The sequence below is a fragment of the Triticum dicoccoides genome, chromosome 2A (genome assembly GCF_002162155.2).
Source record: "Triticum dicoccoides isolate Atlit2015 ecotype Zavitan chromosome 2A, WEW_v2.0, whole genome shotgun sequence".
Taxonomy (NCBI): Eukaryota; Viridiplantae; Streptophyta; class Magnoliopsida; order Poales; family Poaceae; genus Triticum; species Triticum dicoccoides.
The window spans coordinates 211,404,367-211,455,906 of NC_041382.1; the positions used below are offsets into that span (position 1 = coordinate 211,404,367).

A 51,540-nucleotide genomic window follows, 5' to 3' on the forward strand; every position below is an offset into this window, starting at 1 on the left:
TATATATCGAATGTCTCACAACCACCATTAATTCAGACATATATACACACATGTATATATATACAATTAGCTAGCTATATACAATCTCTCCTAATTGGTGCCTTCGGAGCCAGTGGCATTAGCCTAATTGGTGCCTTCGGAGCACGATGACAATTGGAAGTGGTTCATGGGGCGGTAGCGGGTAATAGTATTCTCCTTTGGGATCTATGACCTGGTCGAGCAAAAATCCCTCTATTTCCTCTTGAATTGCTTCTATGCGCTCCTCTGCTAGGAGCTGCTCCCGCACCTCTCTGAACTATTAAGAAGGAGATCAATATGCATGTGTATTAGTTGTGTGACTAGATATCGATAATGGTGTAAAAATTGTGAATAGTGTTCTGACAAACGTACCCAGTCCTGTCTGTGATATCTGCTCCTTTCGGACGCCATCATGCGAATGTTCTCGCAAACGTAGTATGCACACAGATTATTCCCTGGCGCCTGCTTCAGGGCCTTTACGAGAATGGAATTTGACCAGATAATAATTAATCAAGCATGATAATTAAAGAGATGGTAGCTAGCTAGCTAGTACTACTTAATTACTTACCTTGGGTTGATACCATTTCAGTTTTCCTTTCCATTGGCCTGGAGTGACGCTGATGAACTTTGCCCAAGCCCTGCCCGCCGACAAAGAAAATGAATAAAGGGGTTATTAATAGTTCATATCAGGAAATGACGAACTAAATAGGCCGAGATATAGTTAATAATGATTGAAATTACCTGTTGACTATCCCAAACAAGATGGTGTAGTCACTTTTTTAAGTAGTGAGTTCAGTATTTCAACTGTTCCTCCATCAACTTTAATGATTAACAAGATCCAGTGAAATCTGCATGCACACACTTTTGCATGTCTTAATTAAGCGGGCATATGTAAGCAAAAACATGTAGCTAGCTAGTAGGCAAAAACAGAATTTGTAGTACAATACAGTGTGACTCACTAGAAGTTGTAAGGAAGTAGTATATCTTCATTGGTATTGAGGCGCTTGAAGAACTCTAGCATGCTTTCTTCTACACTTTTTTCATAATATGCATCTAATTTCCATGTGTATTCATTAATGGTATTTGGGTCAATGAACCCAATGCCATAGCGTCCACCTTTTTTCATTTCATACATCTTCATCCTGCATAATACCACAGAAAAGAATATAGTGAGGATAATTACAGGTAATGATTGATCAAAATGATCACTACAGCTAGCTTGAGACTTAAATTACAGAAAGAAATCACTTACAGACAATAGCAACTGACGATAGATTTGTCGAGTGCGTCTTGATTGTATAACTGAAATAGTTCTGAATACTCATCAGACACAGCTTTCTCATGGAAGTAATGATCCTTCTTGACATTCACCATGAGGAACTCTCGATTGGAAACCTTGGTAATGTCCATGTACCATTAATGCAATTCATACATTCTCGTTGGGAGCTTCTTGACCTTGTCTGGCTCGACCAAAGGTTGGCCCCGGACATATTTCCATTTTATTTCCTCCTCTCTAAGCGGAGATATGGGCTTGATATCGAGGAGTTGTCCAACAGTGATCTTGAGCATTTCAGCATGCTCAATATGCTGCTCGGTTATTACCACATCGCCCAGCTGGGGAACGTTAACGGTTTTCCCACAATAATATTGGGCGCGCGTACTCTAATGTGTTGTTGGCACAACAAGTGGGGGGATTGATTGCGCCGCATGTTCTCCCAGCTGGGGAACAGTTTTACCATATTTTTTGCCAGCTGATTTGCTCGAGCTCGAGCTCATCTCATTCTGAGACGTGCTCGATTTAACTTCCTGAGGTGGCGCTCATAGTCTGTGTCAACAGGCTTGGGAGCTGGTGGTCTAGCCATACAAATGAAGTGGTCAATCTTTTCCTCAGGCACTTTCTCCCTTGGCAGCGGTGACGGTTTCGGTGCAAAATGGGCTTCCACCTCGGCCTTCGATATGGCTGCATTTTCCTCCTCGGACTTGTCGTAAGGCCTATGCGAAAGAGGCGCGAGGCTGCTTGGACCATATTGAAATCGCTTGCCTCCGCCTGTACCTCCTGTCCTACCTCGACTTGTACCGCTACGCACCATAGCTGCGGCGGCTCTCTTCCGTGATTACTGAGGCAGCGGAGACGGCTGACGTGGCTGAGTTGGACGAGGAGGAGTGGCCTGAAGCTGTGCCGGACTTGGAGGAGGAGTGGCCTGAAGTTGTGCCGGACTTGGAGGAGGAGTGGTTTGACGCTGTGTCGGACTTGGAGGAGGAGTGGCCTGACGCTTTGCCGGACTTGGAGGAGGAGGAGTGGCCTGACGCGTTGGTGGACTTGGAGGAGCAGGAGTCTGCTGACTCGGTGGCGGACTTCGACGAGGAGTCGGCTGACGCGGTGTCGGTGGCCTTCGAAAGATGATGCAATCCTTTCTCCATAGGATGATACGATGTTTGGCCTCTCCCAGTGTGTGCTCCTCATCACCTCCAGGAATGTCAAGCTCTAGCCCTGAATATTGGTCCACCACCTCATCAACCAAGACACGAGCATAGCCCGCTGGAATCGGGTTGCAATGGAAGGTTGCCTCAGGGGGATTTGTAAAAGCAACGGCGTCCGCCACCTTCATGGATATGTTCTTCATTTTGAAGTGTAGCTCGCAGTTAGTGTTCTCCATGATGTCATTCACGGGGTATCTATCCAGCATTGCATCGCCCGGGGCGGAACCCACACTGCTTCTCGGTATGGATGGGATGGTGCTATCCAATGTTGGATCATCCGCTAGTTGCTGCACCTGCTGAGACCCCCTTTGTTGGCTAAGTGAGTCGATCTGCTCCTGTTGCCGCTGGAATTTGACTGCCAAGTCCGCGTGCGCTGATTCTAGGCCTTGAAGGCGTTCATAGTCCAGCTTCCTCTGCTCCTCCTCCATCTTCCTCTTCTTCTCCTCCGCAATCTTCTTTCTCGCACGGGTTCTGTAGTCGGTGTTCTAGTCCAAAAACCCCTCATACCACGGAATAGCGCCCTTGCCTCATGTTCTTCCCAGGTGTTCAGGATTTCCCAGGGCATGCGTAGCTCGTCGTTCTCTCTGTTGGGCTGGAACATCCCCGATCGAGCCTCTTCTATTGCAACAAGTAGCTTATCTCCGGCTCTGTTCAGACATGCCTTCTTCGAAACTTTGCCTGTCTTCGGGTCCAACTCCCACCCATGTGCATAGAACCAAGTCCTGCACCTGGGGGGCCTGCTCAATGTTTCTGGAGTGACACCTGCATCCTCCATCTCTTTCTCAGACTTAGCCAACTTAGGCATTGCCACCGCGTAGCCACCTGGCCCCAACTTATGAAACTTATCCTTTTTTCGGCATTGGCCTTATTTATTCTCGACCGTTCCTTAGATAATTCCGAATCCTTGAATTTCACGAAATCGTCCCAATGAGCACTTTGCTTCTCTAGTGTTCCCTCGAATACTGGAGTCTTCCTTCCTCCATTGACGTACTTGTCCCATACACGATTCTTGTGGTTGTTGAATGCAATCGCCATCTTCCTAAGAGCAGCGTTGAGGGAGTCCTGGATTAGGGGGTGTACGGATAGCCGGACTATACCTTCGGCCGGACTCCTGGACTATGAAGATACAAGATTGAAGACTTCGTCCCGTGTCCGGAAGGGACTTTCCTTGGCGTGGAAGGCAAGCTTGGCGATACGGATATGTAGATCTCCTACCATTGTAACCGACTCTGTGTAACCCTAGCCCTCTCCGGTGTCTATATAAACTGGAGGGTTTTAGTCCGTACGAACAACAATCATACCATAGGCTAGCTTCTAGGGTTTAGCCTCCTTGATCTCGTGGTAGATCTACTCTTGTACTACCCATATCATCAATATTAATCAAGCAGGACGTAGGGTTTTACCTCCATCAAGAGGGCCCGAACCTGGGTAAAACATCGTGTCCCCTGCCTCCTGTTACCATCTGCCTAGACGCACAATTCGGGACCCCCCTACCCGAGATCCGCCGATTTTAACACCGACATTGGTGCTTTCATTGAGAGTTCCTCTGTACCGTCGCCATCAGGAAGGATGCCTCATCCCGTCTTTAAAGACGACACCATTGCTAAGGGAGCTTTGGCTGTCGACCAAACTCTCCGGCTAGGTGGTTTCCTTATGACCACCTGTTCGGCTGCTGCGCCGACGATGACCTCTCAGGTCATCGAAAGTAATCTTCACGTCAGCTCGGAATTCGCCGAGCAGCTAGATCCAATGGAGCTCTCTTCCCTAAACGAGCTCTTGGATCGCATCGCCGCCCTAGGAGTCGCTACGGATTACGACCAGATTGGGCCTAAACCCGATCTGAGAGAGATTAACTCTCCCCAGGTCACCCATCATGTTGCCGTGGTAGAGGGACAGTGCAGCGACCCTTCATCTATCTTAAGGACTAGCTATGTCCGGATTCCCGATCCCTCCAAGCCAGATACCCGTGGACGGGAGGACATCACTCAAGACCTGAACTTAAAGTCAGGCGATGGGCTAGATTCATTGGACAGCATCCAAGAATCCAAACTTCCGAGTTCGGAAACTCCTTGGCCTCTGGGTCTCGGATTGGGTGAGGTTTCGGATTTGATTCCACCCACCCACCCACCCGTACATAAGCGATCTATCCCAAATTAGGCAAGAGCCCGAAGAAACAGTACATCATTACTGGGCCAGATTCCTCCTGGTTATGAACAGGATAAAGGACTGCCGCGAGGAAGACGCAATTTCATTCTTCTGCAATAATTGCACGGACAAGGGAATCCTCAACGCCATAAGTCGCCGTGATATTACACGCTTCGCTGACTTGGGTCCATAGTACGAAAGTACTGTGCGATGGAAAGCGCCTGGAAAACCGAAATAAAATTTTGGGACAATCCGGCCCTGAATACAAACCCAGTCCGAAATAAAAGGGTGCATCATCGCCAGACACCCGGGTTCAATACCAAAAAGCAAAATCCCTCTACAGGGCACGGAACCGTACTAGAAGGATGGCTTAATGGACCTTGTAAAATTCACAGTGCAGAGGGCGCCACACCAACTCACAACCTTAGAGCATGTTGGATACTCCGGCAGGTGGCAAAAATTGGCGAAGATCTTCTAATTCTAGAAGCCACAGAAAGCCACCCCAGAGAAACCAATACGGTATTAACAGTCTTCGAGACTTTTGCATCAAATAATATGTGAAAAAGAACACTCCGCAGCCTTGCCGAAGTCTACCAAGTAGCAACAATAAACCCATGGAGTGACACGACTATTACTTTTAATGCCAGTGATGAACCTAAATTCTGAACAGCCCGGGCACCAGCCGCATTGGTCCTCAGTCCAATAGTGGACGACTTTCGTCTTACCAAGGTACTCATGGATGGCGGCAGCGGATTGAACCTCATTTATGAGGAAACCCTTCAAAAAATGGAAATAGACTGGAACCGCATTGAGCGAAGCAGCGCAACATTTAGAGGAATAGTCCCCAGTCGGGAAGCGCGCTGTACAGGAAAAATCACACTAGATGTGGTGTTCGGCACGCCGGATAATTACAGGTCCGAAGAGGTCACGTTCCAGGTGGCCCCGTTCAGTAGCGGATATCACGCTCTGCTAGGGCGGGAAGCGTTTACAATCTTCCAAGCAATACCCCATTACGGGTACATGAAGCTCAAGATGCCCGAGCCTAACAGAATCATCACTCTCGCTAGTGATCCGGACATAGCACTTCGCGCCAAAAATAAGACAGCTGCACTGGCCCTTGAGGCGCTATCCGAAGCCCTAGCGGCTGAGGAACTGACTGCGCTGCGCTCCATGGTGAATAGGGACGATGTGATACTCGATAAAAGATCCAAGTCCACCTCCTTTAAACCGGCGGATGAAATAGTCAAATTCCAGGTCCATCCAACGGACCCCAATAAAATAGCTTCCATCGGGGCACAGTTAAACCCTGATGTAGACGCCGCACTGTGAGAGTTCCTACGAGAGAACTGGGACATTTTCGCCTGGCACCCTTCAGACATGCCAGGAATCCCACGCAGGCTGGCCGAACACAGCTTAAATATCCTAAAAGGATTCAAGCCAGTCAAACAGGCTCTTCGGCGTTTTTCCGAACCTAAGAGACAGGCCATGGGAGAGGAACTAGCCAAGCTATTGGAGGCCGGATTCATCAAAGATATAAAACACCCGGACTGGCTAGCAAACCTGGTGATGGTACCAAAGAAGGACAAATCCTGGCGCCTGTGCGTTGATTTTAAAGACCTTAACAAGGCTTGACCAAAGGATCCCTTCCCTCTCCCCCGCATCGATCAAATTATCGACGCTACCGCAGGACATGATTCGTTGTGTTTCCTCGACGCATACTCCGGCTACCATCAAATAAAGATGGCAGAGTCAGACCAAGCCGCAACGTCATTCATCACACCATACGGCCCATTCTTCTTCAACACAATGCCCTTCGGGCTCAAAAATGCCGGCGCAACATATCAGCGCATGATTCAGACATGTCTGGCAAACCAGATCGGCAAAACAGTGGAGGCATACATAGATGATGTGGTCGTTAAAACAAGACATGTCGAATCTCTAGTAGACGACTTGAGGCTAACATTTGATAACCTCCAAACATACGACATCAAGCTCAACCCGAAAAAATGCGTTTTCAGCGTTCCAGCCGGAAAGCTCTTGGGCTTCATTCTATCCGGTAGAGGAATTGAAGCAAATCCAGCCAAGATCCGAGCTCTGTCACAATTGGATATCCCGAAGGACCTTAAACAAATACAAAAATTAACCGGATGCGTGGCAGCTCTAAGCCGCTTTATCTCCCGCTTAGGAGAAAATGCCCTACCCCTTTACCGCCTCCTTCGGCGCACCGAACACTTCGAGTGGACGGATGCAGCCACGGCCGGACTCGACAAAATAAAAGCCATCTTGGCAACAAACCCAGTCCTGGCCGCGCCAAACATTGGCGAACCAATGCTATTATACATTGCAGCAACCCATCAGGTCGTAAGCGCAGTGCTCGTCGTCGAACGAGAAGCGGACGGACACAAATTCCCCTTCAAAAGCCGGTCTACTATGTGTCCACTGTCCTTACTCAGTGCAAGTCACGGTACCCGCATTATCAAAAGATTGCGTACGCGGTATTTATGGCATCCCGGAAGCTGTGACACTACTTTCAAGAGTGTTCAATAACAGTAGCCTCGGAAGTGCCACTTAACGATATTATAAACACCCGCGACGCGACGGGCCGGATTGCAAAATGGGCCATTGAGCTCCTCCCGTTCGACATAACTTACAAGCCACGGCGAGCTATCAAGTCGCAAGTTTTGGCCGACTTCGTCGCAGAATGGACGGAGGCCGAACTCCCTAAAGAGTACGACACATATTCAAACTGGGTCATGCACTTCGACGGCTCCAAAATGTTGGCCGGTCTAGGGGCTAGCGTCGTTTTGACGTCCCCCACAGGAGACACAGTTCAATACGTACTCCAGATAATGTACACAGACTCCAACAATGCAGCCGAATATGAGGCCCTTTTATATGGTCTCCGGATGGCAGTATCCATGGGCATTCAATGCCTAGAGGTGCGTGGGGACTCGAACCTCGCAATATCCCAAATAAATGGAGACTTTGATGCCAAGGATCCAAAAATGGCATCTTATCGCAACGCCGTCCTAAAAATGTCAGCTCGGTTCGAAGGGCTCGAATTTCACCATATAGCCCGGGAAAATAATCAGGTGGCAGATGTCCTGGCACGCATCGGCGCAAAACGCGATGTAGTCCCCCCAACATCTTCTTGGAAAGGCTGTTCAAGCCATCCGTAGTATGGGAAGGGGAACCCGGCAATAACAGCCCGGACCCAACCGCACTGCCCGACACCGAACACTTTGACATAATTGGAGGCTCTGCCAATGAAATAACACCTTCAGCCCACGTAATAATGGCCGTCATCGCCCCGTGGACAGAACCATTCCTCGCCTACCTTACTAGGCAGGAACTCCCCGAGGACCAAAATGAGGCACGCTGCATAATGCGGTGATCTAAAGCCTATAAAGTCCATGAGGGAGAGCTTTATAAGAAAAGCACTACCGGAGTCCTTCGAAGGTGCATCTCCGAAGAGGAAGGGCGGAACCTCCTGGCTGAAATTCATGCCGGACTCGGCGGTCAACATGCTGTAGCTCGGTCCCTTGTAAGCAAGGCCTTCCGTACAGGCTTTTATTGGCCGACGGCCCGGGTAGACGCCCAGGACTTAGTCCAACGATGCGTCGGTTGCCAGCTTTTTGCAAACCAAAGCCATATGCCACCCACCGCCCTCCAAACTATCCCCATCACTTGGCCCTTCGTGGTCTGGGGACTTGACATGGTTGGACCCCTTAAAGGCGGAACCCACAAGAAAAAATACTTACTGGTCATGGTGGATAAGTTCACCAAATGGATAGAAGCCAAGCCTGTTAAGACGGCCGAATCCAGACCGGTGATAGACTTTATATCCGGGGTTGTACACCATTACGACGTCCCCCACAGCATCATCACTGATAACGGCACAAACTTTACGGCCGACGAGGTAAAACTCTGGTGCAAAAACTTGGGCATCAAGCTCGATTATGCTTCCGTCTATCACCCACAAACTAACGTCCAGGTCGAACGTGCAAATGGTCTTATCATGAGCGGCATCAAACCCAGATTAGTGCGGTCCCTTAAGAAATCTAATACGCACTGGGTAGAGGAGCTCGACTCCGTACTCTGGGGGCTGCGGACCACGCCGAATCGCACCACCGGATACACACCATTCTTCATGGTGTACGGCGCAGAGGCAGTTTTGCCCTACGACATAATTCATGACTCACCACGAGTGCGCATGTACGAAGAAAGAGAAGCCGAGCTCGATCGACAGGACAGTTTGGACGCCTTGGAGGAAGAGCATGACGTGGCAAAAGCCCGTTCCGCATTCTATCAACAGCAGGCTCGAAGATACCAAAGCAGAGAAGTACGGGCCAAAAATTACAACGTTGGCGAATTAGTTCTACGCCTGCCGGACAAGACAAAGGACAAACTCAAGCCCAAGTGGGAAGGTACCTTCATAATTGACCAAGTCCTAACTGGTGGAGGGTACCGCCTGCGAGATACATCGGATAACCGACTCGAGCTGAACCCATGGAACGCAGCCCATCTCTGAAGATTCTATGCCTAGCGCCGGACTCTGTGTTCGTCTCCTTCCTCTGTCCATTTTTATATACTTTCTGTCTTACATTTCTCTCCTTCTCCTCTCTCTCTCTCTCTCTCTCTCTTATAGCCTTTAAAGGCTCATAAAGTGATGCGCTATCCGCGCTCATTACACCTGGGGGCTTCTTTAAACAGAAGCTTATTTATATGGGCTTCATGCCCAACACATGTGTCACACTTCCGCATGTACCTTTTATTCACCATTATATGCATCGATATGACTTAAGTTTTGGCCAAGCTGGGTTGCCTGGCTCCTGTGCTTACCCCCACGTCCCCGATTGTTCGGCTAGGTGGTAAAGGGAGCACCTCTGCGATTGTTACTGCCGGGTCAGCCGGATGTGTACCTCAGACTGGGTGAAGCCGAAAGCTAGCGTTCTTAAGGGAATATTCGGTTGGTGAACTAAAGATGATCTTTTTTTCACTTATTTATCTATACGCCCCTAGATGTTTTTCCTGCGTCTCTTTTCGCAGAATGGACATGCACTTTAGGGCATGCCTCCCAGGGAAAGGAACCCCTAACGGAACTATTCTCCCTGGAAGATGTTTCTTACTAACCATGTAATATAACATAACTAGTTGGGCACTTGTCTGTTCAAGCACTAATGACCCCTACGTCTGGTCTCCATGCATACCCTGGTTCTTATATAACCGCGAGGGTATTCGGACACACTCCGGACCGCCAGGTCCCGAGGTTGAAGCGAAAAGATCGGCCATGACAAACGATCTACAATCTGGCTAGAAGGTATTACACATGTCAATTAAAATTAGATAGTCAATCTGACTGATTGTATTCCTCTTCAATACCATCTAACAGGCTGTCTAGCTTACAGTCCTCTTGGGAATACTTTGCGGCCAATTCTACTTGGCCGTATACTAAGCTCACAGGGATCTCCTTCCCATCGGGCCCCACGGGTCCGACCTCGGCCATGTGGTTTGGGTCAGCCTTCGTGTACCGCGTCTTCACCATGGCCCAGGCCTCCCTGGTGCCTTGACGGCATGCCGACATCTTCCACAATCGGAAGCGCCGCCATGGTCCCTTCAGCTTCTCCACAAGCTCTCCAAGGCCTTCGGGCATGGAGACGGATGGCCACAAGGCCTGGGCGACGCCTTGCATCACCTGCCGAACTCACTCGTGCAGTTGTGAGAGCTCGGGAAGAAGGTCACCCGTAGAACTGGGCATTTCCTCTACAGGACGACCTATTAGCATACCTACAGACATTACTCTGTTAGTCGACTTCCTCGCCGAACTCTTTTTTCAAAGTTCGTTTAAGCACTTACTAAATATGCCGCGTCGAAGCCGCTGATTCTCCTTAACGGAGTCCAACAGCTGGGCACGAACATCCTTCAGTTCAACGCCCAGCTTGGTGTTGGCATCTTGGAGATCGTTCTTCTCCCGCCTCACCTTTGTCAGCAAACTCTCACCAGCCTTCAGCTGGCGTAGGAGTTGTTGTTTTTCCTAATTTAATCCGGCGCCATCTGCAACTTCATTTGACAGATTTGCACCCACGCCGCACTTCGCAAAATACTTATCTTTCGAAGCGTATATTACCAGAGGGGGTCTCCTTGGGCTCCCCTACCGCGGCTAGTGCGGCCTCAAGTTGGGCTTTGCACTCTTCCAGCTCCTGGGACAGTAGGGTATTCTTTTCTGTAAGAACCTGCATAACAAATGATCCTTAAATCAGTTATTCTAACTGTTTCAAGTCTCGGGGGCTACTGGTATATATATAATTACCAAAATTTTCTTACCCGTATGTCTTTTACATACTGCTCCGTGGCTCTGGCTAGACCATTTTGAGCGGCACGGAGGTACGCGTCTCCCGAATTGAAGGCATCCAATGCCTCTTGGGAGAAACAAGCGTCGCAAAGAACTGTCCAGCGACGCATGTGGTTCATGGCACTCTCCACCTCGGAATTGGTGGCAGACAGCCTGTCCGCATCCTCTGTCGGAGGAGCGTCCGGTGCGCGCCTTGTGTTCGCCTCCGCTTCTGGACCAGGCTTTGGAGCCTGGCTGGTGGAGGCGTGATTGGCAACCTCTCCGGATATAGTCCGGCGAGGTCTCTTCGTCCTGAAGAGAGCATGAGCGTTAATATGCCTTGAAGGAATAACACCTGGGAATAAGATGGCGCGCTATACCTCTGCGCCGGCGTCTCAGTCCGGACCGCACTTCTTTTCAGCCCATGGGGCCTTGCCGCCCCTCGTTGGCTAGTCGCCGCAGGCTCGGCCTCCCATCTCAAGGACCTCCCCTGCAAAACACGGTTGTCATACGGCAATCGAAAACATGCGAGGATAGATCCCTTTTCAAAGTGTTGGGACTTCGGTTACCTCTGAGGCTGGGAGTAGCCATGGGTAATCGGCCATAATGGCCACCAAGGCTTGTCCTTGCTCAATTGATGAAACACCCCATCAATCAGCTCCACAGATAAGTCCGGATCCTCTTGAGAGGCCGGGTCGAGGGACCGTCCCGGATCCTCGGGTTGTGGAGGAGGGCTGTTTATTTCTTTAACAGCCTGGCGCAGTTCCTACGTTGAAGTCGTTAGACTGAATATTTAACTATGAGAATATAAAACGGATGGGCAAGTAAAAGTGTCCACTTACCCAACTTGGGGGATTGTACATAGAAAATCCACACCGTGGGTTGACGTGGAGAAATTCCTCCTTTTCTCCCTTATACAAAGCGGACAAGGTCTTTAGGAGAGCGGCAACCGAATCCGGCCCCTTACGGCCGTGGCGGGTGGCATCGTCCTCCCCGTTGAAGTCCCACATGGGGTGGCCTCTATACTGGAGCGGCTGCACCCCTCGCATGATGCATGCGGCCATGACCCCGATCATGGTCAGTCCGGAATGAGCCAATAATCTTATTCGGCCCATCAGGTAAAGAACGTCCTTGTCACTTTCCCTCTGAGGGCTCCGTGGACGCCAACTTAGGCGCTTCTTTAGGGGAGCACTGTCGAACTCAGGGAGGCCGATCTGGACAGGATCCGGCAGCGGGACGTCCTCTATATAAAACCATTCCGAAGGCCAGTCCTCGGACGCCTTCTTTGGGGTTCCAGATAGATATCCGGTCCCGGCAATGCGCCACACTTCGGCTCCGCCCACTTGATATATTGACCCCTTCTGAGAACGGGGCACAAGGCAGAATAGCCTTTTCCACAGCGCGAAATGAGCCTCGCAGCCCAAAAACAGCTCACAAAGGGCTACGAAGCCTGTGATATGCAATATGGAGGCAGGCGTGAGGTCGTGCAGCTGGAGGCCATAGAACTCCAGAAGCCCCCGGAGAAACGGATGAATTGGAAATCCGAGCCCTCTTATTAAGTAAGGGACAAGGCATACCCTCTCTCCTTTGGAGGGATTGGGGGCGCTCTCCGCTTGCTCTCCGCCATTATAGGTGGCAAGTCCGGCTCGAACCGGGACCATATAGGCCGGGGGGAGAAATCCCTTGGTCTGGAGCGTCACTAGCTCGCTGTGCGGGATGGAGCATCTCTCCCAATCTCGAGGCTGAGGGCTGGAAGGGCGAGAGGAGGAGCTGCGGCGGCCGGCCATGATAGAATGGACCTCTATCGAATACGCTCTCATGAATACTCGCGGAGGTGAGAAGGTGTGGTTTGGATCTAAATCCTCGTCCCTTTAAATAGGCGGCTCATTCACGCGGCTAGGGGTGTAAATATAAAAAAACACCTTGACTTTTCGTATTCATTTGACACGTGGGAGACGGCCATTATTGGGCGTAGAAGCCAAGGAGCGCTACATTTACAAGAAACCGGACATTATTCAACAGGTACACGGAATTCGGAGGAGAACCCGCCTTCCAATGCTGAAGACAATCTGCGCGCCGGACTCGTCGTCATTGAAGCCTGGTTCGGGGGCTACTAAGGGAGTCCTGGATTAGGGGTGTCCGGATAGCCGGACTATACCTTCGGCCGGACTCCTGGACTATGAAGATACAAGATTGAAGACTTCGTCCCGTGTCCGGAAGGGACTTTCCTTGGCGTGGAAGGCAAGCTTGGCGATACGGATATGTAGATCTCCTACCATTGTAACCGACTCTGTGTAACCCTAGCCCTCTCCGGTGTCTATATAAACCGGAGGGTTTTAGTCCATACGAACAACAATCATACCATAGGCTAGCTTCTAGGGTTTAGCCTCCTTGATCTAGTGGTAGATCTACTCCTGTACTACCCACATCATCAATATTAATCAAGCAGGACGTAGGGTTTTACCTCCATCAAGAGGGCCCGAACCTAGGTAAAACATCGTGTCCCCCGCCTCCTGTTACCATCCGCCTAGACGCACAGTTCAGGACCCCCTACCTGAGATCCGCCGGTTTTAACACCGACAAGCGTCCTTGACTTTCTCCACATCTGCATCTATGAAATGATCTGGTAGGGTGAAATGTTCCATGAGAGTTTCCCAAAGCAGAACTTTTTGTCTGTCGTCGACAAAAGTAAGATCTGGACGTGGCTTTGCTGGCTCTCCATTCTTGAAGGGAGATCGGGAGTTGGTCCTTCACAAGAACTCCGCACTGACGGATGAATTTGTCCGCAATCTTCTTAGGCGCTAATGGTTCGCCATTAGGTTTGATGGCCTCGATATTGTACTTTACGCCCTCCTTCAACTTTTTGTTCGGGCCTCGTTTCCTGCTGCCTGAAGATTTACTCGATCCGGATGGCTGAAAGAAGAAAGATCGATTCGTTAATATATCTTCAAGTCATTTAAAACACGTGATGATCACCAGATGCCTGCTTATATAAATATACCTCGCCGGTCTTTGTTGTTTCAAGATCAACATTTTCTTCGTCATCAATATCATAATCATAGTTCATGACTTCATCAATTCGGTCGTCGCGATCGAATATCATATCACCCTCCCCGGTGTTGTTTAGATATCTGCATCCGTCATAATCTTCTTCATTCTGATCATCATCTGGCCCGCGAGGATGGCGTATGATATCGAACAGGGTCTCTTCACCCTCTCTGCCGGTATTGTCCGCCATAGCTTTTATTTAACTAATCCAAAAGAAATATAAAACAATTTAGTATTCAAATTACAATGCATGGATGCAATCAATTAATAAGGAAAAACTGAATCAATCATAGTACATAATAAGCATCATCGAATATAATCTCGAATACATCATCTCGAATAATAGATATAATCTCGAATACATCGTCTCGAATAATATATATCAAATACATCACTAGCTAGCTAGCTAGCTAATAAAGATCGAATACTAAAGAGTAATCTAGGCCACTCGCGGTTCCTGAGGCGCGGGCGGTGGACAACCAAAGTGAAGGAACCATCACTGGATCATAGCTCGGGTGATCTCCCCAAAGAACCTGCCAGGTATTGGAGAACCTGACGTCCATAGCAGCCATGTAGCGATGGACGTGCTCGTCTTCCTCCCTGACACGGCGACGTACCACCTCCGACGGGGCCGGCTCCCTCCGCACCGAAAGTGGCCCACGCGAACGCCACCAAAGGAGATCAGGGTCGACGACGGGACCCGGGACCGGGTTCCTCACCAAGCGTCGCGCCCCTGAAGGTAGCACCTCCAAGTGCCAGCCCGGCGGAGCCCAGTCCCGGACATGGGTCCTCTGAAGCAAGACGTCATCGCGAACGGGTCGACGGCGAGGATGCGGGCCGGGCATCGTCGACAACAAATACTATATGCCGCAAAAGTAAAGTAACATTTTTTAAATGATGGATTGTGATTTCATATATGCAAATTCTAAATTTTATAACTAAAAATATAATAAACTAAAAAAACATCGATTATCGTCTAACAATTAGAAATTAATCTAATTCATCTAGCTAAAACTAACATTTCCAAAATTTCTAACATTTTTATATAACTAACATTTCTATAACATTTGTATAAAAAACAGAAAAAACCTTTGACATTATATATATTATAACTAACATTTCTATATACTATTTGACATTAATCTAATCTAATTAATTAATTCATCTAAAACTTTGTATGAAAAACAGAAAAACGGAAAAAACTAAAAAGTAAAAACAGAAAAATTGTGTGTGTGTGTGCACGTGTAGTGTGTGTGTGTGTCTGTGTGTGCGCGCGAGTAGTGTGTGTGTGTGTGCGCGCGTATGTGTGCAGTAGCTATGGCCGGCGCCGGCGGCGCGGTGGCTTTGCTCGATTGGAGGGAGGAGAGGGGCCCGGGGAGGGGCTCACAGCGCGCGCGGGCGAGGTCGAGGCGACGGCGACGGCGAGGCGAGGTCGATCCAAGGCGACGGAGAGGCGAGGGGACGGCGACGGGCCGGTGCTGCCACGGGGACGGGCCGGCGACGGGGGCGGCGCGGAGTTGACGAGGACGACACGACGAGGACGGGGGCGTCGCGGAGTCGACGGGGACGGCGTGACAGGGGCGGCGACGGCGCGGGACGGGGCGGCGGCAGAGAGAAGTGGGAGATGAGAAACTGAAATTTTTCAAAGTGTTTGTTATATAGGGGACACCTTTAGTACCAGTTGGTGCCACCACCCGGTACTAAAGGCCTTTTTTGGCCAGGCCAAGCGGCGGGAAGAGCACACCTTTAGTACCGGGTGGTGGCTGGAACCGATACTAAAGACCCACCCTTTAGTACCGGTTCCAGCCACCAACCGGTACTAAAGGTGGTGCGCTGGCGCAGGTGCGGTGCGGCAAGTTTAGTCCCACCTCGCTAGCCGAGGGGCGCCCGCACTGGTTTATAAGCCCCAGTGTGGTAGCTCTCTTGAGCTCCTCTCATAAGCAGGTCTTCCGGGCCTACGTCTGCTGCTATGTCCTGATGGGCCCATTGGGCTAGCGGGCCTGCATCCTGACCCAATTAGAATTTGGGTTTCTAGTCGTATGCAGGCCGGTGTGGCCCAGTAGGTGGGCTTTTTTCATTTAGTTTTTTCTTTTCTACTTTTTTTTTTATTTTTTTAGTTGTTTTTTGCTGTATTTAGAATTTCTTTGTGAATATTTTTGCTTTAGGTACAAAAAATTAGAAACTTTCTGTTAGTGCCGGTAGTTTTCAAATTTGAATAGTTTAAATTTTGAATTATTTGAAATTTGTGTGCATCACTAGTTTGTGAATAACTTAACTTTAAAAATACATTTTTCAGTGATTCTTTTTTATTATGTTTAATATTAGTGTGTTTTATCATTATATTCAATTTGATAATGCTTAGGTTATTTAAAAAATTAAATGCCTTTGTAACAGATGAGTTTTCGTCCGAAACCCTGATAGTTCAAAAGAGATTGTCCATTTTGTACATAAAGTGCATCCAGTTTTTGCCGTAACCCTCTTTACTTTTTTGCACATGCTATGTGGGTGAAATTATGATACCATGCCAATTTTCAACCTTTTCGGAGTTTATTTGAAGTGTTTTTCAATTTAGCTGAAAAAATCAGTAAATGTATGAAAGAATTTATTTGCACAAATTTCTCCGTGTTTCAAATGCCAATACACATAACTACCCCTAACTATTACAGAGATTCCCTCCTGGGTGTGAAACACAGAAGAAACTGATGATATATAGTGAAGCCGATCACATCCCAGATCTTTGGGTGTGAAACTTTTTCTTCGCGTGTGTCACTTTGCGCCGTAACCATGGAAAATTTTCATCATTTAACGGGATGCTCGGGTCAATATTCACTGTGAATGGAGCAATTTCATCAAACTTTTCGTAATATCCTGACATGTCTATCTTGTCATCCACTCCCATGATGTTTCTCTTCCCAGAAAGAACTATGTGCCGCTTTGGCTCATCGTATGATGCATTCGCTTCTTTATCTTTTCTTTTTCTCGGCTTGGTAAACATGTCCTTCACATAGAAAACTTGTGCCACATCATTGGCTAGGAGAATGGTTCGTCTGCATACGCAAGATTGTTGAGATCCACTATTGTCATTCCATACTGCGGGTCTTCCGTTACCCCGCCTCGTGTCATATTGACCCATTTGCACCGAAACAAAGGGACCTTCAAACCACGTCTATAGTCAAGTTTCCATATGTCCTGTATATAACCATAATATGTTTCCTTTCCTGTCTTGGTTTCTGCATCAAAGCGGACACCATTGTTTTGGTTGGTTCTCTTCTTATCTTGGGGGATCGTGTAAAATGTATTACCATTTATCTCGTACCCCTTGAAAGTCATTATATTTGAAGATGGTAACTGGCACAGCAAGTACATGTCATCTTCAATAGAGGCTCATGCATGGTACGTGTCTGCAACCAGCTGGCGAAACTCCTGATTTGTTCACGTGTAATCCAGTCATCAGACCGCTCCAGGTGTTTGGAGCGTAGCAAATTCTTGTGTTCTTCCATATACGGAGCCATCAAGGCGGAATTCTGTAGAACTGTGTAGTGTGCTTCTGTGAGAGAATGTCCGTCCATACATATTATTTGACCCCCTCCTAGCGTGCCTTTTCCATCCAGTCTGCCCTTATGCCGTGATTCAGGAACACCAATCGGCTTAAGGTCAGGAATAAAGTCAATACAAAACTCAATGACCTCCTCATTTTCATGGCCCTTGGAGATGATTCCTTCTGGCCTAGCACGTTTATGAACATATTTCTTTAAGACTCCCATGAACCTCTCAAAGGGGAACATATTGTGTAGAAATACAAGACCCAAAACGTTGATCTCTTCGCATAGGTGAACTAGGACGTGCGTCATGATGTTGAAGAAGGATGGTGGGAACACCAACTTGAAACTGACAAGACATTGCACCAAATCATTCTCTAACCTTGGTATAATTTCTGGATCGATTACCTTCTGAGAGATTGCATTGAGGAATGCACATAGCTTCACAATGGCTAATCGAACGTTTTCGGTAGAAGCCCCCTCAATGCAACCGGAAGTAGTTGCGTCATAATCACGTGGCAGTCATGAGACTTTAGGTTCTGAAACTTTTTCTCTGCCATGTTTATTATTCCCTTTATATTCGACGAGAAGCCAGACGGTACCTTAATACCGAGCAAGTATTCAAAGAAGATTTTCTTCTCTTCTTTGGTAAGAGCGTAGATTTCATGACCCTGATGTATGTCGTCTTTTCCGTGCATACGTTGCTGGTCCTCCCGTGCCTCGGGTGTATCTTTTGTCTTCCCATACACACCCAAGAAGCCAAGCAGGGTCACACAAAGATTCTTCGTCACGTGCATCACGTCGATTGCGGAGCGGACCTCTAGGTCTTTCCAATAGAGCAGGTCCCAAAATATAGATTTCTTCTTTCACATGGGTGCACGTCCGTCAGCGTCATTCGGAATAGATTGTCTACCAGGACCCTTTCCAAAGACCACCTTCAAATCCTTGACCATATCATGTACATCAGCACCAGTACGGTGGCGAGACTTCGTCCGATGATCCGCCTCACCTTTGAAATGCTTGCCTTTCTTTCTTACGGGATGCCTGCTCGGAAGAATTGACGATGTCCCAGGTACACATTCTTCTTACAATTAGCCAAATATATACTGTCGGTATCGTCCAAACAATGCGTGCATGCGCGGTATCCCTTGTTTGTCTGTCCTGAAAGGTTACTGAGAGCAGGCCAATCATTGATGGTCATGAACTACAATGCCTTTAGGTCAAATTCTTCCCCCTTGTGCTCATCCCACGCATGTACACCTGTTCCATTTCACAGTTGTAAGAGTTCTTCAACTAATGGCCTTAGGTACGCATCAATGTCGTTGCCGGGTTGCTTAGGGCCTTGGATGAGCACTGGCATCATAATGAACTTCCGCTTCATGCACAACCAAGGAGGAAGGTTATACAAACGTAGAGTCACAGGCCAGGTGCTATGGTTGCTGCTCTGCTCCCCAAAAGGATTAATGACATCTACGCTTAGACCAAACCATACGTTCCTTGCGTCATCTGCAAACTCCTTCCTGTACTTTCTTTCGATTTTTCTCCACTGCGACCCGTCAGCGGGTACTCTCAACTTTCCGTCTTTTTTGCGGTCTTCTCTATGCCATCGCATCGCCTTGGCATGCTCTTTGTTTTGGAACAAACATTTCAACCGTGGTATTATAGGAGCATACCACATCACCTTGGTAGGAATCTTCTTCCTGGGGCGCTCGCCCTCAACATCACCAGGGTCATCGCGGCCGATCTTATAACGCAATGCACCGCATACCGGGCAAGCGTTCAAATCCTCGCACTCACCGCGGTAGAGGATACAATCATTAGGGCATGCATGTATCTTCTGCACCTCTAACCCTAGAGCGCAGACAGTCTTCTTTGCTTCATACGTACTCTCGGGTAATTCGTTGTCCTTTGGAAGTATATTCTTTATCATTACCCGCAAGTTTCCAAATCCCTTGTCAGATACACCATTATCTGCTTTCCATTGCAGCAATTCCAGTGTGGTGCTCAGCTTTTTTTGTCACCTACGCAATTCGGGTACAACAATTTTTTATGATCCTCTAACATGCGCTGCAACTTCTTCTTCTCCAAATCACTTGCGCAGTTTCTCTTTGCATCGGCAATGGCCCGACCTAGATCATCAACGGGCTCATCCGATGCCTCTTCTTCAGCTTCTTCCCGCATTGTCGGCTCAGCTTCTTCCCGCATTACCGGCTCAGCTTCTTCCCTCATTGTTGTATCATCGTATTCAAGGAATCCATGGCCAGGATAGCTGTCGTCGTCCTCTTCTTCTTCATTGTCTTCCATCATAACCCCTCTTTCTCCGTGCTTGGTCCAAACATTATAGTGGGGCATGAAACCGGACTCAAACAGGTGGACGTGGATGGTTCTTGACGTAGAGTAATTGTGACCATTCTTACAGCCAGCACATGGACAAGGCATAAAATCATCCGCCCGCTTGTTTGCCTCAGCCGCAAGCAGAAAAGTATGCACGTCATTAATGAACTCGGGAGAGCATCGGTCATCGTACATCCATTGCCGGCTCATCTTCAATACACAGCACCGAAAACACCAAATTAATACAATACATAAAGTTCATACAACACTTAAATGCAACAAACAAATAACTCTCTAGCTAAAGAATTTAAATGAAACAACAAATGCGATCAAGATCGCAACTAAGGTAACAATTGATCCAACAACATAATGATACCGAGCCTCACTATGAATGGCATATTTTCTAATCTTTCTAATCTTCAAGCGCATTTTCTCCATCTTAATCTTGTGATCATTGACGACATCGGCAACATGCAACTCCAATTCCATCTTCTCCTTCTTAATTCTTTTCAATTTTTCTTTCAAATCCTCGTTTTCTCTTTCAACTAAATTTAACCTCTCGACAATAGGGTCGGCTGGAATTTCCGGTTCAACTACCTCCTACATACAAATATCTATGTCAGCTTGATGGGCATAATTTGTCATAAACACGAAATGCAACAAATAGTTTTACAAGAGAATATACCACATTCGAATCATAACAAGGACGAGGGCCAATGGGGACGGATATCAAAACCATGGCACTATGTATAACAAACAGCGTACGGGTAAGATAATTATACGAGTAACTATATATCCAAATCACACAAACATCAATTTTTATATAAAATTTCATGAACAAGAGGCTCACCACAAGGTGATGCCGGCGACGGGACGGTGCAGGCGATCGACGGTGGTTACGACGGAGATCTAGAATGCACTAAGTAAACCACACCTACATATGCAAACTAAGTGTTATTTTGACCTCGATTTGCATATAAATCAAATACTACCACATATAATTCCTCCCAAATTACTAAACCCCACAATTAATCACTATATAAACCAATACAAGAGCTAATTTAGCAGTGAGAGATGAAAGAACAAAGTTGCTAACCTTTGTGATCATTTGAATGGATGGGGGCCTGCAAATCTTGACAAATTTGGGGCAAATTTTATGATGAACTCGAGAGGAAGAAGGGAAGAACAGAGGAGAGGAAAAGGGGAAAGGAGGGAGAACAGAGTGCTGGTGGACGAAGGGTTTATATAGGACGACCTTTAGTACCGGTTCGTGACACAAACCGGTACTAAAGGTGCTGGAGGGACCCCTCTCTGACAACATCCTGCCACCACTCTCATCAGTACCGGTTCATGGCACGAACCGGTGCTAAAGGTTCGCCACGAACCGATACTAAAGATCTCCTCTCGCCTAGCCGTTGGAATCTGCACTAATGGACACATTAGTGCCGGTTCTGTTACAAACCGGAACTAATGTGTCTCACATTTGACCATTTTTCTACTAGAGCAGCATCTCGACTGATCCAAATTTAAAATTCAAGCGGCTTGGGTATAGGTAAAGTGAACTAATTCACATTATCCCCCTACTGGCGGCCATTTAAGCCTCTCCACTAGAGCCAATGTGAGGGCGTGCCACCCTCCACTGACGATCCTCCATCCTGGCCTTGTTGCCGCCGGCTATAAATACATGTACGCCTTGTGCTCCTCCCGGCTATCCTCTGATACGCAACAGAACAGCATGGAACTCACTCGCCTGAGCCTCGTCCTACTCTGCGCCGGATTGCCACTGCTCCTCTTCTCGCGTGCAGGTAATCAAATCAAATAGACTTGAGGTTGGTGTCTTGAGGAATACTGTAGGTAGGTGCAGTTTTGTAACAGCGGCCGGCGACGTTTGTTTACAGAGGCAGGCGAGGTGGGCGTGTGCTACGGCAGGAACGGGAACAACCTGATGGACCCAGCGTCGGTGGTGCAGCTGCTGAAGAAGAACGGCATCACGTCGGTGAGGGTGTACGACACCGACCAGGGCGTGCTGGACGCGATGAAGAACAGCGGCATAAAGATGGTGGTGGCGGTACCCAACGAGATGCTCCCATCCGCGGCCGGGGACCCAGACTGGGCCATCCAGTGGGCCAACAACAACCTGTTGCCCTACTACCCTGCCACGGATATCCGTGGCGTCACGGTAGGGAACGAGGTCTTCAAGCAGGCAAGCGAGCATACGTCGCACCTCGTCCCGGCCATGAAGAATGTCCAGGCGGCGCTGGCTGGCCTGGGCCTCGCCGACGCCGTGAAGGTGACGACCCCGATTGCGCTCGATGCGCTGAAGGTATCGTTCCCGCCGTCCGAAGGTGAGTTCAAGGACGACATCGCGCAGTCGGTGATGAGTCCCATGATTGATTTCTTGGCGCAGACAGGCTCGTACCTCATGGTCAACATCTACCCGTACTACGCGTATGCGTCGTCCAATGGCGCCATGGACATCAACTACGTGACCTTCCGCCCCAACGGCGGCGTGGGCGACAGTCGGAGCGGCCTCACCTACTATAGCCTATATGAAGCCCAGCTCGACGCTGTGTATTACGCGATGGAGAGGCTGGGCTCCTCCAGCTCCAGGAACCACACTAAGAAGATGAGAGTGCTGAGGGGAGGAAGGCGTGCCCCGAAGCCCAAGGTGCCCGCAGTAGGCGGGGAGTCGAGCCCGGGAGGGTGTGCCTACTGCCCACAGAGCCTGGGCTTCACAAAGGCGGACGCCCAGGCCTACACCAACAACCTCATCAAACTTGCGCTCTCCGGCGCCGGCACCCCCCACCGCCCTGAATTCGACATCTCCGTGTACATCTTCGAACTTTTCAACGAGAACGAGAAGCCGACTGCGGAGGAGCAAAACTACGGCCTGTTCTACCCCAACGGCCAGCCGGTGTATCAGGTCGACTTCGGGGCCGGCGACAAGTCCAGCAGCTGGTGCGAGGCGAACGCAGCGGTCGGGGACGCACGCCTCCAGGCGGCGCTGGACTGGGCGTGCGGCAACGGGGCAGACTGCAGCGCCATCCAGCCCGGGAAGCCTTGCTACGAGCCCGACACCAAGGTGGCGCACGCCACCTACGCCTTCAACGACTACTACCAGCGCAAGGGCCGGGCCGGCGGGACGTGCGACTTCTCCGGCGCCGCTTCCATTGTCTACCGGCAACCAGCAGGTGAGCTTCCGCTTCCGCTCCTTCTCCTAGTCAATTAAGTTGTTGTCCAATACCTGATGATCTCGTTTGTTTGCATGCATGCGGTGATAGGCACCTGCGACCCCAAGGCAGGGAGCTGGTGCGTGGCGAACGCGGCGGTCGGGGACGCTCGGCTCCAGGCGGCGCTGGACTGGGCGTGTGGCCACGGGGCGGACTGCAGCGCCATCCAGCCCGGCGCGCGGTGCTTTGATCCTGACACAAAGGTCGCGCACGCGTCTTACGCATTCAACGATTACTACCAACGCAACGGGCGGTCTGGCAGTTCATGCCATTTTGGCGGAGCCGGCTCCGTTGTTCATCAGGCACCAAGTGAGTTCCTGACGCTCAAAACTTATATACTACTCCAGTACTAAGTACTAACATGACGTTTCTGCAAATGAGTTCATCTGATTTAATTAGTGTTTATTCATTTGTTTGCAGAGATCGGAAACTGCGTGCTGCGATCAAGGGCCTGAAGACCTGAACCGACAACTGGTAGCGAAGACCAAAGGCTAGGCTGGCTCCTAGCTATTACTAGCTTGGAATAATGAACTCAACGCTCTACTACTTCGTATCAAAGTGTCTCAAAGAAAGAAAGAAAACCACTTCGTATCAAAGAAGTATATAGCCAGTTTTCTGCTGTAAAACTAGGCGAATAAACCCGTGCTTACGTCTTATATAACGCCATTATGGTATCTTTGCTGCTCATATTAGAGCAACTCTTGCAGAGTCACCAAAACTTGAGCCGCCATCCACCATATGAAGCACACTTCAAAATGTTTTTTAGGTTGCCAGGCTTGTGCACAAACACGGAAATGCCAAATGGCAGCCTCCACAACATTCATTCTATTTGTTTTTTTTCATTTGCTTCAAATTTATAGAGGCAATTTAAGCGACACTTAATCTAACCAAACATTGAATAAACACGATAACTAACGGACTAGCTGCCCGTCCTCCTCCCCTTCGTCTCCCGTCCAGACCTCTAGTCCGCCTCCCCTCCCGCCGTCACCGGATCCCAGCTGGGCAAAGCCCGTGCGGGGGGATGATGGCGGCGGCGGGGCGTCCCTTCGTCGCGGTTTGGAGGCGTGGCTGTGACGGTGGATCTTGAGTGGGCGCCTCAGGACGACGTGTGTGTGGCCATGGCGCCGGTCACACAGCTATGAAACCTCCTCTACCTTTGGTTGTCTTCATCGTCGGTCCAAAGAGATCTGGTCGGTGGGTGTTGCCTTGCGGCGGCTTCCCGGCGACGGATCAAGTGGAGGAGGAGATGGTGGCCTAGCTGCTGAAGCGGGTGAGGATGCCACCGTCGTCGGCGGCGCCCGCGGGTGTCGTTTTCCTCGCTGGAGGCGACGTTGGGGGCGTCCCTCGCTCCATTGTTTCCGGGGAAACCTCAGATCTAGAGGAGGCTACCATTGACGGTGGCGTCCGTGGGCGTCGTAGCCCTCGTTGGAGGCGTTGAGGGGCCTCTTGGATCGGATGATGGCGACGTCTTCGTCGTCACCCCCATGGGGGCATCATCTTTGGAGAAATTCATCAGCTGGACAGACATGTGGACGGCTTGGTGGTTGGGCGTCGGTAGGTGGTGGAGAGGTGCTTCATCCTACACATCGATGACGGCGGATCTCGGCGGCGTGGCGCCTTGGAGACTCGGCGTCCGATGGATGGCGATGGACTCGTGCAGGAGGATGACGCTGTCTGGCGTCGTGGTGGCGTCGATGGCAGAAAGGCCTGACAAGGTCGATGCGTCAGTATCTGATCTGACGATGGATCGATGGATAAAGGAGGTGACGGCAATTGCAGCGTGCGCATGTGGTGCCCACTGAAAGTGTGTCGGACCGGTGTGTAAGCCAGCCCAGGTATATGGCTTGGATGGGGCTGTCGTGGTTCTAAGCCTGACAGTAGAATAGGGGGGGGGTATGAATGTAGAGGCAAGATCCTAGCTATGGAGGAGTTGTACACGCGAGTTTTACGAGTTCAGGCCCTTCTCGGAGGAAGTAACAGCCCTACGTCTCGGAGCCCGGAGGCGGTCGACTGGATATATGCGTGTGAATTACAAAGGGTGCGAACCCTTGTCTCGAAGGAGGGGGGGTGGCTTATATAGAGTGCGCCAGGACCCCAGCCAGCCCAAGTTACAAAGGGTTCGATGTACATTAAGGCAGGGCGTTACTGGTAACGCTAGTAATAAAGAGATATAAATGATCTTTAAGGTTGCAGAGTGAATGACCGACCGTTTGTTGGGCAATGTAGTAATTTCAAAAAAATTCCTACGCACACGCAAGATCATGGTGATGAATAGCAACGAGAGGGGAGAGTGTGATCTACGTACCCTTGTAGATCGACAACGGAAGCGTTAGCACAACGTGGTTGATGTAGTCGTACGTCTTCACGGCCCGACCGATCAAGTACCGAAACTACAGCACCTTCGAGTTCTAGCACACGTTCAGCTCGATGACGATCCCCGGACTCCGATCCAGCAAAGTGTCGGGGAAGAGTTCCGTCAGCACGACGGCGTGGTGACGATCTTGATGTACAACCGTCGCAGGGCTTCGCCTAAGCACCGCTACAATATTATCGAGGATTATGGTGGAAGGGGGCACCGCACACGGCTAAGAATATGATCACGTGGATCAACTTGTGTGTCTAGGGGTGCCCCCTGCCTCCGTATATAAAGGATCAAAGGGGGGGTGCGGCCGGCCAGGAGAGGGCGCGCCAGGAGGAATCCTACTCCCTTCGGGAGTAGGATTCCCCCCCTTTCCTAGTTGGAATAGGATTCGGGAGGGGGGAAAGAGGAGAGAGAGAGAAGGAAGGGGGGCGCCGCCCCCCTCTCCTTGTCCTATTCGGACTAGGGGGGAGGGGCGCGCGGCCCAGCCCTGGCCACCTCTCCTCTTGTAACGCCCTCGATGCGGCTATATCTCCCACGTGTCGAAGCACAACTTAGAGGCATAACCGCATTGAAAGAAATGTCGCAAGTGAGGCAATCTTCACACAACCCATGTAATACATAAGGAAAAAGATACATAGTTGGCTTACAATCGCCACTTCACATAGTACATGAATAAAGCATTACATTATCCAAATACAATCAAGGTCCGACTACGGAACCAAAATAAAAGAAGAACCCCAAATGCGACAAAGGTCCCCGATCGACCCCAACTGGGCTCCACTACTGATCAACTAGAACGAAACAACATAAAGTACAAGGTCTTCATCGAGCTCCTCCTGAGCTTGGTTGCGTCATCTGCACGGACTCATCGGCACCTGCAAGCTGGTTTTGGAAGTATCTGTGAGCCACAGGGACTCAGCAATCTCGCACCCTCGCGATCAAGACTATTTAAGCTTATGGGTAAGGTAAAAGGTATGAGGTGGAGCTGCAGCAAGCGACTAGCATACATGGTGGCTAACATACGCAAATGAGAGCGAGAAGAGAAGGCAAAGCACGGTCGATACAAGTATGATCAAGAAGTGATCCTAAAACAACCTACTTCAAGCATAACTCCAACACCGTGTTCACTTCCCGGACTCCGCCGGAAAGAGACCATCACGGTAACACACGCGGTTGATTCATTTTAATTAAGGTCAACTTCAGGTTTTCTACAACCGGACATTAACAAATTCCCATCTGCCCATAACCGCGGGCACGGCTTTCAAAAGTTCAAATCCCTGCAGGGGTGTCCCAACTTAGCCCATGACAAGCTCTCACGGTCAACAAAGGAATAGACCTTCTAGCGGGAAGACCCGATCAGACTCGGAATCCCGGTTACAAGACATTTCGACAATGGTAAAACAAGACTAGCAAAGCCACCCAGATGTGCCGACAAATCCCGATAGGAGCTGCACATATCTCGTTCTCAAGGCACACCGGATGAGCAAGACGTCGGGTTAGCCAGCCCAGAGTTGCCCCTGGTAGCCTCGGACATCGCTCAGTTGGACCAACACTTAGAGAAGCACTGGCCCGGGGGGTTAAAATAAGATGACCCTTGAGCCGGCCGACTCAAGGGAAAGAAAAGGCTAGGTGGCAAATGGTAAAACCAATGTTGGGCCTTGCTGGAGGAGTTTTATTCAAGGCGAATTGTCAAGGGGTTCCCATTATAACCCAACCGCGTAAGGAACGCAAAATCGGGGAACATAACACTGATATGACGGAAACTAGGGCGGCAAGAGTGGAACAAAACACCAGGCATAAGGCCGAGCCTTCCACCCTTTACCAAGTATATAGATGCATTAATTAAATAAGATATATTGTGATATCCCAACAAGTAAACATGTTCCAACCAGGAACAACATCTCCATGTTCCAACAAGGAACAAAACTTCAATCTTCACCTGCAACTAACAACGCTATAAGAGGGGCTGAGCAAAGCGGTAACATAGCCAATCAACGGTTTGCTAGGACAAGGTGGGTTAGAGGCTTGGTGCAACAATATGGGAGGCATGATAAGCAAGTGGTAGGTATCGCAGTATAGGCATAGCAAAAGAGCGAGCAACTAAGTAAGCAAAGATAGAAGTGATTTCGAGGGTATGGTCATCTTGCCTGAGATCCCACAAGGAAGAAGAACGAGTCCATGAAGCAGACAAACGGACATAGTCGAACGGTTCCTCACAAACACGACGTTACCGAAAACAACCCGAAGAAGCACACCGGAAAGAAGCAAACAACATAGTAAACAACCAACACAGAATCATGGCATGATGCACAAACAAGTATGATGCATGTCCGGATTAAAGCGGCATGGCATGGCAAAGTGCACAAGCAATCCTACAAATTAAGTGGAGCTCAATATGCAACTCCGTTGCATATTGACCGAACACCACATCAATTATTTAGTTCACTCTCGATTAGGTACCCAACAATATTAAATGTTGTTTAAACATGGCAAGAGGTGAAGCATAACAAAACTATACCATCTAGTCAAGTTTAAATGAGGCCGGGAACAACAAACAACAAATCCGGTAAATCCCCATAGCATATTTTTGATTTGGTGCGGTTCTGCCCTAAACGCAATTTTAGAGTTAATAAACATGCAAAACAGGTAGACCATGTTAAACTAGGCAAAATTCCACCCCATTTACATCTAAAGTTTGTTAAATTTGGAGCTACGATTAATTAGTTATGAATTAAAACATTTTAGCATGGCATTTATGCAAAATTAAACAAACAACATTTTAAACATTTTAAACATGGATGAAAGTTGGATATTATGAATCTAGACAAAATTCTAAACAAGTTTCATATATAAAGTTTTTATATATGATGCACGGTTTGTGAGTTTTAAAATGCATGAAGTGCAAGGGGTTCTCTGCAAAAACTGCTCTCCTCTAGAAAAATAGCTAAAACACAGAACCTAAAAAAACTACATGGGCCGGATCTGGAACAGAGGCCGAATTAGGTGGATCTGGGCTGCTCACATTGGGCCAACAGGGAGCTGGCAGATCTGGGCCATGTAGCGATCTGGCGTTGGGCCTCGGCAAGCTGGACGGTCAACGCGCGGCGGCATCGTTAGACGACTCGGTCCTGAAGCAGGGGATCGAGCAGGCTGGACTTGGCGCTGGGGTTCGAGCTTGCTCGTTCGATAGAGAAATAGCGGCAGCAGCGGACTTGACGGACGCAGCGGCGAGGAGAAGACTCCGGCGAGGTGGGACTTGGCGCGAAGCTGGAGAGGAGGCCGGCTGGATCCAGGGCGGAGGGGCTTGATGCAGGTGGCTGCGTAGACGACGCGGGGACGTCCGGGTGAGACGCGAGGCAGAGCAACGGGTCTTGGGGGTCCGCCATGGCTTAGCGTCGGCGAGGGATGGCGGGGAAGGCCGGGACGGCCGGATCCTTGACCGGCGCGCGAGAAGAGGCAGCTTCGGCGGGGGTGGAGGCAAACCGGCGGCCACGGACTTTGAGTTCCCTAGCGTGGCTCCTGTAGGGAAAGACATGAGGGGAGAGATGAGCAGCGGGAGAGAGGGAACAACATGGGAGGAGAGGCGCGGGAGGAGATGAGGTGGCACTGGTCACCTGCGGGTCGTCGGCATGTTTCGGTCGAGGGGATGCAGCAGGGCTCGGAACTGCTGTTGCTGCTTGGGGACACGGCGTCCCTGGCGTCCATGGCGGGCTTCCTGCTGACAGAAAAAAAAAGATAGGCAGGGAGATGAGAGAGAGAAACGGGAGAGAGCATGGGAAGATGAAGAAGGGGCGTCGGCGGTCATCTTCGGCGAAGCTTGCCGGCGGTGGCGTGGCACGAGGCGAAGGGGATCGAGCGCAGAGGCGCAAAAGGAGGAGCTTCGGGCAGAGGGATGGATCGAGGGGAAGGACGAACGCTGCTCTGGTTGGTGGGTGGCTGAAGACGGGGTGGATGCAGGATGGATCGATGTGGATTTGGTGGAGCGGCGGCGGCGACGAGTGGATAGGGGAGGATCCCTAGAAAGTAGGGTTTGGTCTAGAATTACATCGGCTATATATAGTAGGTGGGTTAGGGTAAGACTATATCGTCCCTCCGATTGTAATTGTACGGTCGAGAAAAAAAATAGCTAGGGATACCAAATAAGAAAACGGTGACGTTTTGTAGATGTTTGGGGATGACCCGGATCCAACGGTGACGACTGTCCGGGTCGGGTTCGGGTAAGTTTTGGACGCGCGCGAGGAGGGCTGCGGGCTGACGAGAGAGGTTAGGTTGGACCTGGCGGTAGGTAGTGAGCTGTGTAGACGGTCTCGAGCTGAGAGAAGAGAAGAGAGGGAGGCCCGGCGACTGTTTCCGGAGACCGAAAATGTCCGATGTTAGACCGGCTATACTGCCGCTATAGTTATCCGTTGGGGCACCAAACAATCTCCGAATGCGATGAAACTTGACAGGCGGTCTATCTACACTAAAATAAGGCCAGACGCCAACTCTCATCCCATTCCGAGAACATTTCCGGCCACTTATAAAATACTATTTCGGACATGCCGCGGGCACGTGCAAGTGTGGTTGGGCTCAGAACGGACAACAGAGAGAACTCGGAGAACTCGGACGAATGCAAGTTCTGAAAACATGATGATGCAATGCACATGATGACATGTTAAGATGCAACACGCTAACAAATGACATGGCAACAACATCGAATAACTCGAAGAGTTACAACACTCCACCACTACGAGAGGATCTCGTCCCGAGATCTAGAATGACACCGGAGGGAAAACAGGAGAGAAAGAGAAGAGGTAAAACTAAGTTGCTTCTTCGACAAACGAGTGAAAAACCAAAGAACCTTCAGAAGTTGAACAACTTGGAAGGAATAATACCACGGAGATGATGGAAGTTGGAAAACACTCGGTTAGGAACGAGGAACAAGGAAGAACCAATTCGGACAGCACTCCGTTTGAAAAGTGATACAAGACTTGATAAGATGAAAAGAACATGAGCAGCGGGCACACACTCCGGTTAAAAGGATAAGCAAGAAAAGATCATGATCTTCACAATTCGAGATGATGATTGAAAAGAGCAACATCACAAGGCCTCCGGGAGAAAGAAATAGAAGATAGATAAATGAAAAAGAAGGAATTGAGAAGAAAATGACAACTTCTGCCACCAATGATCTTGGAAGGCACCTTTCCAAGAAGGTTAAAACGTAGTTGTTGGGAAAGACCAACAACAAAACGAATAAGTTTGTAGTGGGCTTATGGAAAAACATCTCAAAACTATGAGGTGAAATTTTTGCCACTAACGGAACCAATAGATTGGATTGATATCAGCAAGGAGACGAGAAACTATTTCACCGGAAGGATAAATGAAAAACTTGGATCATTTATGAGCACCATAGGTAGCAACAAACCTTAGGGAATGCTTTAGGTGAACTATAACCCAAGATTTTTCCAACGAAGAGATTGATGGATTTAAAATACCTCATTCTTAACAACATGTGAATCATGAAACATGAACTCACATTATCAAGACTGACATAACACCACCTCAAAAGATTAGATAGGAAGAACTGCACTCCGGATTACAAGATGAACAATGCTTGAACTCCTCTGAAAAGAATCTCAATGAACACTTCGAGTAGAAATTGAATCCTTGATGAACCATCATGTAGAGCCTCCATCAAGAACTCCGGTAAACAAAAGAATGATCAAACGGAAGGAAAGAGAAGTTGAAATCACAAGGTGAATCCTTGTAATGATTTAGATGGATCTTCGCGACGAGATAATGCGGAAAATCTAGGAACTCTGGAAAAGAAAGATGAAGCATCTCGAACTGAGAATGTGATACGATGAACCTCCGGAATAAAGAATTGAATTTACTTGATGAAACAAGAATAGGAATTACATTATGCTTATCCTTCACCAATTTAAATTGATGACAATGAACGGATTTGGCATATTACTTATTCTCGTAGAAAAGATTAAGAGAGATAACTCATAAACTCGAGAAAATCTTCAACGAACCACCGGTAGGATAGAAACAACGAATAAATTGATATGATAGCGAAAAAGAAGCACTCTTGAACGAACCACCGTAAGAATTGAAAAAGAACAAATAAAACATGAAGAAACACCGGGAAGGATTAGCAAATAAACGAAGATGCTTGAGAGAATTTAGATCCATGAGAACGAAGAGATCATGAACTGATTAGAGATCACTTGGACGATGCACCTGTAAGATTTAGAGAAAGAGAGCTGAAAGGTGAGAATGAACAAATCTTAGATGATGGACTCCGGATAACAAACTGAGAAGACTCTTGAATAGCTCCTGATAGGTGAAAAGAAATCTCACAACCGAAAAGAATTATGAGAGGATGGCAACAAGCTAGAGTCATGAATCTTCAGGAGAACGAACCAAGATTTAGAGGAAAACACTTCTTCGGTCTTCAAAATCTGAGAATGACGACGAGAAACACCACCATGAATTGTTGAGACACACCGGAATGAAGAATGGAAAAGTTGAGTCAACGATGAAAAGAATTTGAAAGATCTTGGAGAAATACATTTGACTGATGATAATCCATTCTTATGTCAAACTTTTGAAAAAGAATTGAGAATAACTCCAAGAAAATAAGAAGAGTCAGGTAAGATCCTGGGAAAGACCTGTGGGTTAGGGCCCACTCAAAAGAAACCCCGTTGAAATGATTTAAAGAGAGAGATTGCACCGGTTGAATTAAAAAGGCTTAAATGATATAACGTCCTCAAAAGAGTTTGAATGAAAGCAGAGTGGTAACATGAATCTTTGAAATATCTTGAGCTCTCCGGAAAAAATGAATAGCGAGAAGTGAATGATTAAGAGGTGCACCGGTATGAGAAGGCATTTGAAACGAGGAAAAAAATATGATCAACACTGAAAGCTTGAATTGAAACCACCGGAGAAGAGAAGAAACAAAGAATGAAGAATGACGAACGAGTAGAGCATCTTCATGAGAACACCGGATAAGAATATTGATAGAAAAGAATGGAGAGACTTCCATCGATACCATGGATACTTGATTAAGGAATCTGAGTCCTTAAGAAACAAGGGTGGAAGGGAGGGACAACAAAGACAACTTGGGATGGATGAATGAACACCGTTTAGAAAGCTAAGATTGAATCTTGCGGATGTTGAAATTATCGGATCCACTTGAAGAGAAGCACACCGGTTAAAAGGATTGACAAAAACAATCTTGATGATCAAGAAGGATTGGTATTCACATAGAAATATGAGAACAACATTTAGGAAAAGGTATGGAATCAACATTTGACTTCGAAGCAACTCGAATACCACAACTCAAAACAAAACAAGGATTGGCTTGCAGAATAAGCCAGAACAAACATATGATAGAGAATTCGTCCGAAGTTTTCGTGGTGGGGCCTACACGGGCTCGATCGTACATCACCATCATGTACAAGGCAGTGCACATGACATACGAAGCATCCCCGAGTCGGCATAGCCAAGGACTCTTTAAGACACAACGAGACCACTGTAAAACCGACCGTGAATAGGTGGACCACTAGACGTCGAACCCCAATTTCATATCATATATCCGTCGGAAAGATATACTAAGAGCTACTTGAATTCCCACTTATAAACTCCCGAAATTTTCCGGTTATGCAATCAGGTGTTGGGGATACAGGGGAAGCATAATATCTCACCCAAAACTAGCAAATCCTACATCCAGCTGTATCCATCCTTCAACACATAACCAAGAAACCTTCGGAAATCATCTACCTCAACCTTCAAAAAGCATCCGTTATACAAGTTATCGCGATACTCCCGAACTCCCGCCCCAGTACTGGGTGGCGTTGAGGTTATCTCACCAACGAACTGCATAAAAGAGATTTTCGATGTCGGCGTACTAAACTCAGGTATTCCAGAACTGCAACGATAAAATTATGACGACAACACCTCAGAGCTCAACTCCCCGGGACACTTCCACAAAACCCCTGACAGGAGGCACCAAGACAATGTTCTCATCATAAAACCATCGGAACGATTCCAAGATACCCGCGTGATCCTAAAAATTTTTTTTAGTGAAATTTGAGAAGAGAAGAGTCAAAACTCTACGTCAAGATGCCTTACCAGAGTGATGAGGAGACTGGGGAGTAAAAAGAATTCCTAAACTCTCCGATATATAATTCCTAAATGACTCAAAACATTTTACTAGACACAACTCGGCCGCTAAAAACGATCAAGCAAAGGGGCTCCTAAGGTCGGGGAAGGCTCTAATTACCAACTTGTAACGCCCTCGATGCGGCTATATCTCCCACGTGTCGAAGCACGACTTAGAGGCATAACCGCATTGAAAGCAATGTCGCAAGTGAGGTAATCTTCACACAACCCATGTAATACATAAGGAAAAAGATACATAGTTGGCTTACAATCGCCACTTCACACAGTACATGAATAAAGCATTACATTATCCAAATACAATCAAGGTCCGACTACGGAACCAAAATAAAAGAAGAACCCCAAATGTGACAAAGGTCCCCGATCGACCCCAACTGGGCTCCACTACTGATCAACTAGAACGAAATAACACAAAGGACAAGGTCTTCATCGAGCTCCTCCTGAGCTTGGTTGTGTCATCTGCACGGACTCATCGGCACCTGCAAGCTGGTTTTGGAAGTATCTGTGAGCCACAGGGACTCAGCAATCTCGCACCCTCGCGATCAAGACTATTTAAGCTTATGGGTAAGGTAAAAGGTATGAGGTGGAGCTGCAGCAAGTGACTAGCATATATGGTGGCTAACATACGCAAATGAGAGCGAGAAGAGAAGGCAAAGCACGGTCGATACAAGTATGATCAAGAAGTGATCCTAAAACAACCTACGTCAAGCATAACTCCAACACCGTGTTCACTTCCCGGACTCCGCCGGAAAGAGACCATCACGGTAACACACGCGGTTGATTCATTTTAATTAAGGTCAACTTCAGGTTTTCTACAACCGGACATTAACAAATTCCCATCTGCCCATAACCGCGGGCACGGCTTTCGAAAGTTCAAATCCCTGCAGGGGTGTCCCAACTTAGCCCATGACAAGCTCTCACAGTCAACGAAGGAATAGACCTTCTAGCGAGAAGACCCGATCAGACTCGAAATCCCGGTTACAAGACATTTTGACAATGGTAAAACAAGACTAGCAAAGCCACCCAGATGTGCCGACAAATCCCGATAGGAGCTGCACATATCTCGTTCTCAGGGCACACCGGATGAGCAAGATGTCGGGTAAGCCAGCCCAGAGTTGCCCCTGGTAGCCTCGGACATCGCTCAGTTGGACCAACGCTTAGAGAAGCACTGGCCCGGAGGGTTAAAATAAGATGACCCTTGAGCCGGCCGACTCAAGGGAAAGAAAAGGCTAGGTGGCAAATGGTAAAACCAATGTTGGGCCTTGCTGGAGGAGTTTTATTCAAGGCGAATTTTCAAGGGGTTCCCATTATAACCCAACCGCGTAAGGAACGCAAAATCCGGGAACATAACACCGATATGACGGAAACTAGGGCGGCAAGAGTGGAACAAAACACCAGGCATAAGGCCGAGCCTTCCACCCTTTACCAAGTATATAGATGCATTAATTAAATAAGATATATTGTGATATCCCAACAAGTAAACATGTTCCAACCAGGAACAACATCTCCATGTTCCAACAAGGAACAAAACTTCAATCTTCACCTGCAACTAACAACGCTATAAGAGGGGCTGAGCAAAGAGGTAACATAGCCAATCAACGGTTTGCTAGGACAAGGTGGGTTAGAGGCTTGGTGCAACAATATGGGAGGCATGATAAGCAAGTGGTAGGTATCGCAGCATAGGCATAGAAAAAGAGCGAGCAACTAAGTAAGCAAAGATAGAAGTGATTTCGAGGGTATGGTCATCTTGCCTGAGATCCCGCAAGGAAGAAGAACGAGTCCATGAAGCAGACAAACGGACGTAGTCGAACGGTTCCTCACAAACACGACGTTACCGGAAACAACCCGAAGAAGTACACCGGAAAGAAGCAAACAACATAGTAAACAACCAACACAGAATCATGGCATGATGCACAAACAAGTATGATGCATGTCCGGATTAAAGCGGCATGGCATGGCAAAGTGCACAAGCAATCCTACAAATTAAGTGGAGCTCAATATGCAACTCCGTTGCATATTGACCGAACACCACATCAATTATTTAGTTCGCTCTCGGTTAGGTACCCGACAATATTAAATGTTGTTTAAACATGGCAAGAGGTGAAGCATAACAAAACTATACCATCTAGTCAAGTTTAAATGAGGCCAGGAACAACAAACAACAAATCCGGTAAATCCCCATAGCATATTTTTGATTTTGTGCGGTTCTGCCCTAAATGCAATTTTAGAGTTAATAAACATGCAAAACAAGTAGACCATGTTAAACTAGGCAAAATTCCACCCCATTTACATCTAAAGTTTGTTAAATTTGGAGCTACGATTAATTAGTTATGAATTAAAACATTTTAGCATGGCGTTTATGCAAAATTAAACAAACAACATTTTAAACATTTTAAACATGGATGAAAGTTGGATATTATGAATCTAGACAAAATTATAAACAAGTTTCATATATAAAGTTTTTATATATGATGCACGGTTTGTGAGTTTTAAAATGCATGAAGTGCAAGGGGTTCTCTGCAAAAACTGCTCTCCTCTAGAAAAATAGCTAAAGCAAAGAACCTAAAAAAACTACACGGGCCGGATCTGGAACAGAGGCCGAATTAGGTGGATCTGGGCTGCTCACATTGGGCCAACAGGGAGCTGGCAGATCTGGGCCATGTAGCGATCTGGCGCTGGGCCTCGGCAAGCTGGACGGTCAACGCGCGGCGGCATCGTTCTACGACTCGGTCCTGAAGCAGGGGATCGAGCAGGCCGGACTTGGCGCTGGGGTTCGAGCTTGCTCATTCGACAGAGAAACTGCGGCAGCAACGGACTTGACGGACGCAGCGGCGAGGAGAAGACTCCGGTGAGGTGGGACTTGGCGCGAAGCTGGAGAGGAGGCCGACTGGATCCGGGGCGGAGGGGCTTGATGCAGGTGGTTGCGTAGACGACACGGGGACGTCCGGGTGAGACGCGAGGCAGAGCAACGGGTCTTGGGGGTCCGCCATGGCTTAGCGTTGGCGAGGGATGGCGGGGAAGGCCGGGACGGCCGGATCCTTGACCGGCGCGCGAGAAGAGGCAGCTCCGGCGGGGGTGGAGGCAAACCGGCGGCCACAGACTTTGAGTTCCCTAGCGTGGCTCCTGTAGGGAAAGACATGAGGGGAGAGATGAGCAACGGGAGAGAGGGAACAACATGGGAGGAGAGGCGCGGGGGGAGATGAGGTGGCGCTGGTCACCTGCGGGTCGTCGGCAAGTTTCGGTCGAGGGGATGCAGCAGGGCTCGGAACTGCTGTTGCTGCTTGGGGACACGGCGTCCCTGGCGTCCATGGCGGGCTCCCTGCTGACAGAAAAAAAAGATAGGCAGGGAGATGAGAGAGAGAAACGGGAGAGAGCATGGGAAGATGAAGAAGGGGCGTCGGCGGTCATCTTCGGCGAAGCTTGCCGGCGGTGGCGTGGCACGAGGCGAAGGGGATCGAGCGCAAAGGCGCAAAAGGAGGAGCTTCGGGCAGAGGGATGGATCGAGGGGAAGGACGAGCGCTGCTCTGGTTGGTGGGTGGCTGAAGACAAGGTGGATGCGGGATGGATCGATGTGGATTTGGTGGAGCGGCGGCGGCGACGAGTGGATAGGGGAGGATCCCTAGAAAGTAGGGTTTGGTCTAGAATTACATTGGCTATATATAGTAGGTGGTTAGGTAAGACTATATCGTCCCTCCGATTGTAATTGGACGGTCGAGAAAAAAATATAGCTAGGGATACCAAATAAGAAAACAGTGACGTTTTGTAGATGTTTGGGGATGACCCGGATCCAACGGTGACGACTGTTCGGGTCGGGTTCGGGTAAGTTTTGGACGCGCGCGAGGGGGGCTGCGGGCTGACGAGAGAGGTTGGGTTGGACCTGGCGGTAGGTAGTGAGCTGTGTAGACGGTCTCGAGCTGAGAGAAGAGAAGAGAGGGAGGCCCGGCGACTGTTTCCGGAGACCGAAAACGTCCGACGTTAGACCGGCAATACTGCCGCTATAGTTATCCGTTGGGGCACCAAACGATCTCCGAATGCGATGAAACTTGACAGGCGGTCTATCTACACTAAAATAAGGCCACACGCCAACTCTCATCCCATTCCGAGAACATTTTCCGGCCACTTATAAAATACTATTTCGGACATGCCGCGGGCACGTGCAAGTGTGGTTGGGCTCAGAACGGACAACAGAGAGAACTCGGAGAACTCGGACGAATGCAAGTTTTGAAAACATGATGATGCAATGCACATGATGACATGTTAAGATGCAACACGCAAACAAATGACATGGTAACAACATCGAATAACTCGAAGACACCTGGCACAACGGTCTCGGGGCGTTACACCTCTCTTCCACTAAAGCCCACTAAGGCCCATATACCTCCCGGGGGGTTCCGGTAACCTCCCGGTACTCCGGTAAAATCCCGATTTCACCCGGAACACTTCCGATATCCAAATATAGGCTTCCAATATATCAATCTTTATGCCTCGACCATTTCGAGACTCCTCGTCATGTTCGTGATCACATCCGGGACTCTGAACAAACTTCGGTACATCAAAATGCATGAACTCATAATATAACTATCATCGAAACCTTAAGCGTGCGGACCCTACGGGTTCGAGAACAATGTAGACATGACCGAGACACGTCTCCGGTCAATAACCAATAGCGGAACCTGGATGCTCATATTGGCTCCTACATATTCTACGAAGATCTTTTATCGGTCAGACCGCATAACAACATACGTTGTTCCCTTTGTCATCGGTATGTTACTTGCCCGAGATTCGATCATCGGTATCTCAATACCTAGTTCAATCTCGTTACCGGCAAGCCTCTTTACTCGTTCCGTAATACATCATCTCACAACTAACTCATTAGTTGCAATGCTTGCAAGGCTTATGTGATGTGCATTACCGAGAGGGCCCAGAGATACCTCTCCGACAATCGGAGTGACAAATCCTAATCTCGAAATACGCCAACCCAACATGTACCTTTGGAGACACCTGTAGAGCACCTTTATAATCACCCATTTACGTTGTGACGTTTGGTAGCACACAAAGTGTTCCTCCGGCAAACGGGAGTTGCATAATCTCATAGTCATAGGAACATGTATAAGTCATGAAGAAAACAATAGCAACATACTAAATGATCGGGTGCTAAGCTAATGGAATGGGTCATGTCAATCAGATCATTCACCTAATGATGTGATCCCGTTAATCAAATAACAACTCTTTGTCCATGGTTAGGAAACATAACCATCTTTGATTAACGAGCTAGTCAAGTAGAGGCATACTAGTGACACTCTGTTTGTCTATGTATTCACACATGTATTATGTTTCCGGTTAATACAATTCTAGCATGAATAATAAACATTTATCATGATATAAGGAAATAAATAATAACTTTATTATTGCCTCTAGGGCATATTTCCTTCAGTCTCCCACTTGCACTAGAGTCAATAATCTAGATTACACAGTAATGATTCTAACACGCATGGAGCCTTGGTGCTGATCATGTTTTGCTCGTGGAAGAGGCTTAGTCAACGGGTCTGCTACATTCAGATCCGTATGTATCTTGCAAATCTCTATGTCTCCCACCTGGACTAGATCCCGGATGGAATTGAAGCGTCTCTTGATGTGCTTGGTTCTCTTGTGAAATCTGGATTCCTTTGCCAAGGCAATTGCACCAGTATTGTCACAAAAGATTTTCATTGGACCCGATGCACTAGGTATGACACCTAGATCGGATATGAACTCCTTCATCCAGACTCCTTCATTTGCTGCTTCCGAAGCAGCTATGTATTCCGCTTCACACGTAGATCCCACCACGACGCTTTGTTTAGAACTGCACCAACTGACAGCTCCACCGTTTAATGTAAACACGTATCCGGTTTGCGATTTAGAATCGTCCGGATCAGTGCCAAAGCTTGCATCGACGTAACCATTTACGATTAGCTCTTTGTCACCTCCGTAAACGAGAAACATATCCTTAGTCCTTTTCAGGTATTTCAGGATGTTCTTGACTGCTGTCCAGTGATCCACTCCTGGATTACTTTGGTACCTCCCTGCTAGACTTATAGCAAGGCAGACATCAGGTCTGGTACACAGCATTGCATACATGATAGAGCCTATGGCTGAAGCATAGGGAACATCTTTCATTTTCTCTCTATCTTCTGCAGTGGTTGGGCATTGAATCTGACTCAACTTCACACCTTGTAACACAGGCAAGAACCCTTTCTTTGCTTGATCCATTTTGAACTTCTTCAAAACTTTGTCAAGGTATGTGCTTTGTGAAAGTCCAATGAAGCGTCTTGATCTATCTCTATAGATCTTAATGCCTAATATGTAAGCAGCTTCACCGAGGTCTTTCATTGAAAAACTCTTATTCAAGTATCCCTTTATGCTATCCAGAAATTCTATATCATTTCCAATTAGTAATATGTCATCCACATATAATATCAGAAACGCTATAGAGCTCCCACTCACTTTCTTTGTAAATACAGGCTTCTCCAAAAGTCTGTATAAAACCAAATGCTTTGATCACACTATCAAAGCGTTTATTCCAACTCCGAGAAGCTTGCACCAGTCCATAAATGGATCGCTGGAGCTTACACACTTTGTTAGCTCCCTTTGGATCGACAAAACCCTCTGGTTGCATCATATACAACTCTTCTTCCAGAAATCCATTCAGGAATGCAGTTTTGACATCCATCTGCCAAATTTCATAATCATAAAATGCGGCAATTGCTAACATGATTCGGACAGACTTAAGCATCGCTACGGGTGAGAAGGTCTCATCGTAGTCAATCCCTTGAACTTGCCGAAAACCTTTTGCGACAAGTCGAGCTTTGTAGACAGTAATATTACCGTCAGCGTCAGTCTTCTTCTTGAAGATCCATTTATTCTCAATTGCTTGCCGATCAGTGGGCAAGTCAACAAAAGTCCATACTTTGTTCTCATACATGGATCCCATCTCAGATTTCATGGCTTCAAGCCATTTTGCGGAATCTGGGCTCACCATCGCTTCTTCATAGTTCGTAGGTTCATCATGATCTAGTAGCATGACTTCCAGAATAGGGTTACCGTACCACTCTGGTGCGGATCTCACTCTGGTTGATCTACGAGGTTCGGTAGTATCTTGTTCTGAAGTTTCATGATCGTCATCATTAGCTTCCTCACTAATTGGTGTAGGTGTCACAGAAACAGGTTTCTGTGATGTACTACTTTCCAATAAGGGAGTAGGTACAGTTACCTCGTCAAGTTCTACTTTCCTCCCACTCACTTCTTTCGAGAGAAACTCCTTCTCCAGAAAGTTTTCGAATTTAGCAACAAAATTCTTGCCTTCAGATCTGTGATAGAAGGTGTATCCAATAGTTTCCTTTGGATATCCTATGAAAACACATTTCTCCGATTTGGGTTTGAGCTTATCAGGTTGAAGCTTTTTCACATAAGCATCGCAGTCCCAAACTTTCAGAAACGACAACTTTGGTTTCTTGCCAAACCACAGTTCATAAGGCGTCGTCTCAACGGATTTTGATGGTGCCCTATTTAACGTGAATGCAGCCGTCTCTAGAGCATATCCCCAAAACGATAGCGGTAAATCAGTAAGAGACATCATAGATCGCACCATATCTAGTAAAGTATGATTACGACGTTCGGACACACCATTACGCTGTGGTGTTCCGGGTGGCGTGAGTTGCGAAACTATTCCACATTGTTTCAAATGTACACCAAACTCGTAACTCAAATATTCTCCTCCACGATCAGATCGTAGGAATTTTATTTTCTTGTTACGATGATTTTCAACTTCACTCTGAAATTCTTTGAACTTTTCAAACGTTTCAGACTTGTGTTTCATTAAGTAGATATACCCATATCTGCTTAAGTCATCTGTGAAGGTGAGGAAATAACGATATCCGCCACGAGCCTCAATATTCATCGAACCACATACATCTGTATGTATGATTTCCAACAAATCTGTTGCTCTCTCCGTAGTACCGGAGAACGGTGTTTTTGTCATCTTACCCATAAGGCACGGTTCGCAAGTACCAAGTGATTCATAATCAAGTGGTTCCAAAAGCCCATCAGTATGGAGTTTCTTCATGCGCTTTATACTGATATGACCCAAACGGCAGTGCCACAAATAAGTTGCACTATCATTATCAACTCTGCATCTTTTGGCTTCAACACTATGAATATGTGTGTCACTACTATCGAGATTTAATAAGAATAGACCACTCCTTAAGGGTGCATGACCATAAAAGATATTACTCATGTAAATAGAACAACCATTATTCTCTGATTTAAATGAATAACCGTCTCGCATCAAACAAGATCTAGATATAATGTTCATGCTTAACGCTGGCACCAAATAACAATTATTTAGGTCTAATACTAATCCCGAAGGTAGATGTAGAGGTAGCGTGCCGACTACGATCACATCGACTTTGGAACCATTTCCCACGCGCATCGTCACCTCGTCCTTAGCCAATCTTCGCTTAATCCGTAGTCCCTGTTTCGAGTTGCAAATATTAGCAACAGAACCAGTATCAAATACCCAGGTGCTACTGCGAGCATTAGTAAGGTACACATCAATAACATGTATATCACATATACCTTTGTTCACCTTGCCATCCTTCTTATCCGCCAAATACTTGGGGCAGTTCCGCTTCCAGTAACCAGTCTGCTTGCAGTAGAAGCACTCAGTTTCAGGCTTAGGTCCAGGTTTGGGTTTCTTATCTTGAGTAGCAACTTGCTTGCTGTTCCTTTTGAAGTTCCCCTTCTTCTTCCCTTTGCCCTTTTTCTTGAAACTAGTGGTCTTGTTGACCATCAACACTTGATGCTCCTTCTTGATTTCTACCTCCGGAGCTTTCAGCATTGCGAAGAGCTCGGGAATAGTCTTATTCATCCCTTGCATATTATAGTTCATCACGAAGCTCTTGTAGCTTGGTGGCAGTGATTGGAGAATTCTGTCAATGACGCAATAATCTGGAAGATTAACTCCCAATTGAATCAAGTGATTATTATACCCAGACATTTTGAGTATATGCTCACTGACAGAGCTGTTCTCCTCCATCTTGCAGCTATAGAACTTATTGGAGACTTCATATCTCTCAATCCGGGCATTTACTTGAAATATTAACTTCAACTCCTGGAACATCTCATATGCTCCATGACGTTCAAAACGTCGTTGAAGTCCCGATTCTAAGCCGTAAAGCATGGAACACTGAACTATCGAGTAGTCATCAGCTTTGCTCTGCCAGACGTTCATAACATTTGGTGTTGCTCCAGCAGCCGGCCTGGCACCCAGCGGTGCTTCCAGGACGTAATTCTTCTGTGCAGCAATGAGGATAATCCTCAAGTTACGGACCCAGTCCGTGTAATTGCTACCAGCATCTTTCAACTTTGCTTTCTCAAGGAACGCATTAAAATTCAACGGAGCACGGGCCATCTATCTACAATCAAACATAAATATGCAAGATACTATCAGGTACTAAGTTCATGATAAATTTAGGTTCAATTAATCATATTACTTAAAGAACTCCCACTTAGATAGACATCCCTCTAATCCTCTAAGTGATTACGTGATCCAAATCAACTAAACCATGTCCGATCATCACGTGAGATGGAGTAGTTTCATTGGTGAACATCACTATGTTGATCATATCTACTATATGATTCACGCTCGACCTTTCGGTCTCCGTGTTCCGAGGCCATATCTGTATATGCTTGGCTCGTCAAGTATAACCTGAGTATTCCGCGTGTGCAACTGTTTTGCACCTGTTGTATTTGAACGTAGAGCCTATCACACCCGATCATCACGTGGTGTCTCAGCACGAAGAACTTTCGCAACGGTGCATACTCAGGGAGAACACTTGTTGATAATTAGTGAGAGATCATCTTATAATGCTACGGCCAATCAAAGCAAGATAAGATGCATAAAAGATAAACATCACATGCAATCAATATAAGTGATATGATATGGCCATCATCATCTTGTGCTTGTGATCTCCATCTTCGAAGCACCGTCGTGATCACCATTGTCACCGGCGTGATACCTTGATCTCCATTGTAGCATCGTTGTCGTCTCGCCAATCTTATGCTTCCATGACTATCGCTACCGCTTAGTGATAAAGTAAAGCATTACAGCGCGATTGCATTGCATACAATAAAGCGACAACCATATGGATCCTGCCAGTTGCCGATAACTCGGTTACAAAACATGATCATCTCATACAATAAAATTTAGCATCATGTCTTGACCATATCACATCACAACATGCCCTGCAAAAACAAGTTAGACGTCCTCTACTTTGTTGTTGCATGTTTTACGTGGCTGCTACAGGCTTAAGCAAGAACCAATCTTACCTACGCATCAAAACCACAACGATAGTTTGTCAAGTTGGTGCTGGTTTAACCTTCGCAAGGACCGGGCGTAGCCACACTCGGTTCAACTAAAGTTGGAGAAACTGTCACCCGCTAGCCACCTTTGTGCAAAGCACGTCGGGAGAACCGGTCTCGCGTAAGCGTACGCACAATGTCGGTCCGGGCCGCTTCGTCCAACAATACCGCCGAACCAAAGTATGACATGCTGGTAAGCAGTATGACTTATATCGCCCACAACTCACTTGTGTTCTACTCGTGCATATAACATCAACATATAAAACCTAGGCTCGGATTCCACTGTTGGGCAACGTAGTAATTTCAAAAAAATTCCTACGCACACGCAAGATCATGGTGATGAATAGCAATGAGAGGGGAGAGTGTGATCTATGTACCCTTCTAGATCAACAACGGAAGCGTTAGCACAACGTGATTGATGTAGTCGTACGTCTTCACGGCCCGACCGATCAAGTACCAAAACTACGGCACCTCCGAGTTCTAGCACACGTTCAGCTCGATGACGATCCCTGGACTCCGATCCAGCAAAGTGTCGGGGAAGAGTTCCATCAGCACGATGGCGTGGTGACGATCTTGATGTACAACCGTCGCAGGGCTTCTCCTAAGCACCGCTAGATATTATCGAGGATTATGGTGGAAGGGGGCACCGCACACGGCTAAGAATATGATCACGTGGATCAACTTGTGTGTCTAGGGGTGCCCCCTGCCTCCGTATATAAAGGATCAAAGGGGGGGTGCGGCCGGCCAGGAGAGGGCGCGCCAGGAGGAGTCCTACTCCCTCTGGGAGTAGGATTCCCCCCTTTCCTAGTTGGAATAGGATTCGGGAAGGGGGAAAGAGGAGAGAGAGAGAAGGAAGGGGGGGGGGCGCCGCCCCCCTCTCCTTGTCCTATTCGGACTAGGGGGGGCGCGGCCCAGCCCTGGCCACCTCTCCGCTCTTCCACTAAAGCCCACTAAGGCCCATATACCTCCCGGGGGGTTCCGGTAACCTCCCGGTACTCCGGTAAAATCCCGATTTCACCCGGAACACTTCCGATATCCAAATATAGGCTTCCAATATATCAATCTTTATGTCTCGACCATTTAGAGACTCCTCGTCATGTCCGTGATCACATCCGGGACTCTGAACAAACTTCGGTACATCAAAATGCATAAACTCATAATATAACTGTCATCGAAACCTTAAGCGTGCGGACCCTACGGGTTCGAGAACAATGTACACATGACCGAGACACGTCTCCGGTCAATAACCAATAGCGGAACCTGGATGCTCATATTGGCTCCTACATATTCTACGAAGATCTTTTATCGGTCAGACTGCATAACAACATACGTTGTTCCCTTTGTCATCGGTATGTTACTTGCCCGAGATTCGATCGTCGGTATCTCAATACCTAGTTCAATCTCGTTACCGGCAAGTCTCTTTACTCGTTCCGTAATACATCATCTCACAACTAACTCATTAGTTGCAATGCTTGCAAGGCTTATGTGATGTGCACTACCGAGAGGGCCCAGAGATACCTCTCCGACAATCGAAGTGACAAATCCTAATCTCGAAATACGCCAACCCAACATGTACCTTTGGAGACACCTGTAGAGCACCTTTATAATCACCCATTTATGTTGTGACGTTTGGTAGCACACAAAGTGTTCCTCCGGCAAACGGGAGTTGCATAATCTCATAGTCATAGGAACATGTATAAGTCATGAAGAAAACAATAGCAACATACTAAACGATCGGGTGCTAAGCTAATGGAATGGGTCATGTCAATCAGATCATTCACCTAATGATGTGATCCCGTTAATCAAATAACAACTCTTTGTCCATGGTTAGGAAACATAACCATCTTTGATTAACGAGCTAGTCAAGTAGAGGCATACTAGTGACACTCTGTTTGTCTATGTATTCACACATGTATTATGTTTCCGGTTAATACAATTCTAGCATGAATAATAAACATTTATCATGATATAAGGAAATAAATAATAACTTTATTATTGCCTCTAGGGCATATTTCCTTCACCGTTGTCATCCTGAGTGATGTTAGGCCTTCTACACTCCGAGTGGTTTCTCGTATTGTTGAGTGGTTGTTTGCATAGTCGAGTGTCTTCTATACTATCGAGTGGAACATAGCTCCACGGTCGAGTGGATGATGATTTTGCTTTGACCGCTTCTGGTTCCTTTAGAGATGTCCTTGGGGAGGGTATCTTGGACAGATCCATGACCCTACCCTAGGTACATTGCTTCATCATTAGCCCCCGAATGAATCGGGGTTTGAGTGAGGAAGGAGTTGGGAACACTTTCGATTCATTCTTTGTGCTATGAGTATAACTTGTTCTGGAACAATGAACCGAGGAGACAACATCAACTTCTTTTTCAGTCGCCTTGGTCCATTCTTAGTTTTTGTCAAGTGAACTTTCACGGTAGAATTCCGAATGATAATGTGGATGATGTTTTCGGTCTAACCAGTTGCTCTGCTCTCCGCGGATTTCGCGGGATTCGAATTTCGGGAAGTGCGCCAGACGGGCGAGGCCGTGTTAATCGGGACAGATTAGGCAGGTCTCCTCGATCTCCGTGCCACCTTTTTCGCCACGTACTGCGCGCGCGACTATTGTGGGATTTGTTTAGATCGTCTGGGCCTACCAGTCAGTCACTCGGGGAATGACCTTATAAAAGGCACCGGACCGGGTCTCTGCACCGTGCGCTCCCATTTTCTTTTCTTCTTCCTTCGACCTCTCCGCCACGCTCGCTTCTGCTCTCATCGCCGGACCCTCGCTCGAACTTGATCCGCCGCCATGGAGAAAGAGAAGATGGTGGCGCTGGAGCGCGCGAAGAAGGCGACCGCGAAGGCGAAGGGCAAGCGGACCAGCTGGGGCGGATCCTCATCGAGATCTGGCCTGCCGCCGGGCTGGATCTAGGGCGACTGGATCCGCTCGACGATCAGCCAGGACGACCTCGATGACCTGGTGGAGGGGGGACTGATCCCCCACAAATCGGCGCGGCTCCTGAGGAACGAGACTGGGCCGCAGCCAAGGGAGGGTGAGTGCGTTCTCCTCGCCACCCACGTCAATCGCGGATTTTCTCTTCCTCCCCATCCTTTCTTTCGGGGCTTTTTGAACTTCTTTGGGGCTCAGCTCCACCACTTCACTCCAAACACCATAGTCTATCTGGCTGCCTTTGTGTCAATGTGTGAAAATTTCTTGGGCTGTCGACTGCACTGGGGCCTCTTCAAACATATCTTCACCTGCCGCTCCCACTCGGTCAAAAAGGCCAATCTGAGTGATGAGAGGACGCACGTGATCCAGATGTGCGGGGGGCTGGGGATCCAGATGAGGAACAAGAGCACCTTCCCGGCGATGATCCTTCCCAACTCGGTTCGTGGCTGGCAGTCGACTTGGTTTTACTGCAAGGATCAGCCGACCCCGGGTCAGTCGACCGGACTTCCTCCCTTTTCCCTGGCTCGAGTGGAGAAGCCCTCCTCCTTGAAGGTGGTCCCCGAAGAGAAGGCGCGGGTCAAGGTGTTGGTCGAGCGGGTCATCCAACTCGTCCGCGACGGGGTGACTGGGATGGACCTGCTGGAGGTCTTTCTCGGTCGACGCATCCAACTGCTCCAGGCCCGTGATCATCCGATGTGGATGTACTCTGGACTCGAGGACTCCACTCGGATCCACCCGGAGGACGTCAGCGAGGACATCTTGGAGAAGTGGCTGATGGGAATCACCAGCAACAAAGACAACCCTCGGGGGTCTAGGAGGGTGATTCCATTCGACCACTCGCGCCAGCCGGAGTAGGTATGATTCTGTTTTCCCAAATATCTTTCTGATTCACTGTGTGACACCTTGTTGATGGTCGACTATACTCCTTTTGCTCGTTGTTCTTTCAGGCTCTCATTGACATGTACTCGGTGCCCAACGGAGTGCAGGAGTAAGACGTCAACGAGGGAGCGAGTGGGGGCGAGAGCGGCGAGTGGCACTCAGATGCAGAGGAGGACGAGGAGAGTGACGACTCGAGCGATGACGAAGAAGTCAACTCGCCTCCTCGCAGAGAGATGAGATCCAAGCACGCACACGACCCGGCGAGCACCCCGGACTTGGTGACCGCGCCGACTGGGTAGTCTTCAAAGCGCCCCCGGACATCTTCTCCAGCGCCGATTGAGAAGGCCCCAAAGTAGCCCAAGGTTGTGTCGCCTCCAGCTCCAAAAGCACCGAAGGCCACCTCCTCCAAACTTCCCAAGGCTTTGCCTAGGATCAAAGTGATCGTCCCTACCATCTCTGGGTAATCATCTGACTTGTTCTTTTCGTCGACTCGAGCAACAGAATGTAACCGACTGAATACGGACACTTGCAGTGCTGCTACATCGGGAACCTCTTCCCTCCAGTATCGAGACGAGGAGATGGAAGACGCGGTTACCTCCAACCCAGGTAGAAACTCTTATGATCTTGTTCTTGATTACTTGGTCGATTGCATTCTAGCGGTTCACTTGGGGTCGACTGATCTGTCTTGCAGCTCCACCCAACATCATCGATCTTCCAGATGACGATGAAGATGTGGCTCTTAAGCCCAGGAAGAGCAAAAAGGTAGCAGCTGGCAAGATGTCTCAGCAAGGGCCAACAACAACACCACCCGTCCGTCAATCTAAAGACGCAGGCAGGGCCTCTGTAACCTTCGCTGCACCCTTGTCGAGTGAGCACCCCGCACCATCGACTGCACCGGTGATTCCTTCAGTCGTCCAAATCCACGCCACGGAGCTCCAAGCTGCCACACCTGGGTCTTCTGCTCTCTTTTTCACCAGCTACCCCGTTCCGGACAACCAGTCGGAAGCGGCTGCGGAAGCCATCCGTCAGGCTGACGTGATGATGGAGTGGATGAAGATGGTGGATGAGAATAGCCAGGCTGCTTATGACGCCAGCTCTACTCTCCGGCCCAATGTCCAGGTAAGTAGACTTTCAACCAACCTTGCTCTATCAGGATATGCTACCCGAAAAATTTTCTTCTATACAATCTCCTGTTGTTTGCATCGAATCAGTGCACCCACTGGGTGTTTTGTTGTCTTTGGTAGTTGCGTTCTTCCACTCGGTCTGGGCGAGTAGGATCTGAACCGGTGGGGGCACGCCAAGTGCACTCACTGGATGTAGTCCCCGAGACCGCAGTCGACTGGGGTCTGAGTTCTACCTTCCTTTCTTTTCTTCGACTCGACCCGGGCGGACCATCGAATGGGATCGAAACCGGTGGGGGCACGCTAAGTGCACCCACTGGGTGTAGTCCCCGAGACCGTAGTCAACTGCTGGCAGTCGACTGGGGTCTGAGCAGTTTTTTTTTACTTGACCCGGGAGGACCGGTCGAGTTGGGTCTTAATCAGCAGGGGCACGCCAAGTGCACCCGCTCGGTGTAGCCCCTGAGACCGCAGTCGGCTGTGTCCAGTCGGCTGGGGTCTAAGCGAACTTCTTTAAGTTTTATCCACTCGGAAGTGAACAACCTTTGATCTTGTCGATTGACACGTCTTTTGCCTTCTATAGAAGTCTTGTACTCTCATTTCCAAGTTTGCTGAACTTGAGAAGAAGAAGAGGCAAATCAACCTCGACTTAGAGTTGGCCCAGCAGAATCTGAAGAAAGCTCAAGACGAAGCTGCTGGTATGGAAGGTAAATGCCTGTCGACTGTCTTTTTAAAACATTTCTTCGAGCTCTTGTCTGATCCGATTGCTTCTTTTGCAGAGAAAATGAAGTTGGCTCTGGAGAAGAAGGACTCGGACCTCGCCGCTGCACAGAAGGAAGCCCAAGATAAAACTGCCCTCACAGACCAGAAGCTGGCTTCAGTCGAAGCACTGGAAGGGGAGGTGACCAAGCTGAAGTCCTGTCTCAATGAGTCTAACCGAGAGGTGAGTCGTCTGAAGAAGGACAAAATTACCCTGAACGAAAAGCTGGAGTCTGCGGTCCACAAGAGGAATGACACGGAGGCTTATCTGAGAACTCTCACCAAGAAGCTTTATCTTATGCTGGAAGGTATTTCTTTTAAACTGACTGTGTTGATGCTTGCGAACGGATCCTATCCGGTCGACTCACTATTTTTTGGCTGCGGAATTCTGCCAAGACTTTGACGAGGAAACTGGAAAGGTCGAGACGGGTCTGGACCCTATCACTTCTCCAGTTTGCGACGAAACTGCAATGAACGTGCTCCGACTGGAGTCTCGTGTCGCCAGCGTCACAAGCTACCTCGCGCGCATGAAGGAGGCAGTCTCACGAGTCGACACATTGCTCTGGCCAAGGGCGACGCTTCAAAATGACCTGGAATCCCTGATGGCTCGACTCAACAAGATCCCTGACCGAGTGCAGGAATGGAAGAAGTCCTCCGCCCGGTGTGGTGCTGACGTGGCGCTGTCCTTGGTGCGAGTCCACTGCAAGGAAGCTCGTGAAGACAAACTGGCGGCGATCAAGGTCGCTAACACCAAAAGGCATGACTTCTAGTCCTTCATGGAGACTTTCATCGCTGTTGCCACTCGGATCGCGGATGGAATCAACCTGGACGAATTCATCGAGCCCTCCAGCCCTCCTCCTGCCGAGTGAACGAACTTATGAGACTTGAATCTGCTTTAAATTTGCCTCGAAATGCCGAGTGGTTGTTGTAACCGTTAAACTCCTTCGGGCTTGATACTCGAATACTTTTGGTTTGCTGCTTGGAACTTTAAGATTTATCCGAATTTGGTTTATTTCCGAATATGCTTGCGTTTTGCCTTCAAGTGGACTTTTTCTCTACTCGGAATAGTCTTTGCGCTGGAGATGCAGCTCTGAGGTGGCGACTCTAGTCGACCTGCGCTTCGTCGTCCTTGCGGATAGGGATGGAGCGCACATTGTACTTGTGGCGTAGTCCCGAAGGAGAAGGTTGCAGTCGACCTGCACCTCGTCGTCCTTGCGGATAGGGATGGAGCGTACGTTGTACTTGTGGCGTAGCTCCGAAGGAGAAGATTGTAGTCGACCTGCACCTCGTCGTCCTTGCAGATAGGGATGGAGCGCACGTTGTACTTGTGGTGTAGTCCCGAAGTAGAAGGTTTTAGTCGACCTGCACCTCGTCATCCTTGCGGATAGGGATGGAGCGCACGTTGTACTTGTGGCATAGCTCCGAAGGAGAAGGTTGCAGTCGACCTGCCCCTCGTCGTCCTTGCGGATAGGGATGGAGCGCACGTTGTACTTGTGGCGTAGCTCCGAACCTCCGAGTGGGAGGGTTGCTCCCCACTCGGTAGGATTTTTTAAACTTAGGCGAGTACTGGACTGCAGCTAAGCCCCCGAGTGGGAGGGTTGCTCTCCACTCGGTAGGATTTTTTAAACTTAGGTGAGTACTGGACTGCAGCTAAGCCCCCGAGTGGGAGGATTGCTCTCCACTTGGTAGGATTTTTTAAACTTAGGCAAGTACTAGACTGCAGCTAAGTCCCCGAGTGGGAGGGTTGCTCTTCACTCGATAGGATTTTTTAAACTTAGGCGGGTACTGGACTGCAGCT

General features: G+C 48.3%; 1 protein-coding gene across 2 annotated transcripts; it reads left to right on the top strand.

Moving 5' to 3' along the window:
• Nucleotides 1-21,603: 21,603 nt before the first annotated feature.
• LOC119354261 (glucan endo-1,3-beta-glucosidase 3-like) lies at nucleotides 21,604-23,767 on the top strand. Of its 2 annotated transcripts, XM_037620974.1 has the most exons (5): nucleotides 21,604-21,701; nucleotides 21,795-22,219; nucleotides 22,304-23,087; nucleotides 23,178-23,435; nucleotides 23,547-23,767. In XM_037620974.1, the coding sequence occupies exons 1-5, from the start codon at nucleotides 21,632-21,634 to the stop codon at nucleotides 23,579-23,581; spliced, it is 1,572 nt and encodes a 523-aa protein (XP_037476871.1). In that variant the 5' UTR covers nucleotides 21,604-21,631; the 3' UTR covers nucleotides 23,582-23,767. The 2 variants fall into 2 exon arrangements, with proteins under 2 accessions (XP_037476871.1, XP_037476870.1); XM_037620973.1 differs by having other exon boundaries at nucleotides 21,795-23,087.
• The last annotated feature ends 27,773 nt before the right edge of the window (nucleotides 23,768-51,540 follow it).

What these genes read in the sequence shown, in the direction of transcription:
- LOC119354261 (XM_037620973.1), top strand. Translation starts at nt 21,632, where the DNA reads ATGGAACTCACTCGCCTGAGCCTCGTCCTACTCTGCGCCGGATTGCCA. An exon ending in GCTCCTCTTCTCGCGTGCAG is followed by an intron (nt 21,702 to 21,794) that starts GTAATCAAATCA and finishes GTTTGTTTACAG; the next exon opens with AGGCAGGCGAGGTGGGCGTG. An exon ending in CGTTGTTCATCAGGCACCAA is followed by an intron (nt 23,436 to 23,546) that starts GTGAGTTCCTGA and finishes ATTTGTTTGCAG; the next exon opens with AGATCGGAAACTGCGTGCTG.